This window comes from Polypterus senegalus, chromosome 7 (assembly GCF_016835505.1).
Source record: "Polypterus senegalus isolate Bchr_013 chromosome 7, ASM1683550v1, whole genome shotgun sequence".
In the NCBI taxonomy this organism is placed as follows: domain Eukaryota; kingdom Metazoa; phylum Chordata; class Cladistia; order Polypteriformes; family Polypteridae; genus Polypterus; species Polypterus senegalus.
The window spans coordinates 18,178,349-18,249,192 of record NC_053160.1 but is presented as its reverse complement, the minus strand read 5'-3'; the positions used below and the strand labels follow the sequence as shown (position 1 = coordinate 18,249,192).

At 41.3% G+C, this 70,844-nt stretch overlaps 1 protein-coding gene across 1 annotated transcript; it reads left to right on the top strand.

Annotated features, from left to right (window-relative positions):
• Nucleotides 1–10,388: 10,388 nt before the first annotated feature.
• Nucleotides 10,389–64,872, top strand: LOC120532361 (tripartite motif-containing protein 14-like). The gene is made up of 7 exons (XM_039758284.1): nt 10,389–10,498; nt 24,837–25,419; nt 32,833–32,928; nt 34,713–34,946; nt 42,508–42,670; nt 43,067–43,153; nt 63,492–64,872. The coding sequence occupies exons 2-7, from the start codon at nt 24,895–24,897 to the stop codon at nt 64,025–64,027; spliced, it is 1,641 nt and encodes a 546-aa protein (XP_039614218.1). The 5' UTR covers nt 10,389–10,498; nt 24,837–24,894; the 3' UTR covers nt 64,028–64,872.
• The last annotated feature ends 5,972 nt before the right edge of the window (nt 64,873–70,844 follow it).

Sequence of the window (70,844 nt, the reverse complement as noted above, 5' to 3'; positions counted from 1 at the left end):
AAAATACTGATCCTCATTTTGCTTTGCAGCTACAAAGAAAAATGTACAAGAATTCATGTCCGGAGTTTGCAATCATGATTCCAGAAGTCTTAATTTTGGTGGTCATCAGTATCTTTGTTTTCAGCATTTCGAGATCTGTATTTGATACAATTTTATGTCGCTTTCATTACATCTTGTTACATATTACTTTTTTTCTGTTTTGGAATGTGTGTAATCTGGTCAGATATTTTAAGTGCTGGAGGAACATTGTTTATGAAAGCCCTCATTTTATTACAGAATCTCCAAGGTCATGGTTATATAGCTTTTGTATGAGTGAAAATCTCGAGAGCCTAGACTGCTAGTGTGGAAAGTAAGTGAATCCTAGAAGGTTGCGATAGATAGATAGGTACTTGATTAATCACAAGGGGAAATTCACAGAATTTCAGAATTACAGAAGTTCAGTAGCTGTAGAGATGGACAGTGCATGTAGAAGGTTTTTATTGTTGTATAACATTGACTCAAGGTGGAGTTAATTTGGCTTTTTGACACTGGTCAACAGAAAAGACTGTAAAAGACCCTTTAATGTCAAAGTGAAAACAGATCGCTGAAATGTCGTGTAATCAATTGCAAATACACACGTGGACAAAATTGTTGGTACCCTTCAGTCAATGAAAGAAAAACTCAAAATGGTCACAGAAATAACTTTAATCTGACAAAAGTAATAATAAATAAAAATTCTATGGAATTTAACCAATGAAAGTCAGACATTGATTTTTCAACCATGCTTCAACCTAATTATTTAAAAAAATAAACTCATGAAACAGGCCTGGACAAAAATGATGGTACCCCTAGAAAAGACTGAAAATAATGTGACCAAAGGGACATGTTAATCCAAGGTGTGTCCACTAAGTAGCATCACAGGTGTCTACAATCTTGTAATCAGTCAGTGGACCTATATATAGGGCTCCAGGTAGTCACTGTGTTGTTTGGTGACATGGTGTGTACCTCACTCAACATGGACCAGAGGAAGCGAAGGAAAGAGTTGTCTCAGGAGATTAGAAAGAAAATTATAGACAAGCATGTCAAAGGTAAAGGCTATAAGACCATCTCGAAGCAGCTTGATGTTCCTGTGACTACAGTTGCACATATTATTCAGAAATTTAAGATCCATGGGACTGTAGCCAACCTCCCTGGACGTGGCCGCAGGAGGAAAATTGATGACAAATCAAAGAGATGGATAATACGAATGGTAACAAAAGAGCCCAGAAAAACTTCTAAAGAGATCCAAGGTGAACTTCAAGCTCAAGGAACATCAGTGTCAGATCGCACCATCTGTCGTTGTTTGAGCCAAAGTGGACTTCATGGGAGACAACCAAGGAGGACACCATTGTTGAAAACAAATCATAAAAAAGCCAGACTGGAATTTGCCAAACTACATGTGGACAAGCCACAAAGATTCTGGGAGAATGTCCTATGGACAGATTTGACAAAAATTGAACTTTTTGCCAAGGCACATCAGCTCTATGTTCACAGACGGAAAAATGAAGCATATCAAGAAAAGAACACTGTCCCTTCTGTGAAACATGGAGGAGGCTCTGTTATGTTCTGGGGCTGCTTTGCTGCATCTGGCACAGGGTGTCTTGAATCTGTGCAGGGTACAATGAAATCTCAAGACTATCAAGGGATTCTAGAGAGAAATGTGCTGGCCAGTGTCAGAAAGCTTGGTCTCAGTCGCAGGTCATGGGTCTTGCAACAGGACAATGACCCAAAACACACAGCTAAAAACACCCAAGAATGGCTAAGAGGAAAACATTGGACTATTCTAAAGTGGCCTTCTATGAGCCCTGACCTCAATCCTATTGAGCATCTTTGGAAGGAGCTCAAACATGCCGTCTGGAAAAGGCACCCTTCAAACCTGAGACAACTGGAGCAGTTTGCTCATGAGGAGTGGGCCAAAATACCTGCTGAGAAGTGCAGAAGTCTCATTGACAGTTACAGGAATCGTTTGATTGCAGTGATTGCCTCAAAAGGTTGTGCAACAAAATATTAAGTTAGGGGTACCATCATTTTTGTCCAGGCCTGTTTCATGAGTTTATTTTTTAAATAATTCTGTTGAAGCATGGTTGAAAATCAATGTCTGACTTTCATTGGTTAAATTTCATAGAATTTTTATTTATTATTACTTTTGTCAGATTAAAGTTATTTCTGTGACCATTTTGAGTTTTTCTTTCATTGACTGAAGGGTACCAACAATTTTGTCCACGTGTGTATAAACAAAAAATAATAAATCACATTCACCCCCTTGAATGTATGTATTAGTAGTAGATGGACCCTTGGCATCAAATCCAGCCTTGACTCTGACTGCTCAGGTTTCTCTATCAGCTTTACACATTAGCACACTGCCATTTTTCTGCATTTGTCTTTGCAAAATTGTTCATGTCAGGTTGCATTGTGATTGTTACTGAACAATCTTTTTCACATCCAGCCACAAATTCTCAGTAACAATGAGATCTTGGCGGTGACTTCTGAAATAAACATTATTGTTAAGCCGTTTCTGTGTAGCTTTGGATTTATGCTTGGGGTTATTGTCTTGCTGGAAAACAAATATTCAGATATGCCATATTTCTTGCAGACTGCTCCAGATCTTCCCCCAGGATTTATTTTTACTCTCATAAGCCTTCCAAGGCCTACGGCAGAGAAGCAATCCACACAGCATGATGCTGCCACTACTATGTTTCACAGTTGAGGTAGTGTTTTTGATAATGTGTAATGTTCAGATTTGGTCTTTAGTCGAATGGTTAAAAGATTCAATTTTGTTTTCATCAGTCTCCCTTTAGCTGATGTCGGAGACTCCCATGTACTTTTCATCAAACTCTACCTAAGATTTTGTTAAACATTAGGTTTCTCTTCACTTTCATAAAAAAAAAAGCTGCAGCTGGTGAAGCACCCACCAATCGTTGTTTTCTACACATTTTCCTGTGTCATCCACTGTAACCTGTGTCTCCTTCAGGGTTATTTTAGGTTTCTTGATGTCCTCCCTTACACATCATCTTGCACTATCACCCAGTTTGGTTTTTTTTTCTCAATCAAATCATAAAACCTTCACCCACATCTTAACTGGGTCTTTCTCATGTGTTGTAGCACCTGCCATGCATGCTTTTTATGTGGATTTTCTTAACAGATGGAGAGCTCTTGAGATTTTGGACCCCATGTGCTTTTACTGCAATTTCCGCCAAAGAGCATTGCAGACTTTTGTGTGACGGCTTGATTTTTAGTAGCCTCTCGCCAGTCGACGTCTTGCTCTGATGTTTAGTTTTGAGGGACGACATGTTCTAGTAAGGGTCTGGGTGCTGTGATGAACCTTCCAGTTTCTGTGGATGGATCCAACTGTACTTAACAGGATATACAAATTTGTTATATTTTGTAGCCATTTCCTGCCTTGTGCGTTTCAATGACTTTGTGTCTCACATAAGCAGAATGCTCCTTTCTCATTTTTGCAGTGATTGTCCAACAAAGACTATGGCCCTTACAAAGGAGCTGTGTGCGTGTGCATCTATCTCTCTCTCTCCATATATATATATATATATATATATATATATATATATATATACACACACACACACAGTGCAGCCGGAAAGTATTCACAGCGCATCACTTTTTCCACATTTTGTTATGTTACAGCCTTATTCTAAAATGGATTAAATTCATTTTTTCCTCAGAATTCTACACACAACACCCCATAATGATGTGAAAAAAGTTGACTTGAGGTTTTTGTAAATTTATTAAAAAATAAAAAAAACTGAGAAATCACATGTACATAAGTATTCACAGCCTTTGCTCAATACTTTGTCGATGCACCTTTGGCAGCAACTAAAGCCTCAAGTATTTTTGAATATGATGCCACAAGCTTGGCATATCTGTCCTTGGCCAGTTTCGCCCATTCCTCTTTGCAGCACCTCAAGCGCCATCAGGTTGGATCGGAAGCGTCGGTGCACAGCCATTTTACGATCTCTCCAGTGATATTCAATCAGATTCAAGTCTGGGCTCTGGCTGGGCCACTCAAGGACATTCACAGAGTTGTCCTGAAGCCACTCCTTCGATATCTTGGCTGTGTGCTTAGGGTCGTTGTCCTGCTGAGAGATGAACCGTCGCCCCAGTCTGAGGTCGAGAGTGCTCTGGAGCAGGTTTTCATCCAGGATGTGTCTGTACATTGCTGCAGTCATCTTTCTCTTTATCCTGACTAGTCTCCCAGTTCCTGCCGCTGAAAAACATCCCCACAGCATGATGCTGCCACCACCATGCTTCACTGTAGGGATGGTATTGGCCTGGCACTCACACCAAAGAGTTCAATCTTTTGTCTCACCAGACCAGGGAATTTTGTTTCTCATGGTCTGAGAGTCCTTCAGGTGCCTTTTGGCAAATTCCAGGTAGGCTGCCATGTGCCTTTTACTAAGGAGTGGCTTCCTTCTGGCCACTCTACCATACAGGCCTGATTGGTGGATTGTTGCAGAGATGGTTGTCCTTCTTGAAGGTTCTCCTCTCTCCACAGTGGAGCTGTGACAGAGTGACCATCGGGTTCTTGGTCACCTCCCGGACGAAGGCCCTTCTCCCCCGATCGCTCAGTTTAGATGGCCGGCCAGCTCTAGGAAGAGTCCTGGTGGTTTCAAACTTTGTCCACTTACGGATGATGGAGGCCACTGTGCTCATTGGGACCTTCAAAGCAGCAGAAATTTTTCTGTTACCTTCCCCAGATTTGTGCCTCGAGACAATCCTGTCTCGGAGGTCTACAGACAATTCCTTTGACTTCATGCTTGGTTTGTGCTCTGACATGAACTGTCAACTGTGGGACCTTCTATAGACAGGTATGTTCCTTTCCATATTGTGTCCAATCAACTGAATTTACCACAGGTGGACTCCAATAAAGCTGCAGAAACATCTCAAGGATGATCAGGGGAAACAGGATGCACCTGAGCTCAATTTTGAGCTTCATGGCAAAGGCTGTGAATACTTATGTACATGTGCTTTCTCAATTTTTTTATTTTTAATAAATCTGCAAAAACATCAAGTAAACTTTTTTCACGTTGTCATTATGGGGTGTTGTGTGTAGAATTCTGAGGAAAAAAATGAATTTAATCCATTTTGGAATAAGGCTGTAACATAACAAAATGTGGAAAAAGTGATGCGCTGTGAATACTTTCCAGATGCACTGTATATATCTATATACACAGTATATAGTCAAGTTGGGGAGCAAGCACTGGTACAGTGCATTGCTACACCCACTACACGACGAAACAACTCAGGATCTCGATTGGCAACCCCCCAGGCAGAGACACGGTTCAGTCCTACCCTCTGGAAATGACCCTCCATCTGCCGCAGCTAGGTGCTACATGGGTGACCCCTTGGCCTGGTCCAGCCACTTGGGGACCCAACAGTGGGGATCTTATGAGCCAGATCACCCTCTGGAAAACGCGCCACATGGCCTTAGTGCCATAACTGACGCTCTATCACAATGCAGGTAATGTGCCTCATTTAGGACTCCATGAACAACCGCTCATTCAACACAAAGTCAAACCAATGGTACCCAAGGATCTTCCAGAGATGCACAGTACCAAAGGAGTCCTATCTTTGTCTCGGGTCACTGGATAGTGTCCATGTTTCTCAACCATATAGCAAGACAGGAAGCACCAGGGGCCTCATGTATAAACAGTGCGTACGCACAGAAATGTTGCGTAAGAACGTTTCCACATTCAAATCGCGATGTATAAAACCTAAACTTGGTGTAAAGCCACGCACATTTCCATGGTACCTCATACCTTGTACGCAAGATGTGCGCTTGATTTTGCAGACTGGTTGCACCCAGCGTCAAAAGCAGTGCTACTGTTCCTGTGTGCTTACCCTTTCTTTCTTAGATCTACATTCCTGATGAGGCTTTATAAATACACTGAAACTAACCACATATTGTTTATTAGTGTAATGCATCTGATTTTAATTAACCTTTAACAATATAATGGTCCAGGGAATAGCCATAGTATTCTAAATACCATAAATGCTTTAGCGTTGTTACTGTCACTGCACTTTTTCTTTCAGCTGCTCCCGTTAAGGGTTGCCACTGTGGATCATCTTTTTCCATATTACTCTCACTGCACCACTCGGAGTATTTATATCACTGTTTCGGAGTGGGGAATCACAACAGCAGTTGATCTGCAAGAGAATTATCGGGATACAGCATCAAGCAAAACGCTTCAGAGACTTTTCTGTACGGACCTCGCGGTTCAGAAACGGTTTCATCCCAAGAACTATAAACAATCAATTAGTCCATCAAGTGCTCTGTGTAGAACTGTTTGTACTTATAAGTACAATCACCCCACTGTAAAATTGCACAAGTTATAATATTGCACAACCTGTGCCACTTTATAAAGCGCTTATTTACATATGATGACGATATCATTTTTAAGACGCAGCAAAAGATGCTGATATTATACAGATAAAACTGTAACTTAATTTAAATAATCTATTGTTAATAATTAAACATGTGAGGACACAGTGCTAGCTAGTTCACGGATTGTTCCTGTCTCATGCTGTATTCTTGCTGGGCTGGCGCGACCCTAGATGGATAGAATAATTAAACACGTACTATGAAGATATTTCAATGTTCCTTAAAAGTTTTGAAGAATCGTCGTTGTAAGCTTACAGATGGCTTAACGTCTATTACAGAGCTGATTGTGTGGTGATTGGGTATTTGGAGAAAGAAAAGGAAGGACAGGAATTGGAGGTTAGTACGTTTGAAAGAGACAGTACTGGTGCAATAATTTCATCAAAGGTCGCGCACAATCACTGCTCCACCATGTTCCCATTTTAATAACATGCTTTCCTTCCTATCATCATGAAAAAGATATTACGTATACATCTCAGTATTTAAATTATTCAGAGAGCTGTAATATCACGAATGTAATTAATTCTGTGTCCTGTTCGAGGAAGAGAAAGCCGGTAAGCACGTAGTGATTCACACACAGAAGATCAAATACAAAACAAAGCGTTTAACGTGCTACTTTAGTTACGATGGGATTTGAGAAACTAGTAAATTAAATGATTTTAAGATGAAGTTTATGATGTTCTGCTTTAATGACAAAATAAACTATGATTAAAGTGGAAATTTCGAGATTAAAGTTGACATTTAGCCAATAGTTGGCTATTTATATTGATTTGCATATTGAAAGAGGCATAATTCTGGGAGGAGTTGGTGTGGGACAGCAGGGCATGTGCACGAGCGTTACTTTTCACGCTGATCGGGATTTATGTAGTGGAAGAACATGGAAGTTTGCGTACGCACAGATTCCTGCATCTGGATTTTTCTGTGCGTAAGTACATGTCCGCTTTTGTGCTTGCGTCATGTTATAGTGCGAATTATACGCATGCCGTTATGCAGTTGATGCTGTATACCAATAATTCTTTTTCTCTGCTCCGAGTGGTGCTGTGAGAGTAATATGGATAAAGATGATCTGCTGTGGCAACTCCTAACGGGAGCAGCTGAAAGAAAGAGAAGAAGAAGGTGCAGTGAGAAATACAACTAAACCAGCTATGGTATTTAGAATAGTTTGACCATTCTGTGGACCATAATATTGTTACAAGTTAATTACAATCAGATGCATTAAACTAATAAACAATATGCGGTTAATTTCAGAGTATTTATAAAGCCGCGTCACGGATGTGGATCTGATAAAGAAAGATAAACCACACAGGAACAGTAGCATTGCTTTGATGCTGGGTGGCGCCAGTGTGAAAAACAGCGGAGAACTTGCGTACGACAGGGTATGAGGTACTGTGGAAATGTGCGTGGCTTTACGCCAAGTTTAGGTTTTTTACATCGCGATTTGAATGTGGAAACGTTCGTAAGGAACATTTCTGTGCTTACACACCGTTTATACATGAAGCCCCTGGTGCTTCCTGTCTTGCTATATGGTTGAGAGACATGGACACTATCCAGTGAACCGAGATGAAGATAGGACTCCTTTGGTACTGTGTATCTCTGGAAAATCCTTGGGTACCATTGGTTTGACTTTGTGTCGAATGAGCGTCCTTCTGCATAGATATCGGGAGCACCGCACACCCCTTTCCAGCAACCTCCTGACCCAACACCATGCCCCCCACATGCTCTGCTACCAATCCATCTATTGACTTCACAAGAAGAGTCAACAGAGACATAATTGTCACTTCCAAGGTAAGTAAAACACTCTCCGCAAACAGACATACTGCTGATGGCCATGCCCAAGAGGTCACTAAAGGCCTGGATCTTGGTTTTTATTCAGGACACTCACAAGCCCAGACACTCAAACTCCTTACTCAGTCTCTCGAGCGCCCCGATCAGAGCCTCCATTGACTCCACGAAGATCACAGCATCGTCAGCAAAGTCAAGATCAGTGAATCTTTCTTCACCAACAGATGCCCCACAGCTGCTGGACCCCACGACCTTGCCCAACACCCAGTCCATACAAGCATTGAACAGAGTTGGAGCAGAAACACACCCCTGACAAACCCCAGAATCAACTGGGAAAAACACAGAGGCCCTGCCTCCACTCTGCAAAGCACTCACAGTTCCAGTGTACAGGCCAGCCATGATATCCAGCAACCTCGAGGGAATCCCGTGAACCCTCAGGATGCCCCACAGGGCAGCTCGATCAACTGAGTCAAACTCTTTGCAAAAATTGACAAAGGCTGCAAAGAAACTCTGCCGATATTCGTGTTTCCGCTCCATGAGAATCTTTGGTGCCAGGATGCGGTCGATGGTAGACTTCTTAGGTGTAAAACCAGACTGTTCCAGTCACTGGTAGGTGAGCAAGTGATCACAGGATCCTGTTGAGGATGACCCTAGCACCTTACCCCACACCAAGAGCAGTGTGATCCCCCTGTAGTTGCTGCAATCCAGGCGATCACCCTTCCCTTTCCAGATAGGGATGACAAGTCCCATTTTCCAGTCAGTTGGGCTGATGCCAGTCTCCCAAATGGAAGCAAAGATTGTTTGCAATGCCAGGAGGGCAGCTTTACCACCAGCCTGGAGAAGTTCACCCAGGATACCACAGATCCCTGCAACCTTTCCCCTGAATGAATATGAGAGAGAGAGAGAGATGTCAGTTACCATTCTTTGGAAATGGATTTCTTACCTTCCACATTTTTCACATCCACAAGTGCTCATTCATCCAACAATAACCACCATACTGATCACTTCAACAGCCACCTGTTGTAAGCTCAAGGTCATAGTCGTTTGGGATTTATGGGCCCTCAAACAGTGGAATATTTATCCTGTACTGGTCCTGTTATTTTTTCTAACTTATTACATTTTGAAATAACTTGATCTCTCCTTGGAATGAATAAACTTCATTCAATCTAATCTAAACAAGATCCAGAGTTCCAGCTAAACATGAAAATACATCTTGTGCTGGTATGATCTTAGAGTTCTGTGATGTTTTTGACTTGGCTTTGCAAAATTAGAATAAAATATTTAAGCATACTTCAATGTAACAAATATCATTTGTAATGAGCGCTCCCAAAGCATCAAACTGCAGGTGGAGATTCAGCAGTAAATGAAATACAAAACTAGATCTTAAAAATGGAGTGTCTATTATTTAAAAGATTCGCTTTGCTTTTCTAAAAAAAATAATAATAATTGGTTATAAAGGAAAATTATTTTACATTTTGGGATAAAAACACACTTTAGTTATTCCATTTTAAAATGAAACTTGGAATCAGAGAACGGAATAAACATGTTTAGACTGAGGTTTCCTATGACAGATTTATATGCAGCAAGTTCATTAAACTTTATATTTAAAGAATAAATTCACTGTTTTTTTTCCATTAGGTTCATTACTGATCAGATCCAATATCTTAACCAGTCTCGATAAAAAAAGCAAACTAGAAATTTGTGGTTATCCTCCATGTAATGCAAAAATACGACATTCAATCGCAGGTGGCTTACAGGTACAGTACGCACACTGAAAGTCTGTAAGGATTTTTCACGAGAATAAAATATTTTAGTACAACCGTAGCCCGCAGCTAATTTACTTATACAATTGACAAGACCTTTCCTTAATATAGAAAAGGTTCTTTAAAAAAAAAAAAAAAATGTAATAAACGCGTAAGTATATATAGACTATAGTAACGATCACCCTGGCCACTGGGCCAAAACAAAAACAGAATCACTTACAAAATGGATCGATGGATTCTTTTAGTTTGCAACAAAACAAGCGTACGAGACATGAAACTAACCTTGGTTTCCTCACAGTTGTTTTCGCTTTGGTCGTCTTTACTGCCAATGAAAATTCTCCACTGTCTTGTGTGCGAATCACAGCAGCCTGTTAAGAAGTTGACTTCACGAGAAACTCAGCGGATTGACAATTTCCCCTGGCATGGTTAGCGCGCGCGCGCGCGAACGACTTGAGAGGACGCCACTTAGCGGGCGAGTGCGCGCATCGACGTGAACGAAGACTACCAAAGCAGGTGAATGTGGCGGAAAAGGCGACGCAAGGTCTGTATTTGTACCGAATCACTAGTAAAATTGTACAGTACTTGGGTTTTGGTATTTTTTTTTACGGTTACTAAGTATTATGAAAGCTAAAGTTTTTTAAATACATTTGCGGAATTGTTCGGCGAAGGAAAACTTTTAAATGGGTGTAACCTCAGGGTATTCCTCGGAGTTGAATATCCATTACGAGGTAGGTTTGTAAGCGTACCCACTTTAAAAGATGACTAAATGTCACAGTTTATATTCGGTTTCTAACTGCATCACGCGTATAAGATGTGCTGCTTACGCTACTTCTAAGCATACTGGTGACTATTTTATGAATCCTATGTATTCGGATATGGTCAACGTCCAACTAAAAGTGCGTAAAGATGTACAGTATGTGTAAATAAGCGACGTGTCAAAATGTTGTTACGTATACTCCATTCAATAGCAGCAGTATTAATTTTGTTAGGTGAACACACACATACTTCTATAACTATGTATACCGGAAGTGAGGCGAAGTACACCATAACGAAGCTTCTATTAGGCAGTAAACAAGCATTAATCAGAACGCCAATTGTGTATAGTCAGTGTGACAGATGGCGGCTACCTGGCTGCGTGCATTGCTAATAGTCTCTCAAGTGGGAGAGTTTCTCGGCAACAAACTTCCGAAACGACTCTGATTGAAAGTTAAAATAAATGACTAAATGAAAAGTAATATTCTCGTGGTGTATGCCTAAACAAATGGGCGTAGAAGTATGGAAGCAATCAGTGCTCAAATTCCCAGGATATCAGAAGGCACACTCACCAGGTCATGCATGTCCGGTTGGAAGATGTCAGTAAACCTGCTAGCAGGTCTACAGACTGCGGGAAAAAAATTGAGCCTCATGGGAGGTAGGATAGCACAAAAAAGTGATAACATATACAAACTAACCCTAGGGCACTCCATTCCGAAATGGAAACATTGAGGTGTTATAAATCTTAAATAAGGGATATTGTATGTATTCTTCAAACGTTTGTTGAGGGCACAGCTAAAGTAAATAAGTTAATAAATAACAAATTAGATAATGAAATCCAATCCGTCTCAAGCATTTATTTTTATTGCACGTCTCTTAACCTTAAAACAGAAACTGATTAGTAAATTTCAAACTGAGCTTGTGAGAAGTCGCTTCAGCCTGTTTGTTCATTTGGTAGACCGTGATCTCCTATTTTACGCTTTTTATACCTCAAAAGGATGCGATGTATGCCAAAATGAAATAAATAAATGGCAAGAAAACAAATACATAAAAATAATTCGTATATGAGTTATTAGGTTTTGAAAAAATGATTAAGTAAACGGCATCTGATTATTATGGAATCCGGAGTCTTCCTGGGCAAGTACGATAGTGCACTCGTTTTACACTTGTAAAAATAAACGTGCTTCTTCAGAGCAATGCCATAGGGGGACCATCCACAGTTGTATTTATTTAGATCATAAACAGGCACCATACAGTAGAAAAAAAATAGTTGGTAAGAAATTTGTGAAATACCAATAATTCGTCGTTTTAAAAGTTCCTTTGTTGCATCCAGTAACACAGGGGTTCGTAGAATGCGGAGGTTAGCATACCTGTATGCCGCTTGGCTGTCAATCGCCCGTCCTGCCCTGCCTATCTTCAGAGTAAAGTGCTGGCTGCTCCAGTACAGTTAGCATGCATTTTGTGTTGATCCTGTTTCATTGCTTATAATTCACATATGCATGCTAATCAACATTTAGAGCAATGATCTATGTGTGTGCCGATCAGCAAGAATTCACGTTGCTATAATAATAACTCATGTGGAGTCATAGGGAAATTTTTGATTCTGCGCATTACATCATACGCTGTAAGGGCATTCAGTGTTTGGTGCAAAATCTGGGAAATGGCTGGTTGTGACAACACAAATTGTTGCTGCATTTTCCCAGTGTAATGTTACAAACAATTTTAATTTCGGGTGACAGAGCATGGTTTCTTCATGTAGACAGATCAATCACATAACATGCAAGATTTGTTTGGAATATTATTCAATTTCTGTGCAAATCAATATCTTTTTTTAAGGTCATTATTGTGCAGCGTTTCTGAAACATTCAGATATTCCCGGGATGCGAGTGTCTATCGCTGCCTGAATTGCATTTTCTGGGAGCTTCTTGCCAGTTTACAGGTGGTGGTTTATACTATAATTACAATATATAATTACATACGTCGCCCCCCACCTCCAAATATTTTACAAGCTCTACCTAAATGAATTAGGATCTGCGAAATAATCATGAAATAAATGTTTATATATGCACAACGTGCCTGGTGTCGGGGTATGTGATCATCTATTAAACATTGGTTCCGACTTGTACTTGCTTAATTTCTCTGTGAATACCTAATTTCCTGAGTTAAGTACGCTGGCCAAATGAGAGTGTATGCAAGTCCTTGATCGTTTGGCAAGCATGTGACCTGAGGCTGCCCTTTAATTGGTTGCTTTCAGATTTTTCCAGGAACAGGGCTCTCTGTGCTTCAGACACACCAGCATTTATTGGCAGAGAATTTGCATTTTTTTAAATGTAATGAGATTAGGCAATCATTAACACACTGCAGTATTACAGGTCCACAGTTTACACCCGTTTACAACTACAGATGAGCGAGCTTGACTTTAGGGAGATGGCGACTTCACATGGAACTTCAGAAATCAAAGAAAATGTCCTTATCTCTTTAATGAAATACCCCTTACCAAATCGTTCACTTGAATTAATAAATAAGATAAAGGAGCTTGGGCCGGAAAAAAAAGAAATTTAAGACATGTCAGGTAATTGAAAGGAAATACACTGGGCATCTCACTCCTAGGCGGTTTCGTTTTCCCGACTTTCGTTTTCGTTTTAGCGGCTAAACGAGGAAGGTTTCGACTCCACCTCTCACTTCCGGGCTGCACAAACAAACAAACAGACAGACAGACGGACAGACTTTTCCACGCGTAGATGTTTATATATAAGACTAGACATTAAGGCCGTTACAATACCGGGCGCTAGAACAGTAGTGCATAAACATTAGTAGGAACAGTCTATATTAAATGGCAAGGGACCTTGTATGTGGCTGTAATATGCGTCACTATATTGTGTGCCTTTAATTTTCTCTCTCAGCAATACTGGGTTGTATTTCCGTAAAAATGCCTGTAATTTTCTCTGACAGTAATACAGTGGAACCTCGGTTCACGACCATAATTCGTTCCAAAACTCTGGCCGAAACCCGATTTGGTCGTGAACCGAAGTAATTTCCCCCACAAGATTGTATGTAAATACAATTAATCCATTCCAGACCGTACGAATTGTATGTAAATATATATTTTTTTAAGTTTTTAAGCACAATTATAGTTAATTATACCATAGAATGCAACTAATATGTAAAAACATTGAATAACACTGAGAAAACCTTGAACAACAGAGAAAACTAACACTGCAAGAGTTCACGCTATAGCGCTACGAACCGCTCGCTAAAAGCACTTTTTTTTTAATGAGTTTTAAGCAAAGGGAAAAAAAAATGAACATTTGAAAAATCCATAATTTAATAAACAACCAAGAAAAGTAACAATGCATGCGTGCCTGTGTGTGTGTGTGTGTGTCTCACTCTGCACAGGGAATACACAGGGAAAGAGTGAACGCATGCGGCCCCGCGCGCATGCGCACTTCACCAGAAGACACACGGACGCACACAGCCAGGGGTTTTATTAAAGAGGATACCCTGCTGATTAACTGGATGTGGTATAAGTAATGTGTTTTTTCTTTCCTTTGTTTGTTGTTTCATAGTGTTTATACTGAAGCATTGTGGACAATATGGAAGGTATTAGAGCCACGGAGAATAAAAAAAAAAACACTGGCATAGTGAAGAGAAAAAAAGTGTATGTCGAGATTAAAGTCGACATGTTGACTGTGTTCTCGTAGTTTATGTTGTCATTAATGTAGAACGTCTTAAACTTCATCTCAAAATCAATGTTTGATTTACTAGATTTTCTCAAACTCCGTCATAAGTAATGTAGCACAAGATAAATACTTAATATAATGTTCATGATGAAATGCAATAAACCATTTATTAAACACGTGGGGCACTGTGGCGTGGAGGTTATGCTGCTGCATCGCAACAAGGGGGTCTCGGGTGTTCCCTGCCTTGAATTTGCATGTTTTTCTGGTGGGTTTATACTCGGCGTGCTTCAGTTTCCGTCAAAGTCATGTAGGATGTTGGATTTTGTTATGCTGCCTTGACCCTAATGTATGTGTTGCTCGTATTCACCCCGCGATCAGCTAGCGCCCCGTTCAGGAATTGTTCCTGCCTTGCGCACGATGCTTGCTGGGAATGGGCGCAACCCAGAATTGATGGCTTATTTAAACATGCATAACGAAGATTTTTCAAAGTTCCGAACACTCCGTGCCCCAAGTTTACTTTCAAAAAGACGTTTATCGCCTGGTGATTGGTTATGTGGAGAAAGAAAAAGGAAGGATGTGAACTTGGGTTTGGTACGTCAGATAGAGACAGCACACTTTTAATAAGGAAAGCCCTTTCAGAAGAACATCCACTGGATTCTGTGTTCGTGTCTCCAAACACCAGCTCACGAACCCAACATTTACACAATACTGTAGTTCAGCTAAACCAATGCGATACCCATTCAGACGTCCAGCTTTTTGGAGCCTCGTCACTCCTGCCATAAAGGTTCTGTACACTGAACGCCACGCCACCGGGCAGCCCGTCCTCCATATTTAATACCTGCTTTAATGCATTTAATCAGGAAAATAATAATCAAGTATTTATCTTGGCTTTGTAAATGTCCAGAGAGCAGGAATATCATAAAGTGAATGTATTCTGTTTGGCGATCTCTGCCTGCGCCTTCTCAATGCAAGATGAAGTCATTCCAAGAAGCACGTAGGGATTATAACAACTGGGTCGGGGAACACTGAACACAAAACATTTAATGTGCTACATTAGTTATGGAGGGGTTTGAGAAAATCGATTAAACATTGATTTTAAAATGAAGTTTACGACACATCAAATTTAAACTAGATCGAGACAAAACAAGGGTTTAAAGTGGAAATTTCGACTTTAATCTCGACATAAACTGCGAGAATAAAGTCGCCATGTTGATTTTATTCTCGCCATACACTTTTTTTTTTCTTCACTTTGTCCGTGTTTTTTTTTTTCTTCTCCGTGGTCCCAATACGCTTCCGTCGGACAATGATGGAGTTATGAGACCTAAAATATCTTTCTGAAAAAATGGAAGCGGCATGAAAGTAACCACCGTCATTTAGATCGGTGTTTTTTAAACCAGTGGTCCGCTGTAAGAGCTACCCGGGTGTGCCGTGGAAATAATAGCGTAGCACACTTGGGGCTGAGCCTGAGAGGGACAAGCTCCACAGATGGTCGAGACTTGTCTGAGGAGGAGGACAGGACTACCTGGTGAAGCTGGCATAAAAGCAGCTCCGTGATCGCCACGTTGGCAGGCACAGCACTTTGAGCATTTCAGACACGTCCCCAGGCTGCTAGAGTCCATCTGCCTGGGTGTGTGATTACCAGCAAGCCTCACGGTACTGGTGGATATAGTGGGCACGCGAGTTGCCTCAGAGGCAGGCAAAGGGACCAAGCAGCTGGGAGATGCCAGCAAAGTGGTCACTAAGTGCCATGTCAGTGAACGCTGATCTTGGAGCTGCTTTCTTATTAGCTTTCTTTGGGCAGTCGAGCACGTGTAGCAGCTATAATGTCTTTGTGGTGAATTGGGGTGTTTTTTTGGCTACAAACAAAGAAAAAAGGTTAGGAGACACTGATCTAGACAATAGCATTTCACTAAATTGTTTTTGCAGACTTAGTGAAATGACTCAGATTAATCAGAAAGTAACTGAGCAATTTTCAGGCCTGAAGGAAAGGAGGGGAACGTTTATGTTCAAGAAAATATAGCAGTGACGTGCGGTGAGGTTCATGGCTGGCAGGGCTCTTTCAGAGTCAAATTTACAAACATATGAACCCAAAAGAGTAGCTTATTGACTATTCAATTGTCAGCCTGCACATTGACTACTGGTTATGTTTCATATCTCATCAGCATTCTTTACACACACATAGTTAAGGTACACATTTGGCTAAGAAAGAACGCTACATTTATAGTGAGAATGGAGAGCCAGCGGAGAGAGCGCATTTGCTCGGCACCCTCCACGTGTTCTAAATTTGCAGTTACGATTCCACAATTCAAACTCATTCAATTCAAATGAAAGTACTGAGCGGTGTACAAAAAAAAAAAAAACGGATTTCAATTTTGATCTTAATTTAAATATTTTAATTTGCCTCGCAGTTAGGAGACCCGGGTTCGCTTCCCGGGTCCTCCCTGCGTGGAGTTTGCATGTTCTCCCGTGTGCGTGGGTTTCCTCCGGGCGCTCCGGTTTCCTCCCACAATCCAAAGATATGCAGGTTAGGTGGATTGGCGATTCTAAATTGGCCCGAGTGTGTGCTTGGTGTGTGCTTGGTGTGTTTGTGTGTGTCCTGCGGTGGGTTGGCACCCTGCCCAGGATTGGTTCCTGCCTTGTGCCCTGTGTTGGATGGGATTGGCTCCAGCAGACCCACGTGACCCTGTGTTTGGATTCAGCGGGTTGGACAATGGATGGATGGATGGCTTTAATCAATTGTAACATAGACTGCTCAACAAAAGGATAACAAGAAAAACAAATTTTATTTTAAGGTCAAAATTTAGTTTTTAAACATTGGATTTTTTTTTTAGTATGATCAATTTTTTTTATAAAATTGAAAACCGTTTATGGTTTTACCTTTATTTGTAAATTAAGTCAGTGCGCCTATCCTTCTCCACGAAAATCTCCGGCACTTTATTGTAAAAGTCCGCCTTATGTTCCTTTAGTTATAAAAATCTTAAATCTTCCATTCTGCCAGTCAGTCTGAACAAAAAAATACAAATAAACGGACCGCTGCAGTGCACTTGACTTTCTGATATCGGTAACTTATTGGCGCCCAGAGCCTCTGCATAGAACAGGGGTTCTCAAAAGTCGGTCCTGGGGACCCCCTGTGGCTGCAGGTTTTTGTTCCAACCAGATTCCTAATCAGTGACATCTGATAGCACTGATCTCATTTAATTCTCTGGTATTTTTTTTTTCTTTTATTCGACATTCAGAAAAGCATAGCAGCATGATTTTTACATTTATAAGACATTTATAGATATTTCTGCTTTTGCTATAGATTTAAATACTTAACTCTCTTTTGTTGATTTCATTATACTTTGCCCTTTCTCTGTGCAGTTTTCCCCCCTTCGTTGTATCATAGTAATGACAGCTTAAAACGAGCAGAGCAGACACCCAGGCAAACAACACTGAATAATCAAAGGCTGCAGCTACTTTAGAGTCAGACCCACTAATGAGTAAATAATGGATTAATTAAACAATTAGAACACCTAGAAAAGTAGAATGAAAATACTGTTAAAAAGAAGAAAAAATACATTATTCCTATATAACTGCTTGGTACGTTTTAATTTTTTTAGCAAACTTAGTTTTCTAATTAATATATTGTCCCTTAAACACAGAACTTGGAAAATATCAGTTCACTTAATTAGCCCAGGAGTTCAATTAAAAACAGAAGCTGGTTGGAACAAAAACATTCAGCGACAGGGGGTCCCCAGCACCGACGTTGAGAACCCCTGGCATAGAAGAACGGCAGCAACAAGTGTCCTGTTGGGCTCACATGCGCCCTCTTCTGGGCGTTACGGCACTGTCCGCCTCACCTTGTGTTTTTTCACTGCGGTTTTATGTCCGATCAGCAAGACTAAATATGTCACACACATTCATTAAAGATATTAGCTAGACGGTGGACAGTCAGGGTTTATAATAAACGTGTCTGCAAACATTATACTGGCGACATACAGAGAGACGGTGACAGGCACGCGCCAATTGCAGACATCAGTCTAGTGTGTGAGGGAGTGCGCAGTGAGTGGTGAGGTGAGGCTCGTTGGTGCCGCATCTCTCGTTTCTCCCCAATATTTGAACAGGTAATGCACCAATTCAGCGAATTTTGACTATAAAAATTATCAAAATTATTGGAATCCTACAGTAAACAAATTTATAGCACAGACCAGTGAACACATTTATGCTATCGTTGTTAGTTTTTTTTTTTACTTTTCACAATGAAGAGCCTCACCTGCCTCCCCTAACTACACGTCCCTGAAATGTAGGTATCCTGAGTGTAAAGGCAGAATTAGATATAAGTTGTACTCGTCCTGTGGATTTAGTACAAGACACGTTGGAGGGCAAGTTCTGTTTTAAGATGTGGGGGTCTGTGGATCTTACAAAGTGAATTTGTGTCCAGCTGAAGGAAGCCTGGCAAACTTGACTGGGCAGACTGGCAGCAAGTATAGGATAAAATTAGGGTCAGAAAGACTGTGTGGGTGTAGTCAATGATAAACTGGGATGCAAGGCATGAGAAAATCAGAGGACTAGTGATTGTATGATGTGGATTTATGGAATACAATGGAACTGGCCAAGTACTGGGCACTCTATTAGCAGAGGCAGAATAACACTTGGGTTGGACTTCTGCTACGGATGTGTTATAGGACAGACAGAAGTGCACCTTATTGGAAGATTACGAAGGTGGGGTTGCAGGCATTATGGTGTGGGTTTTGGTAGAATGCGGACCTGGGGAAGTTGGCAGAGGATTTGGCAGTTTAAAGACGGGTGTACCTGTTCTTTTCCACAATTATAGGACAAGTTTATGGGAAGAATAAAGGGGACTGTGGATGTCACGGACTGAAGTTTTTGAGCACACTTGAAATGGGAAGGCTGGCATCAGATTTGGCTGCATGATGCCAAGGATATAATACACTTTAGCCTGGATTTGCCCCTGGACATGCTACGATGTGAATTGACACTGTGATGAGGACCACAGGATCATGTGGAATGTCTAGATAGATAGATGTGAAAGGCACTATATAAAGGATAAGTGCTGCTTCAGTTTGTCTCATCAAAAACTACACCCCCACGCACACATTTTTTTCAGCAGCTGTCACTGGCGAGTTTGGACAGCATTGAGCTTTCCTAAATCATGCTGAAGTTAGTAATTTCCTAACTTAGGACAATTCATGAAATGCTTTTAATCCAACTCCTAAGAGTAGAACCAAATTTGAATCATTCTGAGAATTTTCCATCTCTGACACGTTTGGTAAATATGGACACTGAATTTAAAAAAACAAAAAAGTCCAAAGTTCTGTGTTAGATTAGCAGCAATAATTGTTTACTAATCGAGAAAGTGCGCAGCCCATGAGGATCTGAATTTGACACCCTGGTCAGCGTTTCGGTTCAGTAGTCAACGATGCCGTCTGTCAAGTCTGGAGTCTTAAGTTCCATTTCCAGCCTTGCCTCCGTCTGTGTAGATTTCATGTCATGTTTCTCTTATGTGCCTGTGAAGTTTCTTTGGGTGCCCAGTTTTTCCTCTGATGGTACCTTCAGGTTGTCTTGTATGGGGAACTTGTATCAGTGTACACTCTGATGGACTGGTACCTGCACTGTGCCCATTGTTGCAGGAACAGTCTTTTGCTTCCCACATCCAACTCTATAATGGGAAATAATTGGAATGATTTCGCCCTTACGAAAAGTTTGCATTTGATAGGAGTTACACCTTTTTGTTGAACACCTCTTTGGGCAGGAGTGAACAGCTCCGAGGCAGAGGCATACTGCCAAAACAATTACTCACTGAGTCAATCAACTATTTAAAGTGCAAAATCACCATGCAGCATGGTCGCAAGACACTGTTCACATAAGAATCAAGGATCTTTATTGTCATTACAGCTTCCATATGCAGAAACGACATTCGGTTCTCCGGTCCCAGTAATTAAACAGTGCCCACGATAACCCCATTAAAAAAAAAAAAAAGAAAGCATCCCGGGGTAAATATCACAAGCAAACATAAAGCTCTTCATCAACAAAATGTTGCTGTCTGCATGGAAAAAATTAAGCAAGACTTGCATGAATGGTCAACCCTCCATCTCACTTTAGCTGGAAGAATTAACACTGTTAAGATGAATATCCTTCCTAAGCTTCTCTTTCTATTTCAAAGCATTCCGGTATACATCAATAGATCATTTTTTAAGAAATTAGATTCAGCCATAACCTCATTAATTTGGAATTCAAACGCACATTCAATGGGCGACCCTTCAAAGACCTAAGACAGGAGGTGGCATGGCTCTACCTAACTTTCAGTTTTATTACTGGGCAGCAGACATACAAGCTGTAAAAACCTGGACACAAACAGATGAACATACACAGGCTTGGTCTGCAATAGAAATAAATCCTGCAGTACTTCTCTATAGTCTTTGCTTTGCACCCCAATACGTACAAGTTATTGCCAATATACTGACAACCCAATTGTGCTTCACTCGCTCAGAATATGGAAATGATAGATTTCTATCTATCTATCTATCTATCTATCTATCTATCTATCTATCATATAGTGCTTTATCTATCTATCTATTATAAACTGCCTTTCATATCTATCTATCTATCTATCTATCTATCTATCTATCTATCTATCTATGTTTTTGAAGATACGTGGAGAAGCCACACTTTCACTTTATGTGAGCCCCTTTGCTTATAGAAAGCACTGTATCCTTTTCCATTTTTAAATGTGTTGCCATCCCATGACCAGGCCCGTCGCGACAAGGCAGGCAAACCAAGCAATTGCTTGAGGCCCCGAGCTGGCCTGGGGCCCCAAGACAACGACTGGTTAAGAATAAAATGCAGCGACAAACTGTGTGAGCGCCCCATTGATAGTGAATGCAGTAAAGTGCAATGACACTGTTATCGGGATCCCCCTCAAGGGGGCCCCCCTCACTGACAGCAGCCAGCCAACCACGCGATCTCTGCTGCCGGCAAAATACAAAACTTCCTCGGCAGTCATGAAGCGGAATTATGCTTCAGGAAGCCAAAAAAGAAAGAAGAGAAAGGAAGAGGAGGATAAGAAAAAACAAGACAGTGGTAAGTGATAAATGACACACATACAATAGCTCTACTTGTCGTGTACAAATGGTGCAATTTTGCAGCAGGTAGGCTAGCAGAAATATGTTTATGTATCATACATAAATGACATGACATTGCTATAGCTTTGTAATAGGTTTTGATGAAAGTCGCATAGCATGCTATACTAACTATTCCACTGTGATAATCTATTTAGGAAAACCACACAATAAATTCTGTGCATCAAACATTAGCTTGGGATGTTTTTAAGCATTGGTAGTCGACTCACAGCACTACTAATAATTAGTAAACATTTAATTATAATTTCATTGTTTGTTAACAGTAAAAAGTTTATTTATATAGCACATTTCATACACAATGGCAATTCAAAGTGCTTTACATAGAAGAAATTAAAATAATAAAAAGAAATAAGAATAATTGGCCTCTGGTGAGAGGAGCTTTGCAGCTTTGAAGCTGATAAAAAATTACATGAGGTCCACGGTGGGCCAAGAAAGGCTCACAGGCCTGGCACTTCTGTCAATTGAGCGGGATGTTCGCCAGTCTTTGGACACGGAGGACATTGTGATTGCCTTTGCAGAAAACAAGGCTCGCAAACAGCAGTTTTAGATAATTTGCACATGTTTGAGAGAACTGAAAATGTTAATGTGAGTATGTATGTGTGTGTGTGTTTTAAGTATGTTGGATTTAGTTATTGTGCACTTTTTTAATGTATATTTGATTTTATGGTACTGTGGTGTTTTTTGCAAATGTTCAATTGTTGAAAATGTTCAAATTTTATGCACTTTATATGCAACAGCAGTATTTGCACTCTAAACATTTTTTTATTTATGCACAGTATATGCAACAGCAGTATTTGCACTGTAAACCTTTTTTATTTATATAAAGTGTGAGTGAATTTAAACTGTATGGCTATGCTGTGGTTCCTTTGCGTGTGTGCGTGGGGGGGCCTCCATGTCCATTTTGCTTGGGGCCCCCAAATTCCTTCAAACGGCCCTGCCCATGACTACTTGCTGGATCCACCACTTTGGCAAAGTTATCTCTGAATCACACCACACATATAAGTGTCTCGATTCTTACAGCCTTTTCAAGACATGGGTGTCCAAAATTGCATAATTAAGACTTTGATATTTATGGTAGCTGCTAGGACTTTCTGAGTAGAGTGAGGTGGGAATCTACACTGCATACAGACATCAAGCCTAAGAATCAGTCATTTCTTTTTCTTTTTCAGATGATACACAGATATGCTTTCCTATGAAACTGATCAAAACAAATTTTCTTACACCTTTATTAAAAAGTCTGGAAGATATTAAAACATGGATGTCACTTAATTGTCTTAGTCTAAATGACAAAAAACAGAGATCATGTGTTTTGAACCTTCTGATCTTACTTGTGCTACAGTAAACCTTCTGTAAACCCTTTGCAAAGCATCTTGGTGTGATTTTTTTTAAAAATGCCCTCAAATTTGATAAACAGATTAACTCAGTTGTTAAAGCCTGTTTGTATTGGCAAAGGTCAAGTCCTTTCTTTCTGCACATGATTTTGAAACACTAATTCATGCGTTTGTCTCTTCTCAACTTGACTACTGCAACTCGTTATACATTAAAGTTAATCAGTCATCCCTTGCTGCGTCCTGTTCATTACTGGACTGAGTTTAAAATTGTTTTTAAGTCCCTGAATGGTTTAGCCCCATTTTTTTTTCATTGACCTCTTACACCCAGACTCTTCTTCACGATCACGGCGGTCCTCTGACCAGAAGTTATTGGTTGTGCCAAGTTCTAGACTTAAGCTTAGCGGAGAGTGTGCTTTTGCATTGGCTTCTCCTAAGCTTTGGAATAGTTTACCTTTTTATATTCAGTCAGCACCAACTTTGATCACTTTAAAATCCCACCTTAAAATCCTTATTTTTTTCTTAACTCTTTAAAACTTGTAGATTGGTATTTATTTTTTGTGTATTTATTTATTTTATACTAGCTATGTAAACCCATGCTGTAAAAAGCCCATGCTCCTAGAAACTATTGAAAGAGTCAGAAAGAAAACTGAAATGCAGAGTTGGCGGTTTCATTTTGCGAATGTGCCCACTCTCCTTGCCTATCAGCGGCTAGGGTGATTTTCTGTCTTCTCCTGAGGTTTCGTTTTCCCGATGTGCTTGCCTTGCTTGTCTATCAGTGGCTAAGCGAGTTTCTCTCTCCTCTGAGGTTTCGCTTTGACGACATGCTCGCCTTGCTTGTGTATCAGCGGCTAAGCGAGTTTCTCTCTCCTCTGAGGTTTCGTTTTCCCGATGTGCTCGCTCTCCTTGTCTATCAGTGGCTATGCGAATTTCTCTCTCCTCGGAGGTTTCATTTAACTGATGTGCTCGCCTCTGTTGTCTATCAGTGGCTAAGCGAGTTTCTCTCTTTTCTCAGCGATTTCACTTTGGAGACGGAGTCGCTTTCTTTGAACTTCATGCTGTAGCCTCTGTGACGGGCCCGGCCGGGACGCCCCTTCAACACTGGATCCGGGGGAGCGGCTATGGGATGCACTCTACGTCCCCTGGAACACGTGGTGGCAGCCCTACTGGGTTACATCACTGCCACAGGTGTGGGACTTTAGGACTCAGACCTGTTTGGCTCCGTGGCCACCACCCGGAGGATCTGCACGGCTTAACGAACCTCTGTGGGCTGGAATGCAGCCACACCCGGAAGTGCAGCCTAATTAGGCCAGTTACCACCTGGAGCACTTCCGGGAGGGCTACAAAAAGAGCCTGCAGCCACTACTCAAGGGCCAGAATCGGGAGGAAGAGGACAAGGTTGCCAGGGCGGAGTGGTGATTTAAGAAGAGAGTGCTTTTTATGTGTTTGGTGCTTTAAGTGCTTGTGGGACTGTGTATTGCCTGTGGGCTTCACGGGGAAGACGTGCCCCACAGGTGAAGAAAATAAAAGTCTTGTGCCATTTTACATGTGCCTCTGGAGTGAGTCTGTGCCGGGTCGGGCACTAGATAGCGCTAACTTTATACCTCATACTTCTTTCTTCTTCTGACTCCATAACTTGGGGCTGCCTTGCCAGCTCTTTGAGCTTCATGCTGTAGCCTCGCACTTCCAGGCCAGACAGACAGACACATATATAACATATAAGCTGTTTATTATATAGTGTGTGTTTATACTGTATATACTGTTTGTATGTATGTATTATGGAAGCCGTACAGCACTTTGGTCAACTTCTGCTGTTTCTAAATGTGCTCTATAAATTAACATATCAGTTTGCATTACAGGTCAAATGATACTTTGGACCCTTTGATAACAAATCTGATGTCATATGTAGTCGCACACAGAAGCTGTAAATGACTCCGGTTATTTTGCTGTTTACTTTTTTTCTATCTTATTGGTTGCAGAAGTGAAAAAGATCATATATATTCTGAACTGACTTGGCGAGAAACAAGAAGAACAGAAATGGCAGAAGGCTGTTCCGGCTCCACATTGACAACATGCAGTATCTGTCAGAGGTTAAGCCAAGAGCTAGTTAAGCTTTCATGCCACCACGCACTTTGTATAAATTGTGCCGAGTGTATCAAAGATGAGCGTGCAGAAGTGGAGCCTTGCTGTGTCATCTGCAGAAATGAGTCTCCGTCAAGTGACCATCTTTCTTTGTGTGACTTGGTGAATTCAGAGACTAGCCAGATAGTTCAGTGCAATTTTTGTTTAGAGAGTCCTCTGCCGGCAGAGAAGACCTGTCTGACCTGCATGGCCTCCTTCTGCCAAACCCACCTTCGACCACATCTAATGGAAGCCTTCCGCAGTCACCAGCTCATACCTCCCTGTGCAGACGTAAGAGACTGCTGCTGTCCAGAGCATGACAAACCATGTGAGATGTTCTGTAAAGAGTGCAAAGCATGCATCTGCAGTGTGTGTCCTATCCTGGGAAAACATCAAGATCACTACGTCAGCTTCATCCAGGAAGAATCAAAAGAGAAAAAGGTACGGTTTTTCTTATGTCATAGAGCCATTAAGATAATAGTTTTTAGATAGAGCTATGCACACCTGACACCTGTGTAAGAGTTCAGATTTTATAGAATACTAGCTGTGTAAGCCTGTGCTCCTAGAAACTATTAAAATTATCAGAAAAAATTGAAATGCAGAGTCGGCAGTTTTGTTTTGTGGACGTACTTGCCCCCCCTTGTCTATCAGCGGCTAAGCGAGTTTCTCTCTCGTTTGTCTTTCCATAGTGGTTTCACTTTAGCGATGGAGTCGCTTTCTTTCAGCTTCATGCTATAGTCTCGTACTTCTTTCTTTTTCCCACTCGTTAACTTGGGGCTGCCTTGCCAACTCTTTGAGCTTCACACTGAGGCCTCGCACTTCCAGGATGGATGGACATACAGACATGCACAGACATTTATTTATAGGACTAGTGTTGTAAGCCCATGCTGGAAAAAGCACGGGGACCTAGAAACTAATGAAATTGTCAGAAAAAAAACTGATCTTTAGAGATGTCAGGTAATTGAAAAGAACCACTCTGGGCTTCTCTCTCTCCTAGGAGGTTTTGTTTTGCCGGCGTGCTCACATTGCTTCTGTATTGGCGGCAGGAGGAAAAGTAAAAGGGATGCTGTTTTGCCGATGTTAGCGGCTAAGCGACTTTGTCTTTCTTCTGAGGTTTCGTTTTGCTGACGTGCTGGCCTCGCTTGTGTTATTAGCAGCTAAGCAAGTTTTCTGTTTCCCCAGAGTCAGAGCCCTTCTCCTGATTTCGCCTGTCACTTCCAGGCCGGACAGACAGACACACACACTTTCACACGTAGACGTTTATATATACAGTGGGTACGGAAAGTATTCAGACCCCCTTCAATTGTTCACTCTTTGTTATATTGCAGCCATTTGCTAAAATCATTTAAATTAATTTTTTTTCTTCATTAATGTACACACAGCACCCCATATTGACAGACAAAAAAAAGAATTTTTGAAATTGTTGCAGATTTATTAAAAAAGAAAAACTGAAATATCACATGGTCCTAAGTATTCAGACCCTTTGCTCAGTATTTAGTAGAAGCACCCTTTTGAGCTAATACAGCCATGAGTCTTCTTGGGAAAGATGCAACAAGTTTTTCACATCTGGATTTGGGGATCCTCTGCCATTCCTCCTTGCAGATCCTCTCCAGTTCTGTCAGGTTGGATGGTAAACGTTGGTGGACAGCCATTTTTAGGTCTCTCCAGAGATGCTCAATTGGGTTTAAGTCAGGGCTCTGGCTGGGCCATTCAAGAACAGTCACAGAGTTGTTGTGAAGCCACTCCTTCGTTATTTTAGCTGTGTGCTTAGGGTCATTGTCTTGTTGGAAGGTAAACCTTCGGCCCAGTCTGAGGTCCTTAGCACTCTGGAGAAGGTTTTTGTCCAGGATATCCCTGTACTTGGCCGCATTCATCTTTCCCAGTCGTCCTGTCCCTGCAGCTGAAAAACACCCCCACAGCATGATGCTGCCACCGCCATGTTTCACTGTGGGGACTGTATTGGACAAGTGATGAGCAGTGTCTGGTTGTCTCCACACACTGAGGAGAGGAAAGACACATGACAGCCCGCATGGAGTTTGCTAAAAGACACCTGAAGGACTCTAAGATGGTGAGAAATAAGATCCTCTGCTCTGATGAGACCAAGATAGAACTTTTTGGCCTTAATTCTAAGCGGTATGTGTGGAGACAACCAGGCACATCACTTGACCAAAAAGTGATGTGGGTACATTAATGAAGAAAAAAATTAATTTAAATGATTTTAGCAAATGGCTGCAATATAACAAAGAGTGAACAATTGAAGGGGGTCTGAATACTTTCCGTACCCACTGTAAAATAACAATGTGAATGGTGTGGCCAAACATTAGCTAATTTATTTGAAAAATTTTAATGAATCTCATTTTAATCATCCAGAAAGTCAGTCAGTCAGTCATTGTCCAACCGACTATATCCTAACTACGGGGTCACGGGGGTCTGCTGGAACCAATCCCAGCCAGCACAGGGAACAAGGCAGGAACAAACCCCGGGCAGGGTGCCAGCCCACAGCAGGGCACACACATACACACACTAGGGACAATTTAGGATTGCCAATGCACCTAACCTGCATGTCTTTGGACTGTGGGAGGAAACCCACACAGACTCGTGGAGAACATGCCAACTCCAGGTCTCCTTACTGCGAGGCAGCAGCGCTGCCACTGCGCCACCGTGCCACCCAGAAAGTGAAGTATGTTTGAATAATAGTGACACATGCAGTGCACAGTCCTCTCAGTCTTGAACGATAACTTGGCCTAGTTATTTACTACTTTTAGAATACAGTGGCTGTTTTGATGGTACGTTTAAAATGCTCAGTAGTTTTGGGCTCTGAAGTTTGTACGAACTGAACATACATAATACTGAGCAACTTCATGGGTAAAGGAAGAGACCACCCTAAAAACTGATGATGAGGGAGCAGTTGTTATGGGTAATGTGTAAAACAGTAGTGCCAATCTGGCTTCCAACTCAGAAATTGCTTACAGACTGCATGGCCGGTGAACAGCATATTGATGAACATCAAACCTGAGGTTTTAGACTGCGTTAACGTCACTTCCTGTAATATTTGGTTAGTTCACAATGTTAAATGTCAATGATCGCTTGTGAAGTACATTTTTGTATACATTGTATGTGTAGTGATCATGTCAAACAGCCAATTGCACCGCTGGCTCTTTTTCCTGAGACCTTTTTTGCAAGGTGTATTAAACTACAGTAGTACTGCTAACTTTTATCATTGTACAAATATTTTGGCAGTTATATTTTTAAGAGACATTAGATGCTTTTTTTTTTAACAAAGTCTAGAATTTAAATGTTAGTCACCAATAATGTAAAACAATATCCTAGCAAGAAAAATATTGTCTTTAAAAAATGTTTAAAGCAGGGGTCCTCAATCACAGTCCTGGAGGGCTGCAGTGGCTGAAGGTTTTTGCTCCAAACCAGTTGCTTAATAAGAAGCACTTATTGCACAAGTGACACTTCTGCTTCACTTTAGTTGTCTCAGTCATTAATATTTTGAACCCTTATTGCTTATTTTAGTCTTAAACAGCTGTATTCTTGATTTTTAATGGCTCCTAATTAGCAACAAGATGCAATTGACAAAAGAGACCAGCATTTCTCCATTTCGCTTGATTCCATTTACACCTTGGTGTGTATTTATCATGCACTATTAGGTGAATGGACAGATAATTACTCCTCCATAATCTACCTTCAAATCATTTGGATGATATCTTTAGAAAGGGAAAGAAAATCTAGGATATGAGAATGACCTGACATATCAGAGTTAAAGCCCTAACAAGCCATGAAATTAAATTATTGGCAAAAATTGCTTTCTAATTAAGTAACCGGCTTAGAACAAAAACCTGCAGCCACTACGGCCCTCCAGGTCTGTGATTGAGGACCCCTGGTTTAAAGCATTGACTTCGCTTGAGATTTCCTTTTCCAAGTTCACAGAACACATGTAGACTTGTTGGGCAAACTCCCATGCACCCTCCAGGACCCTGTTAAGAGTGTAGAGCTGGTCCACTGTTCCGTGACCAGGACAAAAACCACACTGTTCCTCCTGAATCTGAGGTTCGACTTTCCGATGGACCCTCCTCTCCAGGACCCTCGAATAGACTTTTCCAGGGAGGCTGAGGAGTGTGATCCCTCTGTAGTTGGAACACACCCTCCAGTCCACCAGCCCAGTCTGCCAGTCCAGAGGCACTGTCTCCGATGTCCATGCGATGTTGCAGAGGCGTGTCAACCAAGACAGTCCTACAACATCCAGAGCCTTGAGGAATTCCGGGCGTATCTCATTCACCCCCGGGGCCCTGCCACCAAGGAATTTTTTGACCACCTTGGTGACCTCAGTCCCAGAAATGGGGGAGCCCACCTCTGAGTCCCCAGGCTCTGCTTCCTCATTGGAAGGCATGTTAGTGGGATTGACGAGGTCTTCGAAGTACTTCCCCCACCGACCCACAATGTACCGAGTCGAGGTCAACAGCGCACCATCCCCACCATATACGGTGTTGACACTGCACTGCTTCCCCCTCCTTAGACGCCGGATGGTGGACGAGAATCTCCTCGAAGCCGTCCCAAAGTCTTTCTCCATGGCCTTCCCAAACTCCTCCCACGCCCGAGTTTTTGCCTCAGCAGCCACCGAAGCCGCATTCCGCTTGGCCTGCCGGTACCTATTAGCTGCCTCCAGAGACCTACAGGACAAAAAGGTCCCATAGGACTCCTTCTTCAGCTTGACGGCACCCCTCACCGCCAGTGTCCACCGGCAGGTTTGGGGATTGCCGCCACGACAGGCACCGACCACCTTACGGCCACAGCTCCAGTCAGCCTCCTCAACAATAGAGGTACGGCACATGGCCCATTCGGACTCCGTGTCCCCCACCTCCCTCTTTTTCTCCCACCAATTAATTCCTTGTCAGTCATTCATCTCCTGAACCAAAGCTTATCTGCTTTATGGTTGAAATGAACATTTTAGCCCTGGACAAGGACTACTTCCAGATATGTCTCAGGGGTCACTCCTAGGGTGCCAGATGTCATGTTGAAGCCCTGATGATGTGCTCTTGCACTTCTGTATTTTAATTTAATAAGCACTGACAGGGACAGGTGAACTCCAGATAGGCTTTACTTCACTCTTTGGGGCAGCTACTAATTCCTTATGAGATGTTCTCCACTGGTCCTGAATTCATCCAGTAACACCCCCTGATAATTACAGTTCAGGCTGCTAGCTTTATCCCCTCCTCAACACCAGGTGAGGTCAAGTCAGGTTAGGTTGGGGAGCATACACTGGTGCAGCACGTTGCCTCGCCCACCACACGACGAAACAGCCTAGGATTCTGGTTGGCAACCCCCCAGGTAGACACGCGGTCCACTCCCACCCTCCGGAAATGACCCTCTATCTGCTGCAGCCAGGTGTTACGTAGGTGTTCCCTTGCTCTAAATCAGCCGCTCGGGTCCTCAACAATGAGATCCTGCGAGCCGGATCACCCTCGGGGAATCGCGCCACGTGGCCGTAGTGCTGTAACTGACGCTTCCCTCACAATGCAGGTGATGTGCCTCATTCAGGACTCCATGATCAACACAAAGTCAAAAAATGAAGCACCTCTAGATATCATGAAGAACCTGGCAGTATACCTAACAAATTTTAACAGCAATCCTTAAAAATGGGTTTAAAAATCTAAGACTAATTGAACTGTAAACAGCTAAAAAAAGCATAAATAGAATTTTATTTATCACCTGGGGGAGATTTGGCTTTTTACAAAAGCTCTTTAAATAATAAATAAATGCATAAATAGATCAATAAATATATGTGCACACACACACTGCAGTCTACAAAACACACCAGAATAGCTAAAAGAAGAATATAAATTAAAGAAAGAAAAGTAAAACTTCTGACTTGGCAGTCTCAGTCACAGTGAAGCATTAAGCAGAACTATTGCTGTTGGTATAAAGGAGCCCCCGTAGTGTTTCCTGACACACTTCTGCTGAATGATTCGTTGGCTAAAAGTCCTCCGTGTTAGTGTGTCAAAGAGGATGTGCAGCATTGTTCATAATGGCACTTGCTTTAATTCTCTTCTTTGCTACCTACATGGGCTCCAGAGTACATCCCATTAACTGAGTCTGCCCTTTTCATTAGCTTGTTAATTTGTTGGTCCTCTCTTGAAGTGATGTTACCAGTGGAGCATGTCACAATGTAGAAATGTACTCTGGCCAACACTGAGTTGTACAAGTAGAAGATGTGAAAGATGTCACTTCCCACCTTAAAGGAACGCAGTCTCCTAAGGAAGAAGGGCCTGCTTTGTCCTTTCTTATACGGTCCCTCTGTGTTCTGAGACCAGTCCGGTCTGTCATTGATGTGGACCCCAAATACTTGTAGGAGTGGACCACCTATACATCCACTTCTTGAACAGTCATCAGACATAGTGGATCTTTGATGTGGTGAAAGTCAATAACCAGTTAGGTTGTTTCTTGGTGCAAAGGGAATTGTCTGCTTTTTAAAATCTCCACCTGACTCCTCACCTCTGTCTCATCCCCTTTGTCAATACACCTCAAAAGTGCAGAATCAGCTAAGAATTTCTGAAAGTGCCATGACCTGGTGTTTTATTTATTGCCCATAGTGTACAAAGTGAAGAGAAGAAGAGACAGGCCTGTTTTTTTTTTGTGCTGCCCCAGTGTTGCTCCAAAACTCATTGAGCCTCACAAACTGCGGTCTGCCCGACAGATAGTCAGTCCATTACCCAGGACACCACAGGCTCATCCACCAGCGCATACATGGCAAGGATCTAGAGTTAAGTAAATTCACAGACATTTTAAGTTCACTTAGAAAAGTAGTAATCCAAAACATGGCTAGAATGTTCAAAAACCAGAGGATTAACTTCATACAACGTGGTCTTCTGCTTTCAGGTAACATAGTGAGACATTCAAATACTGCTCTTTGACAGGCACGATGCAGTCATACATTGTTATAAAACAGCCATTTAAAAAGTAAACTCAGAGTAAACCACACAAGTTTTACAAGTAATAAAGCTTGAATAATTGCTGCTGTCCATCTTTTTAAAATCTAAAATTCAATGCACATCAGATGAACCTGAAAAAGGGTAGGTCCATTTTAAAAAAGGTAAGACAGTTCTTAATTGATTGCATGTTTATTTATGCTGTCATGTGTCGAGGATGCCAGGGGCCACGACCCGGCCGCCTTGGTGGACTGGAAGTGGGTGTGTGCCCATCTGGGATCACGTGGGGGCCGCCTTCCTGGTTGCTTTGGGGGCCACGGGTTCAGGGCATGGAAGCCCCACCCTGTAGGGGCCTGTGGTCACCGCCAGGAGGTGCCCCAATGCCTTGGGGACCCTGGACCTTAGCACTTCCGCCACACCAGGAAGAGCTGGGAGGAAGAGAAGCAGGGACACCCGGAGAGCTTCTGGGAGAACAACCGGCACTTCCGCCACACTGGGGCGTGTCAGCAGGAGATTGCCGGGGAGCACCTGGAGCTCATCTGGGTGCGGATAAAAGGGGCTGCCTCCCTTCATTCAGGATGGAAGAGGACGGAGCTAGAGAGAGGACGGGAGGCGGCCAAGAGAGAGGCACAAATACTGTGAGGCCTGGACATTTGGGGGAACGGTGCTGGAGGCACTGGGAAGTGCACTGACGTCATTATTGTATATATATTGTAAATAAAAGTGTGTTGGGTGAAATTAAGATGTCCGCCTGTCTGTGTCCGGGTTCAAGTCCACACATGATATTTACTTCTCTAGCATTCATTGTAATGCATTTTTAAATACAGTATTTATAGTATATATTGCAGTCTCCTGACATTTAATGGTCTGATTTAGTGATTCTCTTCCTTTTTATCTTTTCCAAATTGTTTGTTTATTTCAGGAAAATCTTCGTGTTTGCTTGACAAAGATCCAGTTGAACAATCGGAGGGAAGCTGATAATATAAGGCAAATTCAAAAAGCTGCGCTTGGCCTGAAGGTACCGTATTTAAAGTGAAGGCATCAACACACTTCTTCCTAAATAGTGGTGTGGTCGTTTATACTGAAAAATGTATGAAATGAATGTTGGGGACAATTTGCAGTTTTTAAAGCAATTTTTAACTTCAGACATCTAAATTCTACTAGTGAATGTGCACAGGTTTAGTCTTCTTAGAAAATAAAGAAAGGAAAGGGAAAGAAGACCCTGTTGACTATTGTGGCACTGTGAAGAGACGTGAGAAGCAGAGAATAAGATGGAGGCCCCCACTGCTGGTCAAATACCACTACTCATAGTTTTTTCACTCACCCGGTGATGTGGAGGGCTCTCACTTCTGGTGTCAAGCACTTAAACTCCCTTGGACGTGACCTGCTGCGGGGACAGTGGCAGATCGGGAGTTTGATTGGGACTATAAACCTGTCGCACAGGTGTCCTAAGGCTATGTCAGAGAGGCCAGAAGCCTCCAGTGGAGCAGAAGGGCAAAGGCTTGCATGATCTTGATTTTCAACATTAGTACAGACAGTGAAAGCACATCCTTCTGAATTTTTAGATATCAGGCAGGTGGTGTCAGAAAAGTTACCACAGAGATTACCGGCTTGAGGCAGCCAAGCGTTCATTGCAACATCACTTTTTGATCTTTCGATGTCGGCTCTTCTTATCATTGTGAAGCAGAATTCACCAAGCGTTGGGATTGTTCACCCAATAATAAGGAACATGAGCTGAGTTAAGACCGTCATGAGACATGTTTTATCATACCGATGATGGTGTTGTTACAATAGCAATTCTGCTCAGAGAAACCCGCAGGTTCAGACATTTGGTGTCTTGCATTGGCTGAGGAGCCAATGGTGGGAAGCTCCCATCTGTGGGATTAAGACTAAACACCTCAAAGTCAGAATCCTTCCTTTTTGTCAACATTTGATTATCCCTGATGAGCTCGCACACGATATCAGTTAAAGGGAATACAAAGACAAAGCACTATCACTGGATAACAAACATCTTGCCTTCTGAACACTTTTTTTTGTACGTATCTTTTGGATTTGGCCTGCTGGTCACAAAAGTCACCTTTTAAATTTTCCTGTTTTATACTATTTTATTGCAATTATCTGTTCTTGTGATTTCCTTTCATACTTACAAGTATTTTGGACACCAGGGGGTGCTCCAGCTTCCCAAACACCCAACACAAATAGGCACAGACACAAAGTTAAAAGCAGAAAGAGTCTTTTATTGTGAGAAACTCTTTGAATCAAGCGTTTCCCACCACCACAGCCATAAGTATACACAATAAAGCAAATCTTCGTATTCCTTTCTCTCTCTCTCTGTCACTTTTCCTCTGCTTTCTCCATTCCTTCTTGCAAGTGTTATCCACCTTCCTCCTGACTTTAGCTCTTCCACGTGAGACAAGCTGCGCCTTTTATCTAATCCCCAGGAGTTCTTCTGCCGACATGACGCTACAGCTTCGAAGCACTTCCAGGGTGAGACTGGAGCCCTTTGCAGTAGGGACTCACAAATCCCAAAAAAATTCATTTTCGGCTTTTAACTCCCATTTTTTGTATACCTCATCTCCAGCTGCTTTACTTCTGCCTTCCTGTGAATGGAAGAATCAACAGAGAACATGGATTGTACAAGAGACATCTGACTCGGGAAGCAAGAGAAATGTCTAAACTTGTCAGGCCTAGATGGTCATCTTTTGCTTGTATTTTCCTCTTTATAATTATTGGTGTTGCTTAGTTATAGTTACGCTGTCCAGATGTTGATTGCTAAGTTGACCTTTATCATTAATATTTCAGGAATCTTCTGCTGAATGCAAACTGTGGCTGAGCATCCGTTTCACAGAGCTACGCTTGCTACTGGATCAGGAAGAGAAAGCAGCTAAAAGTTTTGTGGAGCAGCAAACGCAGTCCATTCTCCAAATGTATGATGGCCATGTCCAGGCTTGTGAAGAAACAATAGCGAAGAATGAGAGTTTCATGAAAGAAGCCCAGCGAATTTTTAAACATGACAATCCAATTCATCTTTTGACGGTATTATTCTTCTTCTGGGCGGGTAGAAAATAAAAGTCAAAGGGATCAAAATCCAAAACTTGATTTTATATATATAATATTGATGTTGATTTCTGAACATAATAAGAGCCACACATTATTTAGAGGAACCTTTACATTGTCAGTTTAGTCCTCACCTCAATGTACAGTGCGACTTTGAGCTTGTCATTTAACACAACTGTTCTCTAAAAGATAAAAACAATTGCTTTGTATCCTGGTCTTGGGTATAATCATGCGTAAAGGTACCTGCAATATGTGTAGTAATAATAATCATCTTCTCCTTCTGTCTGCTCCTGTTATGGTCACCCCAGTGGATCATCTTCCTGTCCTCTGTATCTTGTTTTGTTACACCCACCATCTACATGTACCTTCTCATCACATCCATAAACCTCCTCTTAGGCCTTCCTCCTTTCCTGTTGCCTGGCAGATCCATTCCTAGCATCCTTCTCCAAATTTTCCACGGTATCTCTCCTCTTCACATGTCCAAACCAAAACAATCTTGTCTCTCTGGCCTTGTGTCCTAAACGTCCAATCTGAGCTTGACCCTCTAACGTACTCATTTCTAATCCTGTGATTCCTTATCACACCCAATGCAAATTTTAACATCTTTTAACTCTGCCACCCCCAGCTCTGTCTCCTGTATTTCTGTCAGTGCCACCGTCTCCAACCCATATAACATAGCTGGTCTCACTACCATCTTGTAGACCCGTCTGTCAAAAATCACTCCTGACACACTTCTCTATCCACTCCATCCTTTGGACAACAATACAGAAGAATAATAATAATCTTTTATTATGATATGTATATTGACTGCAGTTCACAATTATAAAAACTTAAATTAAACTACAATGGGAACAGTCATTGCAGTCCTATATAACCTGTGTTAGGGTTTGTCTCATTAGCTCTTGTGAATTAGCGCCTTTAAGGAGTCTTGCAACAAGGGTGACCGATAGAAATACTTGTGCAGGGGTTACAATGGAGCAGTAAGCCCTGTCAGTATAAGAGATGCTCCATAAATTACTTCTGAACCTTCGAGATGGAGAGGATGCTAGACAGCAGCGAACACCTCCCACCTAGAATGGATGAGACCTTGCTGCCTGATCAGGAGAATCAGAACAGCTGGGCCTGACAGTGTAAAGGACAGGTCAGGCCAGTGGGTGCAGTGGGCTTAAAAGTCTGTTGAAGAGCCTTGGTGAACCCTGAATCTCTGTAGACCCAACCCTGAACCTAATAGATCTTTTCTTGAAAGCAATCTTTATTTCCTCTTAATTTCTTTTCTGTCATTTGAGTGCATCTAACTTAATACTAGGCTGATATTTGTATGTGGTTCTTTCACCCACATTTGCAGTTCTTTCATTTCCTACACTCTTAATACTGGTCCTTTAAATGGTATTTTATGGGTTACGTGGTCCCTTGTAGAATCGTTGCTTGACAAAGCACCATTTAATTCTGGGAAGGGTTCTTTGCATATGAAGTTGGTTCTTTGTGCTTTGAAAAACTTTTTAATATTTAGAAAAGCAAACTGAAAACTTTTATGCATGGTTGGCTACCTAGCAGGACAATAACAGATTAAAAGAAAACCTGGACTTGGCCTGTGTTGTTGTGTGCAGCATGAGTCCTTTTAAAATCGGGAACCTGTTGGTATTTCACAAATCTGTTACCATCTATTGATGGTTATTTGCTGAATGATGGCTGTTAGGGATCTAAATAAATTAAGGTTCTGTCAGGAACGTTCGTGTGGCTGGGTCTTTTGAGAACTAAAAATGTTTCCCCTGTGGCATCACTCTGAAGAACATCTCTAGCACCTTTATTTTTAAGAGTGAACTTGCTTTAGAAATTTTGATTTTTGTGTTTTTTATTACCTTGGTATGCTTCTGACTTCAAAATCTCAGAACATAGTATTTTAGTTACTGACCCTAGATTTGTTTTTGTCTTAAACATGAATTTCTGATTACAATGGAACTGTACACATGACATTACTCTAAAAACCTAGATTCTTGCATTTGTGCCATAATTTGGTATAAATAAATTACAATTCATTCATTATTATATTATTAGTGGTGGTTGAAATGGCTCCCCACTCACTATGTAAAGCACTTTGAGTAGTCAGAAAATCGTTATGTAAATGTATTATTATTATAATGTACTGTATTATTATAGTTGGACATTGAATTATTTATATATATATATATATATATATATATATATGTCAGTCAGTATGTCTCTCCGCTTTTCACGAGAGAACTACTTAACGGATTTAGATTGGGTTTTTTTTTTGCTTGAACATTCTGGTTGATTTTGTGGCTTCTCTCATTGCACTAAGTATCATAGTTCACTTGCAGTACCGATTTATTTGTGCAAATCCGAGAGTGACTCAGCGGGCCTACGCAAAGGGGGCGGGGCCATCCTCACTCACTTGCCGGCCTTGATGCATTCCTTACCTCCACTTGGCTCCACTGAGTGAGAGAATGGCTTAACGAATTTAGATCGATCCTTTTTGTAGAATTTGCTTGAACATTCCTGTTGATTTTGCGACTTCTCTCATTGCACTAAGAATCATAGTTCGCTTGCAGGAGCGATTTATTTGCACTAATCCGAGACAGAGTGCAGGCCAAGGGGAGGGGGAAGCGTGATGTCAGGAGTAGAGAGCCAGGCAGGGGCCTCCTCACTGTCCTGTTTCACTTCTACCCGGGCAAAGCTGCAGGGGATGGCTAGTATATACAGTCATATGAAAAACTTTGGGAACCCCTCTTAATTCTTTGGATTTTTGTTTATCATTGGCTGAGCTTTCAAAGTAGCAACTTCCTTTTAATATACGACATGCCTTGTGGAAACAGTAGTATATCAGCAGTGACATTGTTTATTGGATTAACATAAAATATGCAATATGCATCATAACAAAATTAGATAGGTGTATAAGTTTGGGCCCCCCAACAGAGATATGACATCAATACTTAGTTGAGCCTCCTTTTGCAAATCTAACAGCCTCTAGACGCCTCCTATAGCCTTTGATGAGTGTCTGGATTCTGGATGGAGGTATTTTTGACCATTTTTCCATACAAAATCTCTCCAGTTCCGTTAAATTTGATGGCTGCCGAGCCTGCACAGCCCACTTCAAATCATCCCATAGATTTTCAATGATATTCAAGTCAGGGGACTGTGACGGCCATTCCAGAACATTGTACTTCTCCCTCTGCATGAATGCCTTTGTAGATTTCGAACTGTGTTTTGGGTCATTGTCTTGTTGGAATATCCAACCCCTGCGTAACTTCAACTTTGTGACTGATGCTTGAACATTATCCTGAAGAATTTGCTGATATTGGGTTGAATTCATCCGACCCTCGACTTTAACAAGGGCCCCGGTTCCTGAACAAGCCACACAGCCCCACAGCATGATGGAACCTCCACCAGATTTGACAGGAGGTAGCAGGTGTTTTTCTTGGAATGCGATGTTGTTCTTCCGCCATGCAAAGCGCTTTTCGTTATGACCAAATAACTCAATTTTGGTCTCATCTCTCCAAAGCACTTTGTTCCAAAATGAATCTGGCTTGTCTAAATGAGCATTTGCATACAACAAGCGACTCTGTTTGTGGCGTGAGTGCAGAAAGGGCTTCTTTCTCATCACCCTGCCATACAGATGTTCTTTGTGCAAATTGTGCTGAATTGTAGAACGATGTACAGATATACCATCTGCAGTGAGACGTTCTTGCAGGTCTTTGGAGGTGATCTGTGGGTTGTCTGTACCCATTCTTACAGTCCTGCCTGTTCATATGCCGCTCCTGTATTTTTCTTGGCCTGCCAGACCTGAGTTGGTTTAACAGCAACTGTGCCTGTGGCCTTCCATTTCCTGATTCCATTCCTTACAGTTGAAACTGACAGTTTAAACCTCTGAGATGGGTTTTTGTCGCCTTCCCCTAAACCAGGAGACTGAACAATCTTTGTTTTCAAATGTTTTGAGAGTTGCTTTGAGGATCCCATGCTGTCTGTCACTCTTCAGAGGAGAGTCAAAGGGAGCACAACTTGCAATTGACCACCTTAAATACCTTTTACCACTCATGATTGAACACTCCTGTCTATGAAGTTCAAGGCTTAACGAGCTCATCCAACCAATTTGGTGTTGTAAGTAATCCACAGGGCGGCACGGTGGCGCAGTGGTAGCGCTGCTGCCTCGCAGTTAGGAGACCCGGGTTCGCTTCCCAGGTCCTCCCTGCGTGGAGTTTGCATGTTCTCCCCGTGTCTGCGTGGGTTTCCTCCGGCCGCTCCGGTTTCCTCCCACAATCCAAAGACATGCAGGTTAGGTGGATTGGTGGTTCTAAATTGGCCCTAGTGTGTGCTTGGTGTGTGGGTGTGTTTGTGTGTGTCCTGCGGTGGGTTGGCACCCTGCCCAGGATTGGTTCCTGCCTTGTGCCCTGTGTTGGCTGGGATTGGCTCCAGCAGACCCCCGTGACCCTGTATTCGGATTCAGCGGGTTCGAAAATGGATGGATGGAAGTAATCCACATTGAGCAGTGACAGGCATTCAAATCAGCAAAATTTCAAAGGGACCCACATTTTGGCACAGCCGGTTTGTCACATTTGATTTAATTTCACACAACTAAATACTGCTCCACTAAAAATATTTGGTTGGAAAACACCCCAGTACTCAGATGTTCCTAGGAAATTAAAGACATACCACTGTTATCTTTTTTTGTTGAAAGGAGAGTAAATTATTATGCTGGCTGAGAGGGGTTCCCAAACCTTTTCATATGACTGTTATAATTAAAAGTAGTATTATTTTTTTTTATTTTTATATTTTCGTAACTTTAGAAAATAACATGGGTCTGTGAAATTATACTTATAAAAATTACTTCAATTGTGAATAATTATTTTTTATTTTCATTCACGAAAATTGTAAAAAATACGATTAGAATGTATCTATCATGTCACATTTCAGTACAGGCTTGAGATATGACACACAGCACAAAGATAAACAACCACTTTACTGATGCTAACTGTTAGTGTTACTAAGACCCCAAAAAAGCCGTTGTTACATGTATGTAAATTATAACACTGGACAGAAATGTTTTCAAATGTTTTGCTTCTGGGAAATTTTTTGTTGATTATGACAGAAGAAATATAATTTCAGTTTGACTGTAACACGTAGAAATTTTGAAAAACATCAGATTTCCTTTCTGCGGTGGGCTGGCGCCCTGCCCAGGGTTTGTTCCTGCTTACCCCCTGTGCTGGCTGGGATTGGCTCCAACAGACCCCCGTGACCCTGTGTTAGAATATAGAAGGTTGGACAATGACTAATGACTAAAATTTACTTTCATTGACTTTAGCATGTATAATTACTTAATGATGATGACACATTGCATCCGTTCAATTGAGATAAAAAATATTTTGCTACTGATTTTCATTTGTAGCCAGCATCTGATGCTTCTTGTTTCAGTTTCCAACAGTAGTCGTCCACCATTGATGGCTTCAGCTTGCCCTGATATTACTTTTCCGTTGTTGCAGTGTCCTGATGAATCCTTTCACCATTGTCGTCACTGACTGAGCCGTTAGCATGGAAGAAGTCCAAGTGTGAATGTAGAAGATGAATCTTTAGCAGCTTGTTGCACTTGGTGGTTTCGTATGCTTGAAGCCCATTGGATATAGTTTGGTGCCCTGTAGTTACCAAGAAAATTGTCAGGAACCTCCTTGAATGCCATCCATGTAATTTCCTCCTGCCCTGACCAGCAGATGTGTCTGATTTGTGGACCAACAAAAGTGCTTTCTTTAATCTTGACATCAGCTATTCATGGAAACATCTGTGTCAAATGTCGATATCCTTCACCTCCCTTTTTCATCACTTTCATAAAAGCTTTAATCAGTCCAACTTTTATATTAAGAGAAGGCAAAAAATATCTTTGTTGTCTCGACATGTGGTTTATGTGCCACACTTTTCTGCCCTTAAACCAATTTTCAGTTCTTTTTAATGTAATGAGACTCTTTACCATGCCTATCCCATTCCCATTCACAAATGGAACAACAGGACTTGGGATATCCCAGCTGGATTCCTAGTAGCAGTTTGACTAATTTTAGATCACGACAGATGTTTCAGTTGTAGTTGTTGCACTGTATATGTGGTATACGTCTAATATGAGAGGGAATTACAAAAATAGGTGACTGCAATGAAATATTTTGATTTTTTTTTTCATCAGATCAAAATCCTTATGGTACACCCAAAAGTACTCAGGATGCAAAATCTTCATTGTCTAGTGTAATTAATATTTAAAATTTAGCTCTTTTTATGGGTACAGTATACAAGTCACCATTTTTAAAAATGCAGATATGTTGTTTTATTTAAGAATAAGCCACATGAGGGTGCAAAAAGAGCATGGAAGCTAAAATTCAAATTCATTGTCACTTATACATACTCCAGTGAAACTCTTATTTGCAACTAAATGAATGCAGTTAAAGTTTATGAACCAATTGAAACCATTAAATATAGTAAGAAAGGCCAGATTTTGTAAAATTCTACAGGCACTAGCTGTGCTACCCATCTAAGACCGGTTGAAATGTAAATAATCAACGTAGACCTCAGTATTATAGTTTGCAGTGCACCATGCACTGCATATGTCTCTGTTATGTGCCATTTGGTATGAGATTCATAAAAGCTGTGTTAATGTTTGTGATGCTCCATCTGCTGGAGTGACAAATGTAGTGCATTTTACTACTAAAAATGGTTGTGATGCACCATCTGTTGGAATGACAGAGACATAGCAACCAGATAGACACAAAGTTGGACACACAAACGCTTATCCTTTTATTAAGGGTGAGAAGTAAATTTATTTGAAATTACAATGTTAACAAAATCTTACATGGCATTGTACCTGCTCAAGAAAAGAGAATGCAATTGTGTAAATATGTTGCTTTGATTGCTCTTAGGCACGGCTATCAGCAGTGTGTCTGTCTGCAGAGAGAGTGTCGACCTCGTCGAGAGGTTTACTTACCTTGGCAGTGACATTGATGTCTCTGGTGACTCTTCCTATGAAGTCAGTAGACGGATTGGGAGAGCATGGGGTGGCTGGAAAGGGATGTGTGGCGCTCCCGATATCTAGGTCCAAGTCTTTAGAGTCCTGGTGCTTCTTGTCTTGCTGTGTGGTTGCGAGACATGGACACTATCCAGTGGCCTGAGACGAAGACTGGACTCCTTTGGTACTGTGTGTCTCCAGAAAATCCTTGGGTACCATTGGTTTGACTTTGTGTTGCTCATGGAATCCCGAATGAGGCGCATTACCTGCATTGTGAGGGAGCGTCAGTTACAGCACTACGGCCATGTGGCTCGGTGATCCGGCTTGTAAGACCCTCATTGTTGGGGACCTGAGTGGCTGGACCAGGCCAAGGGGTCACCCATGTATCACCTGGCTGCGGCAGATAGACGGTCATTTCCGGAGGGTGGTACTGGACCGCGTGTCTGCCTGGGGGGTTGCCAACTGGGATCCGAGCTGTTTCATCGTGTGGTGGGTGCAGCTGTACCAGTGCATGGTCTCCAACTTGACTTGTTTGCTTTTCAACAGGAGTTTACAGCCGCAGAGAGAGATATTCAGCAGTATCAGCGTCCAGTTGATCAAATTAATCCTGTTCCTGTCTCCTTTCAAAATATTCAAAAATATATTTCGGGTTTGAAAAAGTCCCTGGAAGCAGTGTTCAAGAAGCCTCTGCAGAGCAGGCTGAACAACGGCAAGTCACTTTGTGGTTTACATCTAAAGACCTGTAATTACCTTTAGCGGTTACTACTGAAGACACCACACATGCATAAAAATCTTTCTAATGCATATGCAGAAAAGAAGTTCAGTTCAAATGAAGTAATAGACATCAAACATGTGAAAGGAACTGTATTTTATATTCCATCAGAATGAAACTCTTAATATTTTACTTATTAAATGCACTTTGTCACATTCTTACTGCTGGTTTATTGTATTATTTTAATTTGCTGGTAGTTGAACATACCATATCCCTTTTATGGAAAGTAAGTGATCTATTAATGGCATCTGAAATTTAAAATGATAAATGACTTGTTAACTATTGCTTGACAGAAAACTGAAAATATTCATTCATCACTTTCATTTTCTCCAGGTGCTGCGAATACATCCAGTGGTAATTTTTCCCGGAGTTTAATGCATGTGACAAATTGCTCAGGTGACAAGTCCCATTTTCTTAAACGTAAGTATTAAAGGAGGCCTAAGAAAGTTTAGAAGATGATTTGTGACACTTCGTTATGATTATATCTTTAGTCGCAAGTCTAACAAGAAAAAGCGTGTGAGAGAAATCCATATGATGGATGTTTAGATATACTGTACACTGTACTTCAATCCACAGTTGTAATTACTGTAGTATATATTACTCCGTTCACTTTTGTGCCACCTTTGAAAATACAAATAAAAAGGGCAGCATTTTGTATTTTTTTTTTTCAGTATTAAGTTGGGTCTGTTTTGTTTTTTTATTCAGAAGTTTTGAGAATGGCACAAGTGTTGGTTTTCACAACGTTTTCAGTGTTTTTAGATCTTTTTGTCAGAAGATTCCATGGTATACTGTTTCAAAGGCTTTTTATTAACAATTATATTAAGTTTATGCAAAGAGTCAATATTTGCAGTGTTGGCCCTTCTTTCTTTTTCAAGACATCTGCAATTCCCCCTGGCAGGCTGTCAGTCAACTTCTGGGCTAAATCCTGACTGATGGCAGCCCATTATTGGATAATCAATGCTTGGAGTTTGTCAGAATTGGTGGGTTTTTGTTTGTCCACCCACCTCTTGAGGATTGACCACAAATTTTCAATAGGATTAAGGTCTGGGGTGTTTCCTGGCCACGGACCCCAAATTTTGATGTTTTGTTCCCCGAGCCTCTTAGTTCTCACTTTTGCCTTATGGCCCGGTGCTCCATCATTGCTCATCACCAAATTTTCTTGGATGGTTGGAAGAAGTTGCTCTCGGATGATGTTTTGGTCCCATTCTTTATTCATGGCTGTGTTCTTAGGCAACATTGTGAGTGAGCCCTGCACTTCCTTGGCTGAGAAGCAACCCCACACACGAATGGTCTCGGGATGCTTTACTGTTGGCATGACAAAGGACTGATGGTAGCACTGTTCACCTTTTCTTCTCTAGATGCCCCAAACAATTGGAAAGGGGATTCATCGGAGAAAATGACTTGACCCCAGCAGTCCTCAGCAGTCCAATCCCTGTACCTTTTGCAGAATATCAGTCTGTTCCTGATGTTTTTTTCTTGGCTTCTTTGCTGCCCTTCTTGACACCAGGCCATCTTCATCTTCACCTCACTATGTGTGCCGATGCACTCACACCTGCCTGCTGCCATTTCTGAGCAAGCACTGCACTGGTGGTGCCCCGATAGCCATAAATCAACTTTAAGAGACGGTCCTGGCACTTGCTGGACTTTCTTGGACGCCCTGAGGCCTTCATCACAACAGCAGTGAAAATGCGTTTTTTGGGGATTAAGTTCATTTTCTTGGTGAAGTGGGACTTTGCATTTAATTGCAATTCATCTGATCACTCGTCAGAACATTCTGGTGTATATGCAAATTGTCCTCATAAAAACCGAGGCAGCAAACTTTGTGAAAATTCATATTTATGTCATTCTCAAACCTTTTGGCCACAACTGTATCTACGAAGTTGGCAAGTGTATCCTTCCTCACTTTCTCCACATCACTGAAATAATGCTCACTTATTTCTGCAAATCACCATGTCACATACAGTGTGCATCTTTTCATTTCCAACAGCATTGACACGACAGAACTATTCATACATATTATACAAAGTTATCATCTGTTTTGCCTGCATTTTTATCGCTCTTTAATTTAATATTGTTTTTTTATCAGTATGCTGCTGCTGGAGTATGTGATTTTCCCCTTGGGATTAATAAAGTATCTATCTCTCTGTCTATCTATCATGCTGCATTAAGATGGCGGTGCAGTACATTATATTGTGTTATGGTGCCTTAAATGCCTCAGTGTCTTGTAAATTTGAACTGGATGCCACACTTTTTTTTTATCATGTGAGCTATAGCAAAAAGAACTAAAATTACTATCAAGAAAAGCAATTGAATTTGGTAGGAATTTCTAAAGGGACTATTGAATGTTATTCAGTATCATTCTTTCATAACATTCAGTACACTATTTGTTACTATGGTTAACATTTTTATACCCACTATCGATGGCAGACTGGCATATTTTGTAAAATCACTAAATCCTGAGTGACGACATATACCGTAATGTTTTCAAACCCTCTAATCTCTCTTTGTACCAACTGTAGGGCCCACTAATGCACAGAATCCACATTCACACAGGGCCAACATATGATCACCAACTAAGCTAACATGTACATCTTTGGGACACGGGAGAACGACCAAACAACCCGAAAAGCCCTAACAGACAGATGAGAGCTCTGCATAGACTGTAAGCAGACATGGCATTTCAACCCAGGATGCTGGATCCATGCGGCAGCTTCACTAGCTATCGTGCCACCCAAAATCCTCATTGAGTGGACTTTAGATAAAATGTTGTTATTCCTAGAGTGATAAAAACAAGTCACCGGTACTCATCAAAAAGATTCAGTACACTTGTATTGTATACTGTACATTGGATGTTGTTCAATTCATGCAGAAGATTTTAATTCTCAGATATCTGCTAATATTTCATATGTTAGAGCCACCATGAGAGCCAAGTCTTTCAAAGTTTTAACATCTCAATTTATAACATGGCATGAAAGATAAGAACAATCTTTTTTAATTTCGGGTGATATCTACTGGTGGGCAACACACTGGACTATGTAGACCAGACTGTCCTGTATCTACCAACAGTTTACAAGTTTTAGAGATATAACCCAAATGTCGTCTCCTGGGGGTACCTCCTGATGTTATCCTGGAGGACTATGCCTGGTACACATCCTGTGGGAAACGCCCAGAGAGAACACTCACCAAAATGCCCAAACAGTCTCAACTGGTTCCTTGTGATCTGGAGATGCAAAAAGTTACTTTCATATTGCTGCACTCTATTAGAACACTAGCAAAAGTTTAATGAGAATTGGCCTTTCATCCAAACAAAGCTTGCTAGTCCAATCCACTTAATTTCTCCAAAATTTCATCCTCAATATCCGGTTACAGTGAGCCGTGATACACTAGCACTTTTTTCTTCTTTAGTTCATGTTTGAGTCCTTTAATGTTACAGCTTATAACTTTCAATAGCCAAACATTACTATACATTTATATTTTACTAGCAAAATCCCCGCGCTTCGTAGCGGCGAAGTCCTGCCTTAAAATCTTTATTAAGAAGAAAATTAAACCTTTTTAAACTGAGGGAAAATATACCAATAATTATTTGTTAAGGATCTCTTTGTATGCCACGTTGTCAGTTCGGCCCTCCAGTTGTAATATGACCAAGCTGTGCGCTGAGCTTACTGTTGAGCATGCAACGTACAGTTGGCCTTGTGAACAGTAATCTTGTTTCAAATCTCACAGCTTGGATTGCTGCTGTCATAATCGGTTTGAGTTTCATGGTTTGTTTCAATGACAACAGTATTTGTAGGACTTGTTGTGTTGAAGTGACATTCGGCATCTGTCAAGCGTTGTAAGTATACAACCAGTTTCACTGATAACTTCACATCCAGCTTTTGAGAGTTTAAACATTCATAAACATCAAAGTGTCCACTACTGAAATCGTCACCTGTGAATCTAAGATGTTTAAGAGGCATTGGCGGTTGTCCAAAGGTGTAAAATATTTGGCCATTTCGGTACACTTGAAAGCGACAACCGAACAATTCAGCGGCAGCCATCAACTCGCAATCAGATCCATAGGTGAAGGGCTTAAGCATTTCACTCTTCTAGTGCTCCTGTGTAGTATAATTATCTCCTGTACCATCATCAGTCCACACCTTGAACCTGTCCCAGTCATTCAATACATAAGACACAATGTTCCTCCGGATATCAAGAGTGAGCCTGATATGGCCGTGCAATATGTAACAAAGAGAATGGAAAAGGCAGGTGCCATCTCCGGGCATGGAAACCACTCGGTTAGGGATGCACCGAAATGAAATTCTTGGCCGAAGCCGAATAATAATGAAATGCTTGGCAAGGCGAATACAGCGATGTTTCGATTTTTTTCCATTTATTTTGCCAATTTTTTCACCATTACAATAATTAAATAGTAAAAATTTGCTTTTTACTATTTTGTGTTGCTTTTCAGAGAAATAAATCAAATAACAAAAATACAATTTCAAAATATTTATTTAACACTGAACATTTTTTTTTAACATTCTAGCAGATATTATACAAACAAAGCACAATATAACTTAAAATAAATAAATTAGTAAAATAAAAAAATATTTTTATTTGGCCATCTTTGAAGCCCCCCTTCTTGAATAGCCTATGTTAGGCCTATAACTGACTGCTGAAAGAATGTAACTCTGTATGTCTACAACAAAAAAATGTGCATTGAATAGTGCAAAAAATGTGGATGAACCCACAACAAATGAATAACTGTCCTAGACATAAGCCTACTTAGCCTACTTCTTCAGGAAAAGTGGCAGGTTCTTCTTTATGAAAAGTAGCTTCTCTGCTTTCTCACATGAAAGTCGGTTCCTCTTCTCATCGATGACATGAGATGCAGCACTAAACAGTCTCTCGCTGTCGGTGCTTGTGCATGGAGCAGACAAGTACCTGCAGAATAGTTGAAATTTTTATTGCAGTTTTCTGACAGTTGCTCATTTCAAAACGAACAATGTCTTCAAGATAATGAAATGGTTGAAACCCAGTGTAGGCCTACTATTTTACTACACTGAAAATAGTTATATTTTCACAAAATACATAATATAAAATATAGGTAGTAACACTTTACAATGTTTCCTTTTGTTAACATTATGGCATTAACTAACAATGAGCAATACATTTGATATGGTATTTATTAATCTTTGTTAATGTAAGATAATAAAAAATATTTAGTTCATGTTAGTATAAGTGCATTAACAATTTTAACAAATAGGTCTACCACTTTTGATACTTTTTAATTCAAAAATTACTGTAAATACTGTATTAGTAAATGTTAACATTAAGATTAATAAATGCTTTTAATAAGGGTTTTTCATTGTTAGTTAATGTTAAAAATAGAAACTACTTATAAAGTGTTACCATAATCCAAAATATAAATAAAATCTTAAATTAATTTCCCATAGCCTACCTGCGTGCCATCTGCGCCAGGTCGGAAAGCGGCCTTGATTGGTCCTCCAAAATTGAGAGGGTTATTGCTCCTGGGGATGGGGACTTCTGAGAGATAACCATCTAACTGTTGAGCGGTTGAGCTTGTCCTCTGTCTTGCAAATGGGTTATTCTCTTGGAGGATCTCATCGAACATGTCAGACAGCGAGACTGTGCGCGGCTCATCTGTAGTACGAGCCCGTTTACTCTCTGCGCTGTTTTCATCTCCTGCGCTGTGCATCACCTGACCGTCTCCATCACCTAGCAGCTTTCCCAAATCCAGCTCAGCCTGGATCATTTCTCGTGTGCGCAGCTTTTTCCCCACATCCAAGTAATGATCTTTATATCGTGGATCAAGCACAGTCGCGATGCAGTACAGGGGTTCTGAGTCCGCCTGACTAAATCGTGTGCTGACAGCTTCCAAGAGCGCACTTTTAGTTGTTTTAACTCCGTGGTCTGTTTCAGCCTCTTTGTTTAAAAGACGCTTTAGTGCTGCAAGTAAAGGTATGACGTCTGCCACAGATGCATCAGATGAGCTTATCTCTTTTGTTATCTGCTCAAAGGGGGCGAGAAGAGATAGAACGTTCTCGATTAACACCCACTGGTATGCGGTGAATGTCGCGGGCAGGTCATGATCTGCTATGTATGTAGCCAAGACTCGCTTTGCGCAAAAAGGCTTTCCAGCATATAATATGTACTGTTCCACCTTGTGCTCACATCTTGTTGGAAACGATTTTGTGGCGTTCCGAACTGTTTTTGGATAGATTGTAGCCGCGCATAGGCAAGCGGTGAATGTTTAAAATGGCCAACAATTTTCCTGCCTATCGCAATCACATCTGCTATACTGCGCTGACTCAACAATCCCTCGTTGACCGCCAGTTGAATTGTGTGTGCCATACACCGTATGCCTTTCAGATCACTATCTTCCATGGCTTTAGCCATATTTCTTGCGTTGTCACTAACTACCGCATGCACTTTAGATCGGTCGATACGCCAAGTGTCAAACATGTTGGCGAACGCCTCGGATATGGCTACAGCTGTATGGGACCCTCTAAACTCTTGTGAGTGAAGCACAATCTTTTGTAGCTTGAAATCTGTGTCGATCCACTGCGCAGTTAAACTCAGCATACTGGTGGGGCTCACATCCGAGCTCCAAATATCAGTCGTGAAGCTGAGGGCTGCAATATCTGTAGCCAAGAGCTCATGGACGTGAGTTGAAACGACGTTATACATCTCAGGTAAGCACACATCTGAGAAATGCCGTCTACTAGGCATGGTGTAACGGGGCTCAATATGGCCTGCGAAATCCAACATCCTCTACAACAGAGAATGGTTGATCATTCCATTATCCTTTTAGTAATACCTTTAGCTTTGGCACTGTCATTGGCAAACTTTTTTGCCTTTTCTAAGAAGTCAGCCACAGATGGAGTGGGTGTCTTAGGACTGGGAGTAGCTACTTTCCTTTTCGCTGCTGCTGTTTCCGTAGGCGCCGCCGTGTCTTTCTCGTACTCTGCATGATGTTCGGGGTGTCTTGATTTTAAGTGATAAATTAAACTTGAAGTGTTGTACGTTTTTGCAGATGTACCCCCTCTGGACAATTCAGCAGAACAGTGTCTGCAAACGGCCGTTTTTGCCTCTTTCTTTGACGCTTTAAAGTGCTTCCACACTGCTGACATTTTTGCTGCATAAATCGCGCGCCTCTCACTCTACGTGGGTTACTATTTGATCGCGTCATTAAAAACGCCATTGTGCATCCCTACACTCGGTAAGTGACAGTTCTTTGATCGATGGTGATCACCGCGATAGACATGTTAATGGGGGTACGGTTGGAATGATAAAGGAAATGGGTACCTGAACAATGTAAAGTAAGTCTAAAATACCTACACAATAACTATAATCGTAATAAATGAACAATAAAACAGCGAAGAAGCCGTGGATTAAATAAAAAGGCTGTAGTTATCAGCAGGGAGACGTGAATCCCGTGGCAAAGCAAGGAAGGGAATGTAGAGACTGGAGCGACAGACGGCCTTATATAGGCAGGCAGCCAACAACGTGGGAGGGGTTGGAATGGGGGACCCAACGCCGCCTCACACGGTGACCGAGCTGCAGGCTATGGACGTATATATGTACGTAAGTAGGACTCAGTTAGTGTTGGGGACTCGCGTACCAAATTTCTTGAAGATGGGCCCATAAGTAACAAAGACCGTTGAAAAGTTCCATATGGTGGCCGACAGTGGCATCATACCACTGAAATAAGTACCAAATTTCAGCCTTCTACCTACACGGGAAGTTGGAGAATTAGTGACGTTGGAAAGTTCAATATGGCGGCTGACAGTGGCATCATACCACCGAAATAAGTATGTACATCGGTTTCGGTTAGCACAGGGAAGCCGCCTACCAAATTTCGTGAAGATGGGGCCACAAATATGAAAGTTCAACATGGCGGACGTTGTCGACCGTTATCGACCGTAATGACCGTTACGTGTAGAATTTCGAAATGAAACCTGCTTAACTTTTGTAAGTAAGCTGTAAGGAATGAGCCTGCAAAATTTCAGCCTTTTACCTACAGGGGAAGTTGGAGAATTGGTGATGTTTGGAAAATTCAATATTGCGGCTGACAGTGGCGTCATACCACCGAAATAAGTACGTACATCGGTTTTGGTTAGTGCAGAGAAGCCACCTACCAAATTTTGTGAAGATGGGGTCAGCCTTCTACCTACACGGGAAATTGGAAAATTAGTGACATTGGAAAGTTCAATATGGCAGCCGACAGTGGCATCATACCATCGAAATAAGTACATACATTAGTTTTGGTTAGCGCAGGGAAGCCACCTACCAAATTTCGTGAAGATGGGGCCCTAAATAAGAAAGTTCAACATGGCGGACTTTGTCGACCGTTATCGACCGTCATGACTGTTACGTGTAGAATTTCGAAATGAAACCTGCCTAACTTTTGTAAATAAGCTGTAAGGAATGAGCCTGCCAAATTTCAGCCTTCTACCTATACGGGAAGTTGGAGAATTAGTGACGTTGGAAAGTTCAATATGGCGGCCGACAGTGGCTTCATACCACCGAAATCAGTACGTACATCGGTTTTGGTTAGTGCAGGGAAGCCGCCTACCAAATTTAGTAAAGATGTGGCCACAAATAAGAAAGTTCAACGTGGCGGACGTTGTCGACCGTTATCGACCGTAATGACCGTTACGTGTAGAATTTCGAAATAAAACCTGCTTAACTTTTGTAAGTAAGCTGTAAGGAATAAGCCTGCAAAATTTCAGCCTTTTACTTACACGGGAAGTTGGAGAATTGGTGATGTTTGGAAAATTCAATATTGCGGCTGACAGTGGCGTCATACCACCGAAATAAGTACGTACATCGGTTTTGGTTAGTGCAGAGAAGCCACCTACCAAATTTTGTGAAGATGGGGTCAGCCTTCTACCTACACGGGAAATTGGAAAATTAGTGACATTGGAAAGTTCAATATGGCAGCCGACAGTGGCGTCATACCATCGAAATAAGTACATACATTGGTTTTGGTTAGCACAGGGAAGCCGCCTACCAAATTTCGTGAAGATGGGGCCATAAATAAGAAAGTTCAACATGGCGGACGTTGTCGACCGTTATCGACCGTAATGACTGTTACGTGTAGAATTTCGAAATGAAACCTGCCTAACTTTTGTAAATAAGCTGTAAGGAATGAGCCTGCCAAATTTCAGCCTTCTACCTATACGGGAAGTTGGAGAATTAGTGACGTTGGAAAATTCAATATGGCGGCCGACAGTGGCGTCATACCACCGAAATCAGTACGTACATCGGTTTTGGTTAATGCAGGGAAGCCACCTACCAAATTTTGTGAAGATGGGGCCATAAATAAGAAAGTTCAACATGGCGGACGTTGTCGACCGTTATCGACCGTAATGACCGTTACGTGTAGAATTTCGAAATGAAACCTGCTTAACTTTTGTAAGTAAGCTGTAAGGAATAAGCCTGCCAAATTTCAGCCTTCTACCGACACGGGAAGTTGGAGAATTAGTGATGAGTCAGTGAGTGAGTGAGTCAGTCAGTGAGGGCTTTGCCTTTTATTAGTATAGATTCCTAAGTTTTCATGACATTTTATTGTCCATTATTGCTCAAAGTTCTTAATTAAGAATTTCATTTCCTGTGTATACTTTATAGCTTTATTTATAGCACTTTCGTTTACTTCATCTTCACTCTGAGCCTGAACATCAAGTCCATCAGTTCCAGAGAACTATTTACTGTATGTTGTCTTTTGAGCTCAGTTCTAATGGTGTGTCTTTATCAGAGGGTGTTGTGGAAATGGATGATATTATCAGGCTGTTTTTGTGCAGTGAGAAAAATATGAGGAGTCTTCATCATCGTCAGCCTTACTGGTGGCCACAATAGCAGCTTGGATCAAGACAATGCTGGTCAGGTTTGTTCTGCCTCTGCAGTGCCAGGCTCGTCAGGCCCTGTATGTACTTCCTCAACATTCACCTCCTACTTGGGATAAGGCAGATCGTATCCCTCTTTTGGGCACACAATTGTGTAAGAGACATCTTGTAGAAAACCTTACCAAGAATTCGAAAAGGGAGAATGTTTGAGCTGATGAAAATGACACTGAAATACTGCTGGTGGGGGAGACTTTACTTCTGGTGCTCATGCCTGACAAACAGACGAGAGCAGCAAAAGCAACACTCCTATTAGGCTAGTGAATCAAATATGATATTCATATCAGAACTTTTCATTTTATACATACTCAGAATTAAACTGCCTATCAATAGACAGTTCGCCCTATTATTGTTGTACTTGTGAATTTATAGACTGGAATTTATTCTTGTTAATGTGGCATATTACGCTGCCAATCAGAACTCCAAGTACAGGGAGTCCTTGAATTACAACGTCTCGAGTTTACAACGCTCACCCCATAAAAACTTTTAAAAATTGAGACGTGAGAAGGAATAAAGGTAAGCATTTTTTTTTTTACACTCATTTTTTTCTGTTACTACATTACAGTGTATAGTACAGCATATTTATGTCCTTTTCCTTTTTTTGTGGCTTAGTTGTGTTTTTATGTTCTAGATTATGATTTTGCAAATGTGTTAGGATAGGTAAGTGACTTAGTAGTGGTGTTTCGACACCAAAATTCGGTTTATATCACTGTTGTAGGAACGGAACTGTGTCGTAACCCGAGGACCCCCTGTAATTTTCTGAATTATGTTAAAAAAACTGAATTGTTACATTTGTACCTCACAAATTAACATTGTTTAAATTCTTGTGACATATTTTCAAATTACATCAGTATTGATCAGCCACAGTGGATGCACAAACCAGTGTGTTTCTTTGTGCCGGTCCCAAGCCCGGATAAATGGGGAGGGTTACGTCAGGAAGGGCATCCGGTGTACAATTTTACCAAATCAATATGTGGACAACAATACAAATTACCATACCGGATCTGTCGAGCCCCGGGTTAACAACGACCGCCACCAGTACTGTTAGTCAACAGGGTGCTGGCAGAAATTGGGCTACTCTTGGCCGAAGAAGAAAAAGAAGGAGAAGAAGAGGGGAGAGATGTGTCTGGAGGCAGGAGGAGAGGAGGAAAGTAAAGAGAGTGGAACTAAGAGTAGGAACTTGAATGTGGGCAGTATGACTAGTAAGGGGAGAGATTTAGCTGATATGATGGAGAAAAGGAAGGCTGATATATTGTGTGCAAGAGACTAAATGGAAGGGGTGTAAGGCCAGGTGGATTGGAGGTGGATTCAAATTGTTCTATCATGGTGTGGATGGGAGGAGAAATGGGGTAGGTGTTGTTCTGAAGGAACAGTATGTCAAGAGTGTTTTGGAGGTGGAAAGAGAGTGTCAGACAGAGTAATGATTATGAAGCTCGAAATTGGAGGTGTGATGAGTAGGTGATGGGTAGGTATGGTGTCAAGGAGAGAAATGAAGAAGGTCAGAGGATAGTGGATTTTGCCAAAAGGATGGACATGGCTGTGGTGAATACGTATTTTAAGAAGAGGGAGGAACATAGGGTGACGTACAAGAGTGGAGGAAGATGCACACAGGTAGATTACATCCTATGCAGAAGAGTCAATCTGAAGGAGATTGAAGACTGCAATGTGGTGGCAGGAGAAAGTGTAGTTAAGCAGCATAGGATAGTGGTCTGTAGGATGACGCTGGAGATCAAGAAGAGGAGGAGAGTGAGGGCAGAGCCAAGGATCAAATGGTGGAAGTTGAAAACGGAAGACTGTAAGGTTGAGTTTATGGAGGAGGTGAGACAGGCACTGGGTGGCAGTGAAGACAGCTGGGAAACTACAGCAGATGTAGTAAGGGTGAAAGCAGGAAGGGTGCTTGGTGTGACATCTGGACAGAGGAAGGAGGAAAAGGAGACCTGGTGTTGGAATGAGGAAATAGAGGAGAGTATACAGAGGAAGAGGATGGCAAAGAAGAAGTGAGATAGTCAGAGAGATGCAGAAAGTAGACAAGAGTCCAAGCAGATAAGGCAGAAGGTGAAGAGAGAGGTGGCGAAGGCTAAAGAAAAGGCGCATGATGGGTTGTATGAGAGGTTGGACACTAAGGAGGGAGAAAAGGACCTGTACCGATTGGCTAGACAGAGAGACCGAGCTGGGAAAGATGTGCAGCTGGTTAGGGTGATAAAGGATAAGGATGGAAAAGTACTTCCAAGTGAGGAGAGTGTGTTGAGCAGATGGAAATGGTACTTTGAGAGGCTGATGAATGAAGAGAACGAGAGAGAGCAGAGGTTGGATGATGTGGAGATAGTAAATCAGGAAGTGCAACAGATTAGCAAGGAGGAAGTAAGGACAGCTATGAAGAGGATGAAAAATGGAAAGGCTGTTGGTCCAGATGACATACCTATGGAAGCATGGAGGTGTTTAGGAGAGATGGCAGTGGAGTTTTTAACCAGATTGTTTAATGGAATCTTGGAAAGTGAGAGGATGCCTGAGGAGTGGAGAAGAAGTGTACTGGTGCCGATATTTAAGAATAAGGGGGATGTGCAGGACTGCAGTAACTACAGGGGAATAAAATTGATGAGCCACAGCATGAAGTTATGGGAAAGAGTAGTGGAAGCTAGGTTAAGAAGTGAGGGGATGATCAGTGAGCAGCAGTATGGTTTCATGCCAAGAAAAAGCACCACAGATGCAATGTTTGCTCTGAGGATGTTGATGGAGAAGTTTAGAGAAGGCCAGAAGGAGTTGCATTGCGTCTTTGTGGACCTGGAGAAAGCATATGACAGGGTGCCTCGAGAGGAGCTGTGGTATTGTATGAGGAAGTTGGGAGTGGCAGAGAAGTACGTAAGAGTTGTACAGGATATGTATGAGGGAAGTGTGACAGTGGTGAGGTCTGCGGTAGGAGTGATGGATGCATTCAACGTGGAGGTGGGATTACATCAGGGATCGGCTCTGAACCCTTTCTTATTTGCAATAGTGATGGACAGGTTGACAGACGAGATTAGACAGGAGTCCCTGTAGACTATGATGTTTGCTGATGACATTGTGATCTGTAGCAATAGTAGGGAGCTGGTTGAGGAGACCCTGGAGAGGTGGAGATCTGCTCTATAGAGGAGAGGAATGAAGGTCAGTAGGAACAAGACAGAATATATGTGTGTAAATGAGAGGGAGGTCAGTGGAATGGTGAAGATGCAGGGAGTAGAGCTGGTGAAGGTGGATGAGTTTAAATACTTGGGGTCAACAGTACAGAGTAATGGGGATTGTGGAAAAGAGGTGAAGAAGAGAGTGCAGGCAGGGTGGAATGGGTGGAGAAGAGTATCAGGAGTGATTTGTGACAGACAGGTGTCAGCAAGAGTCAAAGGGAAGGTCTACAGCATGGCAGTGATACCAGCTATGTTATATGGGTTGGAGACGGTGGCACTGACCAGAAAGCAGGAGACAGAGCTGGAGGTGGCAGAGTTAAAGATGCTAAGATTTGCACTGGGTGTGACGAGGATGGATAGGATTAGAAATGAGTACATTAGAGGGTCAGCTCAAGTTGGACGGTTGGGAGACAAAGTCAGAGAGGTGAGATTGCGTTGGTTTGGACATGTGCAGAGGAGAGATGCTGGGTATATTGGGAGAAGGATGCTAAGGATAGAGCTGCCAGGGAAGAGGAAAAGAGGAAGGCCTAAGAGAAGGTTTATGGATGTGGTGAGAGAGGACATGCAGGTGATGGGTGTAACAGAACAAGATGCAGAGAACAGAAAGATATGGAAGAAGATGATCCGCTGTGGCAACCCTTAATGGGAGCAGCCGAAAGAAGAAGGAGTTTGATATTGCATGAAACTGATCCACTTGTATGACATCTGTAACAAAAAACCTTAGTAAGAAGTGGCTGACCATCCTCTTTAATAAAACCCCTGTGTGCGTCCAGGTGTCCGTGTGTGTGTCTTCTGGTGAAATGCCCATGCGCACGGCACCGTGGACGCACACACACTCGAAGCGGGGCACACAGTGAATGACCTTGCCACGGCCGCGCATGATGAGTAAATTAAGGACATCATTGCTGGGGAGAGTGCTGATTGGGTAGTCGTGGCTGCGCACATAAAATCCATTGCTGGGGAGACGCTACACATACAATAATCAGCTGCACGCCAGCAAAGATTAAAATACTTGCTGGGGAACTAAACAGTACTTGCTGGGGAGTTGCCACGGGCATGATTATCAGCTACACGCCACACATTACATCAGTTGCTGGGGACACTGCTGATTGCCCAATGTTGTGACAGAAAATTAAAGTCATATAATGGACATCAAAGCCAGTATTACTGTCAGAGAAAGTTACAGGCGTTTTACGGAAATACAAACCAGTATTACTGCGAGAGAAAATTAAAGACACACAATACAGTGACGCATATTACAGCCACATACAAGCCATTACTATAAGAGAAAATATTACGGACGTATCTACTAACAACATGCCACTCAAAAAAAAGGACACGTCAAGTAGGACAAAAGACACAGACAATCAAATCCTATATAAGCAACATCTCCTGGAAGAACAGTCAGCTCAGCAAATAAACATCAAAAAAAGAAAGGCTGAAAGACAAAGAAAAATACGAGCAAATAGATCGATTGAAGAAAAAGAAAATGAGCGTCAGAAAAACGCTAAAAGATAAAGACTCAGAAGAGCAAACCTTAGAAAAAGTTGACATTTACTTGCCAGAACCAGCATTCAGCCACGGTCAGTTATATGTTGCATTATCAAGAGTTAGAAGTTTTCAAGATGTTGTTGTCAAGGTTGTAAATGATCCTGAACAAAGCAAACTGTTGCCAAACTCAGACAGAATGTTTACAAGAAATGTTGTCTGTAATGAAATTATATAGAAAAATTTCATGAGGTAAAAAAATAGAACATTTTACCTAAATATGTTCTTCAGATATTGTGCCTTACACATGGTTACAAAGTTTTACACTAAGGCAATATTAATTATACTTAATGTTTTGTCATATACGTTTCTATTTTATTTTTATTATTATTTTACTTTAGGCTTCTTGCAAAAATATTTTTGACAAAAAAAATTTAAGACAAACAGAATGAGGTCAAGGTCCCTTGCCATGTAATATAGACTGGTCCTACTAATGTTTATGCACTACTGTTCTAGCGCCCGTTATTGTAACGGCCTTAATGTCTACTTATAAAATAATACATTAGTTTTTATTAGAGTGTGTCCTAAAATCATACTGGGTTCAAATGTACAATAAAGGTCTACAAGGTGCTGTGTTATCTGATTGGAGTTATTCTGTTTAGTTTTCTCATTAGGATTATATTATGGCTATAATCATACATTATGATTATAGCCATAAAAAAATTTTACTGCTCAAAGGTTGATCATTAATGTCTCATGAGACATAAAAGAGATTCTCATTTATGTTTCATTTAAAATTCAACTTTGTCACAGATGTGTTTCCTAAAATTCCTTAGGAGAAATAGCTTTAGACAAAAAGGAGCTACGAGACAGAACTGAGGTAACAGGAGTCAAAAACTGAGAATTTGGTTTGAAAAGCAGAGCATGTTTTGTGAGCTCTCTTCCTACTCTCGTTTTGTTCTCTTTGAGATATCATATGTTTGGCTTATTACTGGACAGATGCCTTTATCCAAGCTGAGTTACACTGTAGAGATATGATTGGTTACAGTTCTTTTGTTTTTCCAACTGGAGCACAGGCAGATGTAGTGACTTACTTATGGATACACAGTGTGTCAGTAGTGGATTTGAACCCTCAACGTTAGGTGTTGAAGGCCAAAGTCATAAGGACTAGGCTGTGCTGCCTGCCTTTTCTTCTGGAACGAGTTTGATCTAATTGTATAAATCAGTGCAACTAATGATGTTATTCAGAAGCAAGGACTACAGTTTTGTAATCATAGCAAAGTGTTTATTACTACAAACAACTGTCCATACATTTTATCACATATTTATGAACACAATGCAAATGCCAGGCTATTGAAAATGAAAGAGCAGATTTCACAAATGTATTTCAAACAAGCTGTATAAGACAGAAATACATTCCACTCATCAATGGATAGAGGAAAGTTCAAAGTTTTTAAGCCCGCCTAAAAGTACCACTGAATGCCACCGAGCGCCGTTTCTCATTTATAGTAAAAAGGCGAAAAACCACAAGAGAAATCATTTTGTGTGCAGCAGTTTGCAACGTGTGAGTCCATTGTTCAAGTGCAACGTGAATTCCACCAATGGTTCAACAAACAGCCGTCTCGTCATGAGCAAATTTCCGACTGGCATAAACAATTTGTAGAAGAAGGTTGCATATGCAAACGTAAAAGCATTGGTCGTCCACGAACGTCAGATGACAATGTTGAGCGTTTCTGAGGTGTGTTCAAACAGAGCCCTAGGAATTCCACATCACGGGCAAGCATTGAACTTGGAATTCCTCAAACAACAGTATGGCGTGTTCTTAGACAGCCTCTGCATATGATGCCTTACAAGTTGCAATTAGTGCAGGCATTGCATCCTGATGACCATGAAAAAAGTTTTGAATTTTGCACTGCAATTCTGGAGGATATGGAAGAGGACAATTTTTTCAGATGAATCAACTTTCCATCTCTCTGGTAAGGTTAATCACCACGATGTCAGAATTTGGGGGTATGACAATCCTTGCATAGTCATCGAACATGAAAGAGACTCACCAAAGGTAAATGTGTTTTGTGCCATTTCTGCAAGCAAAGTTTATGGACCTTTCTTTTTTGTGGAGCAAACTATCACTGGATTTTCATACCTGGACATGCTACAAAACTGGTTGTTTTCCCTACTTCAAGAAGATTCGAATGACTTCATTTTCATGCATGATGGTGCCCTGCCTCATTTCCACTTGGAGGTCTGGCGTTACCTGAACGACACCATTCCAAGACAATGGATTGGAAGAGGTGGACAACAACATCTTGCTCATCATCTATGGCCTCCCAGATGTCCAGACCTTACCCCCTGGAATTTTTATCTATGTGGGTATATTAAAGAAAGAGTGTTTGTTTCACCAGTGTCCGGTAATCTTCAAGATTTGTGACCTCGAATTGTTGTGAATTCAGTAACTAGGGACCAGTTGACTTGTGTGTGGCAAGAAATGGTTTGATGTTTGTTGTGCTACACATGGTGCTCATGTTGAGTTCATGCAACCTCAAGGACTATAGGACCAAACTTTGAACTTCACTCTATCCGGTGATGTGCAGAATGTGATTCTGTCTTTTACAGTTTGTTTGAAATTCATTTTGTGTTCTTTCATTTTGAATAGCCCTGCATTATTTGGAATATCTGAGCCCATTGTGTGAGATCTCTGCTGAAGCTCAAGAGGAGACACTTGTGGAGTATTTTTTTCACAGAAGAAAAATCTGAGAAGCATGAGACAGAAGAAAATGTCTCCTTTGTATTTCTCTCCGATCTCATTGCTGTCTTGGAGAAACCAAAAAGATATTAAGGAGATCTCTTTTTTTGATTTTTCATTCCTATGTGTATGCATAATTCTACGCTATACATTTCACTTGTGTCAATTGTTGTTGTTGTTTAAATAAACAACATTTATTTATACTGCACTTTTTCATACAAATGATGTAGCTCAAAGTTCTTTACAGGATGATGAAAAAAAAGACAAAATAAATAAGAAAATAAAATTAGGTAATACTAATTAACATAAAATAAAAGGTCCGATTGAAAACAACAACAAAAAAAAAACTCCAGATGGCTGGAGAAAAAAAATAAAATCTGCAGGGGTTCCGAAACCACGAGACCACTCGGCCCCCTCTAGGCATTCTACCTAACATCAATGACATCAATCAGCCCTCATGGTATTCAGAGTTCACATGGAAGAACTTGATGATGACGGTCATGTGGACTTCTGGCCTTGAATCCATCAATGCAGGGACAGGACAGTACTCGCAGATCGCCACCACAGAGAACCGGAAAAAGAACAGCAGAGAAATGAGGGGTTAGTACGGATTTCAGAGCCACCATGAATGATAATTATAATTAATTGAATATACAGAGCATCAGGATTAAACTAAAATTAAGTTATGAGAAAGCCATGTTAAAGTAATTTGTTTTTAGCAGTGTCTTAAAGTGCTCCACCATATTAGCCTGGCGAATTTCTATCAGTAAGTTATTCCAGATTTTAGGTGCATAACAGCAGAAGGCCGCCTCACCACTTCTCTTAAGTTCAGCTCTTGGAATTCTAAGCAGACCCTCATTTGAAGATCTAAGGTTACGATTTGGACTGTAAGGTGTAAGACATTCTGATATGTAAGATGGAGTGAGATTATTTAAGGCTTTGTAAACCATAAGCAGTATTTTAAAGTCCATTCTAAATGACACAGGTAACCAGTGTAGTGACAACAAAACTGAGGTGATGTGCTTGGATTTTCTTTTCCTAGTTAAGATTCTAGCAGCTGCATTCTGCACTCATTGCAATCAATTGATGTCTTTTTTGGTGGTCCTGAGAGGCGTGCGTTACAATAATCTAGTCGACTGAAAACAAAAGTGTGAACATCTGGCGCTTTTCCACTGCATGGTACGGCACGACACGGTTCAGTTCAGCTCACTTTTGGGGCGTTTTCCACTGGGAACAATACCTGGTACCTGGTCCTTTTTTTAGTACCACCTCAGCCGAGGTTCCAAGCGCGCCGAACCGTTACCAAAACGTGACGTGTAAACTGCTGGTCACTGATTGGCCGGAGAAAATCGTCATTACAGCGTCACTGGCTATTCTTTTCTTTAAAGGTACATACACGCGGAAGTTTGTGTCCCGTCTCTCCATTGCTGGACGCAGTTTGTTGCATAAGTGGATGAATGTTTCTTCAGACATTCGAAAGTTCTCCAGCCACTGAGTGTTTGTAAAACCGGGAACAATCACATCCCACCACTCTGAGGCACGGTTAAATGTCCAAACAGATGGTCTGTTGCGGCGACTTTTTTGCAAAATGTGGAAGATCTGTAATATACAGAATCAGCATTTTAATGTTACACTGACAGTTAAGTTCATTTTATGCTTTGCAACAGTGATAAAAGTTAGCTAGCGATGTGCTTTTTTTAGATGCTTACCCTTGCGCGTCGTCGAGCCAAAGTGTTGTCGTTGTCTGCGTGTTGTTGTAAAAGTTCCACGGTGTCACGGCAGTAGAGGCGCAACTATAACGACATGTGAATAATCCCCCACTCTAAAGCGGTACTAAACTGCAGTCAAACGCAAACCGAGCCGAACCAAGGTGAGCTGTACTGAACCGTGCTGTGCCGTACTAAGCAGTGGAAAAGCGCCATAAGTTCTCAGCATCTTGCAAGGTTATAAGAGGTGTAACTTTTGCTATATTTCTTAAGTGAAAAAATGCTGTCCTCGTAATCTGATTAATATGTGATTTAAAATTCAGGTCAGAGTCAATAATTAGCCCTAAATTATTTACCTCTGTCTTGACTTTTAACCCTAATGCATCAAGTTTATTTCTAATAACCTCATTACATTCATTTTTGCCAATCACTAAATTTCTGTTTTCTCCTTATTTAGTTTGAGAAAATTACTACTCATCCATTCAGAAATGTGAGTAAGACATTGTATCAGTGAATCAAGAGAGTCGGGGTCATCGGGCGCTATTGATAAATACAGTTGTGTGTCATCAGCATAGCTATAGTAGCTCACGTTATGCCTTGAGATAATCTGAACTAAATTAAAAAAAAAATCCAGAGATTGGGGAACACCAAGAATTTAACGAGAACAGTCAAGACCTCCGCCACTGTTAAACACTGCTCAGGCCTTATGACATCGACGCTATTCGTATTCCTTGTCATTTAAAAGTAGGTTAATTATTACTTATAGTAGGGCAGTTTTCAGGACAGTTCTATTGTATGTTAAGATGCAATTGAAAATCTTCAGAATTCTGATTTAGTAAAAGTGTACTCTGTGATGGGCCCTTCTTTCTAGGATGGACTCCTACTTTGGACTCCTTGCTGGGTGACCTGCTAGGTGTCAGATGTTGGCTCTTCTTACTTTTTCAATGCAATTTGTATGCGTTGGTAAGCACCTCTAATTAGACAACAGTCACATGATGGAAGGGGAAGGAAAAGAAAATGTGGGGGTTTCAGGTGAGGCTTCTAGCGTTGTGGTCCATGTACCATTGCAATGACCAATATTTTGAATTCCCTTTGAGTTTCTAGTACTTTCTGACCTCCGCTTGTGTTTTTGGATTATGATTTTGTCTAATGCTTTGTTCAATTTTGGATGTTCATTTCTGCCTCTGCCTTGTTTTTAAATTTTGCTTTTCTTGAATAATGTTACTTCGTCTACTTTGTTTCTCGACTATTCTTTTGGTTTATGGATGTTCAATAGCACATTAGCACTTTTTAAAGTTTATCATCATTCACCTTCTTTTGGCTTTTGTGATATACACTCTGAAAAACTAGGAAGCCACAGTTGGATAGGCACGCTGACAAAGCAGCAGCCTCTGAAGGCATATTCAACTAAGACAGACACCTGAACTGAAACCATGGATAGAGATGCAGGCATACATCTCACATTCACTGAAGTTTCCCAAGGGGTTCACCAGGCATCATGGGATTGTTAGCTCAAAAAGAGTTAATGCAATAGGGGTTTTTGCCTTTGGAAACCAGCTATTGGACTTCGATAATAGTTCATCTTCTAAATAATAAATTATAGTTAATATAAAGTACTGGAACATGAGTACATATCGCAGAAGAAATACTTTAGTTGTGGTTATGTGGCCTAGCAGTTTTTATGTTGTTACAACAGGAATGATGTAATTCTAAATTTATTTCTATTTATAATAAAAAAACTATTTACTGTCTTAATTATAGATGGCCGATCACCTATCTTTGATCCCGAGAGTCTACATCCTCGTTTGAGATTGGATGAGTCCAAGGAGACAGTGAGCTGTGCTTGGCTGAAATCATCTGTACCTGATGGGCCCTTAAGGTTTAACAAACTTCTTCAAGCATTTGCCAGAGACTCGTACTTTGCTGGCTCTCATTACTGGGAAATGAATGTTCAACTATCTAACCATGGCTGGTGGGTAGGAGCAGCATATCAATCATTGTGTCGAAAAGGAGACTCGGAGTACACTCGCCTTGGATGGAATAAAGTCTCCTGGTGCCTAAAGCGATATGATTGGGAGTACTGGGCCTTTCATGATGGCGAGAAAGTCCCCGTAAAAGTTGATGAAGACCCAGAAAAAGTTGGAATATTCTTGGATTATGAGGCCGGGACTCTAAGCTTTTTTGATGCGACAAGTAGCATGAAACATCTCTTTACTTTCAAGTCTCAATTCTCCAAACCTGTCTATCCTGCTGTTCGTCTTTGGAAAGGGCCCGTCTCCTTCTGTAAGCTCACTTGAGCGTGGCCTTCTGAAACAGCACCAGAAATTCTTTGTGTTGTCTACAATGAGAAGTCTTCTCTTGATGCCCATTTACGAAACTCCTTTTCTCCAAAATTGTTCAAAAATAGAGGCAACAAGAGCTTTAAAAACAAATTGTGACTTTTAGGCCGCACTATTAAAAATGAGAAATAAATGGGAGTGGTAGTGCTAATCTTAAAAGTCTTGGTATACACTTGTAGTACTTCCGTGAAAAATATCTAATTTTTTAATTTATAAAATTTGAATTGAATGACCCAAAGAACTTAGATTAGTTACAGTAGATACGTTTTCCTACTAAAGGTGGTGTATTGTGAGGCTGAAGGAGCTGCTGCACAGGAAAGCCACATCACAAAACTAACCGCCATATCTGCAGCTGCTTAAATGGAGTTCTCCATTTTGCTGAATGGTAGATCTTGCTGCATGTAATCTCAACATCCTGAGTTCATGTCTCACTACTATCTCACGAAAGATATCAGTGGGAGTGGAACATCGTGAGCAGATTCCTCAGCAGAGACAAATGATGTTGTGACCTGAATTCACGCCAAGAGAGGGAGAGAATGTAACCAGTGGTGTGTGTGCAACAAAGCTATGAGATACACTTACTGATATGCAGGAAACCCGTCACAATGACTGCGGCCAGATCAGCCACCGGCTCTCCACCAAGCTCAGAGCTAGAACTGTGATTCCAGTTGTTGGTACGCATCCCAGCATTGCAGTCTTGGAGGATGGATAGATAGATAGAACAAATGAACTTTATCTGTTCCCAGGGGAGTATGTCTTTTTGCAGAAACTATTCTATCTATCTATCTATCTATCTATTATATAGTGCCTTACTATCTATCTATCTATCTATCTATCTATCTATATAGTGCCTTATCTATCTATCTATCTATCTATCTATCTATCTATCTATCTATCTATCTATCTATCTATCTATCCCTCAAAGGAAATAGATATCAATGCCTGTTCAGACTCCAGCAGGGAATGCCAGAAATTGTAGTCCAGTAGCAAAGCCCAGCAGGGGTCTGAGGGAGTTGCTGGCCGTAGTGCTTCCAAAGGGGCCGCACTGCCCTGTCGAAGCGAGTCGGAGCTGGGAGCTGTAGATGGTCAGCACTCGACTGGAGGAGTAGCAGTGTGGATGGAGAGAGAAGGAAGAAGTAACATTTGTTTATTGTTGATATAAAGGTATTTTGTAATAAAACCCTCCTTCATTTGAACCTGCAACTGTGTTTGTGTGTTGGTTTTGGGGCTACATTGTGCCCCCTCGCTTTCACATTATATATCAATATTTAATTCTGTGGTCAGTCTGCCATAAGAATATGGGGGTTTGGTCATTTTTTTAGTGAAAGTTTTTTTGTTTTGTTTTTTAATATCATTTTTTAAATACCAAACAGGTTTGTTTAATGAATAATAAATGTATTTTGTACATCTGTTATTTTAAGTACAATATAAATTTATATATTTTAACTACTAAGCATTTTTAAAACAGGTTGTTCAGCCTAGTATATGATGTCAGTATCAAAGGAGATCTATTTTAACTTTTGTAAACAATTAAAACAATGTTAGTTTTTTTTAAAGTCATGTAAATTAGAAAATGTTTTGTTATTAATAAAAAGCAGAGACTTGTAAAGACTTGCATTATAGTTGGTGGTGCTGTGGTAATGGTTCTGCCTCACAGTAAGGAGACCAGGGTTTGTGTCTCTTGGCCCTCTCTGCTTGCAGTTTGCATGTTCTCTCCGTGTCCGTGGGTTTCCTCTGGGGGGCTCCAGTTTCCTCTCACTGTCCAAAGACATGCAGGTTAGGTGGATTGGTGACTCTAAATTGGCTCTACTGCAGGGGTGCCCAATGCGTCGATCGCGTTGCATTAAAAAAAAAAAATGTAAACGTTAGTCAATCATATATTCTCCCAATGGCATTTGACTGACATACAGGGCGGCCAGTCTGAGATCTCCTTTCTTCTCACACACTGGTCATCCCACACGCATGCTCAAATGCGCGAGCTACTGCAAAACTCCGTCTGTGATCTAGTTAGACTTCCAATTTATATCAACTAAAGAAGGGATTTAAAAAAAAAATGTTTGAGGAGGGTATGGGCTGGAAGAGGATTTTTTTTCTCACAATGTCACAATCGAAGTGCTTTTGTCTGACGTCCGAGGTTCGATCCCTGATGAGGGGTGCAGTGGAGTGTGTACGCCTGATGAGCCCAAAATAGGGCGATACACGTGTCACATACTCTTTGCATTACTTGACAGTTAACTATGTAACATTCTATGTGATCTGCTACTCGCAACTTAGAGGGCACCCGTGGCGGATGTTTGCGGACTGGCAGACCAACCACACGCTGGTAGGTAACCACCCATACAATCAGATTGTGATTCAGACTTCGAATGCTATATATATATATATATATATATATATATATATATATATATATATATGCTCAAAAGAATTAAAGGAACACTTTTAATCAGAGTATAGCATAAAGTCAATGAAACTTATGGGATATTAATCTGGTCAGTTAAGTAGCAGAGGGGTTGTTAATCAGTTTCAGCTGCTGTGGTGTTAATGAAATTAACAACAGATGCACTAGAGGGGCAACAATGAGATGACCCCAAAACAGGAATGGTTTAACAGGTGGAGGCCACTGACATTTTTCCCTCCTCATCTTTTCTGACTGTTTCTTCACTAGTTTTGCATTTGGCTACAGTCAGTGTCACTACTGGTAGCATGAGGCGATACCTGGACCCTACAGAGGTTGCACAGGTAGTCCAACTTCTCCAGGATGGCACATCAATACGTGTCATTGCCAGAAGGTTTGCTGTGTCTCCCTGCACAGTCTCAAGGGCATGGAGGAGATTCTAGGAGACAAGCAGTTACTCTAGGAGAGCTGGAGAGGGCCATAGAAGGTCCATAACCCATCAGCAGGACCAGTATCTGCTCCTTTGGGCAAGGAGGAACAGGATGAGCACTGCCAGAGCCCTACAAAATGACCTCCAGCAGGCCACTGGTGTGAATGTCTCTGACCAAACAACCAGAAAGACTTCATGAGGGTGACCCAAGGGCCCCATGTCCTCTAATGGGCCCTGAGCTCACTGCCCAGCAGCATGCAGCTCGATTGGCATTCGCCATAGAATACCAGAATTGGCAGATGCACCACTGGTGCCCTGTGCTTTTACAGATGAGAGCAGGTTCACCCTGAGCACGTGACAGAAGTGAAAGGGTCTGGAGAAGCCATGGAGAACATTATGCTGCCTGTAACATCATTCAGCATGAGCAGTTTGGTGGTGGGTTAATGATTGTCTGGGGAGGCATATCCATGGAGGGTCACACAGACCGCTACAGGCTTGACAAAGGCACCTTGGCTGCCATTAGGTATCAGGATGAAATCCTTGGACCCATTGTCAGACCCTATGCTGGTACAGTGGCTCCTGGTGCACGACAATTCCTGGCCTCATGTGGTGAGAGTATGCAGGCAGTTCCTGGAGGATGAAGGAATTGATACCATTGACTGGCCACCACACTTTCCTGACCTAAATCCAATAGAACACCTCTGGGACATTATGTTTTGGTCCATCCAATGCCACCAGGTTGCACCTCAGACTGTCCAGGAGCTCAGTGATGCCCTGGTCCAGATCTGGGAGGAGATCCCCACAACACCATCTGTCATCTCATTAGAAGCATGCACCGATGTTGTCAGGCATGTATACAAGAACACAGGGGCCATACAAAGTGCTGCGTACAATTTTGAGTTGCTGCAATTAAATTTTGGCAAAATGGACTAGCCTGCCACATAATTTTTCACTCTGATTTTGGGGCGTCTTTGAATTCAGGGCTCTGTAGGTTGATCATTTTCATTTCCATCAAACGATGTGGCATCCTTTCGTTCCTAACACATTACCCAGTCTATATCAGTATAGATATCCAGGAGGATTTCTTTTCCCATTGAGATCTGATGTGTTTTCAAAGTGTTCCTTTAATTTTTTTGAGCAGTTTTATATATATATATATAAATATAATAACATAATATAATTTTTAATGTAGGTAGATCATTTCGACCTGGTCATTTTAAAAGTAGCTCGCAAGCTGAAAAAGTGTGGGCACCCCTGCTACACCGTGTGTTTGGGGTGTGTGCGCCCTGCACAGCCCCCGGTTTGTCCCTGCCTTGCACCCTGTGCTATGCTGTCTTAGACCTCCAGCCAAACGGCTCAGATCTAATTAAGTGGGTTACAAAAATGACAGGACCTTATCATTTTTCACAGTATTTGTGCAACTTTTGTTAATCTTCAGAATAATTGTTACTTTCACTTGTTCAGCTTCTTACTTGGCAAAAACGCAGCTCTTCAGTCTGAATCCTTTAATATTTTTGCTAAATATTTATCTTAACTCATTCATTTTAATCTTTTAACCTTGGACTAAACTTTATGCAGAGCTTTGCCCAAGACCCATCAGCAGACACGTGAACAAAGAAGTGCCATGTAGCTTATGAATCGAGAGGGCGAGTTCAGTTGTCACAGACGTGCGCTTAGGAGGGAGGCAGCCAGCCAGCCAGCCAGCCCTACGGTGAGTGATATTACAAGAGATAAAGGGATGATTGTGTGTACTAACGCCTCTCTCTCTCCTTCAACAGAATTAAAGAAGATAAACCATAACTCGCCCACAATACTTCCGGTTCCCCAATGACGTCCTTCCTTGGAAAAGTATAATAATTTGTAATCGCTGGCTTAAGAGGAATAGCAGAACCTGTCATTGTGGAGATGTGCTACTCAGGGGCAGTGTGGTCTTTATCTGCTGTGCCATTAACGGTGAAAATGGATGATGGGTTATTTTCCATTTATTTATTCCCGTTTTGTTCCACAGTGTGGTAAGTCTCTGCCTGTCATCTTAGCACCACTAGAATGTGAAATCTGCACTTCTGAGTAGAAGGAATCGTTAGAAGGTTTAGCTGAATTGGTGATTAATGCCCGCTGCTGGTGAAAATGAACAACAACAAAATGTATTTGTCCCTTAACCTCTGAATTTCTGTATTTTTTATTGATTTAAATTCGTTGCAAGAAACATTCCATACAATCAAGTTAAAGGTAACAAACCAAAATTCAGGCCCACCTAAGAGAAAGAGAGGAGAGCCAGCAGCCACATCCGCAAAGAGGGAAGAGTATCCTTACAGAGGCTTATTGTAAAGTGCTACTGATTAGATCCTGCCATATTTTGAACAGACCGTCTAAGTGAGAATTTTCCAATTTCAAACAGTACTGAACATCAGTTACCCATTGCCTTAAAAGTGTGGAGTGGGATTATTCCTGCTGAGCAATTTCTGTATTTTGAATATAACACTCTCGAACCCCCTGATTTATTGAGGGGCAGAGGAGATCATCAACAACATTCAACAACAACATTTATTTCTATAGCACATTTTCATACAAACAGTAGCTCAAAGTGCTTTACATATTAAAGAATAGAAAAATGAAAGACACAATAAGAAAACAAAATAAATCAACATTAACATTGAATAAGAGTAAGGTTCAATGGCGGAGAAAAAATAAAATCTGTAGGGATTCCAGACCATGAGACCACCCAGTCCCCTCTGGGCATTCTACCTAACATAAATGAAACAGTCCTCTTTGGATTTAGGATTCTCACGGAAGGGCGTTGATGATGATGATGGTCACGTAGACTTCTGCCTTTTAATCCGTCCATCATTGTTGGAGCATCATGAAGCTTTGAGTAGGTGGAGGTGGCGCAGGCCACCACCACAAAGAAACCAGAAAAAGAAACAGAAAAGAGAGTAGGGGTCAGTACGGATTTTAGAGCCACCATGAATAGTTATTTTGAGGAAATTGAACATACAGAGTATCAGGATTAAGTTAAATTACGATTAAAATGAAGTTATAAAAAGGTTATAAATCAGAGCACGTCTTGGTAGACCAGTTCTGGGGACGGCGCCATGAAATGGCAGGGTCACTCACAATGAGCCAGTTTGAAATCAGCAGTGAAATTCATCTCCCCAAATGCACTTTGTATCTGTTTTGATGCTAACTAAGGTGCACTTTATTTGATACGTTGACGTGCCAGTTCTGATTTGTTTAAATCCGGGGCTCTCGGACTCCTTCCAGGGGACCCTCTGTGGCTGCAGACTTTTGTTTCAGCCCGATTCACAATCAGTGATAATAATTAATCTCATGTAATTAGCTGGTCATTTTTATCTTTCCTTATTCTACATCCAGAAAAGAACAATAGTAGGATTTATGTTTTTTATAAAATTTTTAAAAGCATTTCTATTTTTTCAATATCTTTAAACCTTCTTTGTTTTCTATTATTTTGACCTTTTATGTGTAGTTTGCTTTCTTCTTTTATGGTATCATAATAATGACAAATTAAAAGAAGCAGAGCAGACACCCTGAACAACACTGAATGAAAGGCTGCAACTACTTTAGCATCAAATTTGTATGCTATTAGTAAATAATGACTGAAATAACCAGAAACCTGGAAAAGAATAATGAAAATCAGATTGAAGATATTAAAAGGTAAAAACTACATTTCCCATATAACTGCTTAGTACGTTTTAATAAAAATGTACCAAACTTAGTTTCATAACTTTTACATTAACTCCAAAACACAGAAAATGGGTAATAACAGATCACTTCATTAGACTAGCAGTACAATTAAAAACAGAAGCTGGTTGGAACGAAAACCTGCAGCCACACTGAGTCCTAAAAACCGAGACTGAGAACCCCTGGTTTAAAGTATAGGTGTGTATGCTGTGTTTGTTAATTGAAAGGACACTTGTTTTCTGTAAGAT

What these genes read in the sequence shown, in the direction of transcription:
- LOC120532361 (XM_039758284.1), top strand. Translation starts at nt 24,895, where the DNA reads ATGGCAGAAGGCTGTTCCGGCTCCACATTGACAACATGCAGTATCTGT. An exon ending in AAGAATCAAAAGAGAAAAAG is followed by an intron (nt 25,420 to 32,832) that starts GTACGGTTTTTC and finishes TGTTTATTTCAG; the next exon opens with GAAAATCTTCGTGTTTGCTT. An exon ending in AAGCTGCGCTTGGCCTGAAG is followed by an intron (nt 32,929 to 34,712) that starts GTACCGTATTTA and finishes TTAATATTTCAG; the next exon opens with GAATCTTCTGCTGAATGCAA.